Here is a 72,089-nt window from a genome sequence, read left to right as displayed (position 1 = left end):
GCTGTAGGGGCGGCTTCGCGCCGAGGAGGCGACTAGCGCCGCGCAGGCGACTCGCGCCGAGGTGGCGACTAGCGTTGTATAGGCGACCGGCGCCGAGGAAGTGACTCGCGCTGTAGGCGACTTGCGTCGTCGTAGGCGACCGGCGCCGAGGAAGCGACTAGCGCTGTAGGCGACTTGCGCCGAGAAAGCGGCTTTAACGCTTACAGGCGATTAACGCCGTGGATACCTGCAAGCGTCTAGGCGCTCTTGCTTGCGGCGACTGGCGCCTAATGAATCGTGCTTGGTCCCGTAGGGGGTCTCTCTTTATACTAGTCGGTGCGAAAATTTGAACTCGCGCAAATGCCCCGGCGATGCGACGCCTAGCGGCGTTGTTGCGAACTGCCGGTATTGCAGGCATCGCGCAGGCATGTATCATTGGTGACGCGGACCGCCACATCACTCCCTTCGTTGTTTTGAAGTCGGGATTTGAAAACGTACTGTTTTTCGTGACACTCTGCCACTCCGTGTTGTGTTTTCCTTAGGTGGAATGTCTGTTGGAGTATCCTGTGCTGGCTGATGTGTCTCACGAGGTTGTCGCTTGGTTCTTGATCTGCCAAAATGTAGGCAGGCTTAAGGCGGTCGATAGTTACGTGGACGGTTCTGCCGTTAATCCGTAACTTGAAAATCTTCTCGCCTTTGTTGAGGACTTCGTAAAGGCCGTCAAAAGTGGGTTGCAGCGCCCGCATTGGTGCATTGTGCCTGAGGAACACGTGTGTTGTGTTTGTCAGGTCTTTGTGCTGGAAAATAGCAGGCAAACCGTGTCTTTTGATTGGCTGTGGCCGTAGATCTTCGATCGTCTTTCTGAGCCTTAGTAAGAAGTCGCTCGTTTCGTTTGGTTGAGTAGTTTCTTGTAGAAACTCTCCCGGAAGTCTCATAGTTTCTCCGTATACAAGTTTTGCCGGAGTTGCGTGGAGATCTTCTTTAACTGCTGATCGGATGCCCATCATGACGACGGGTAATACTTCCGTCCAAGCTTCGGTTTCGTGGCATTTGATGGCCGTTTTAATTTGTCGGTGCAAACGTTCGACCATGCCGTTGGCTGCGGGGTGATAGGCTGTTATGTGTATATGCGTGGTGCCTGTTAGCCTAGTAAGCTGACGAAACAGGTCGGCCTCGAATTGCCTTCCCTGATCTGTAGTGACCCGCGTAGGTATACCGAATCTTGCGATCCAGTGATTGAAGAGGTTCTGGGCTACTGTCTCGCGGATATGTCTGCCACCGGTATGGCTTTAGGCCATTTGGTAAACTGGTCAATGATTGTGAGACAGTATCTGAAACCCTTTGAAATAGGTAGAGGCCCAACTAGGTCCATGTGAATGTGTTCGAACCGTTTGGTAGGGCCGATAAATTGTCCTAAAGGCGATTTGTTGTGCCTGTGGACCTTCGATTTCTGGCACGCAAGACATGCTCTTGCCCATTCTTGGCAGTCGGCCTTAATGCGTGGCTAGACGTACCTTTGCGCGACTAATTTTGCCGTCGCTCTGGTTCCTGGATGCGATAGGCTGTGCAGTGATTAAAACACTTGTCTCCTGTACTCTTTTGTAACGAAGGGACGTGCTATTGGGGTTGACATGTCGCAATACAATGCTGCACTCGTTCCAGGGATTGATAACTTTGTCAATCTCAGTGAAGAGTTCCCTTTTACAATGTCTTCCACCTCGGTATCCTTCTCTTGAGCTTGTGACAGTTTTTCTAGGTTGATTGCGGACTGAATCTCCTGTACTCGTGAGAGGGTATCAGCGACTATGTTGTCTTTACCCGCGATATGACGAATATCGATAGTGAACTGCCCGATGTATTGTAAATGTCGTGCCTGCCTAGGAAAGCTGTGGAGTGGATCTTGTCGAAAGGCGTATGTGATCGGCTTGTGATCGGTGAACACCGTGAAGATCCTTTCTTCTAGCATGTGCCGGTAGTGCTTGATAGCGGCGTAGATTGCTAGAAGCTCTCTATCGTAGGGGCTGTATTTTTGCTGGGCCGGATTTAGCTTTTTACTGAAGAAGGCTAATGGTTGCCATTTTGTTCCGTCCCGTTGTTAAATGACTGCTCCGATGGCTGTATTGGAAGCGTCGGTTGTAAAAGTGATGTTTGCCTCTGGCTTTGGGTGTGCCAGCTGAGTTGCGCGAGACAGACTGTTCTTACAGTTTGCGAAGGCTGCTTTCAGTTCTGCGTTCTATGTTATGGGAGCTTTTTTTTTTGTTTTGGGACCGCTGAGTAAGCCGTTTAAAATTGACTGGTCCTTAGCGGCCTTAGGAATAAATCTGCGATAAAAATTGAGATTCCCCGGGAACCGTCAAAGCTGCTGAATGTTCTCAGGTTTGGAAAACTCCTTGATCGCTGCGATTCTTTCTGGCGGAGGTTGAGTGCCGTTCTCTGAAACCTCGTAACCAAGGAAAAGAACCTTTGACTTTCCGAACACGCATTTAGAGGGGTTGAGTAAAATGCCGTATTTCTGAAGTCGTTTGAAGAGTATGCGTAAATGCTTTTTATGTTGTTCCTCGTTCTCTGATGCGATAAGGATGTCGTCAATATACGCATAGCAAAAATCCAAGTCGCTTGTGATTTCGTGAATGAAGCGTTGGAAAGTTTGTGCGGCATTGCGTAACCCGAACGGCATGTACAGGTACTCGAAGAGTCCGAAAGGAGTTGTTATAGCCGTTTTTGGAATATCCTCCGGATTGATGGTATTTGGTTGTATGCTCGCACTAAATCAATTTTCGAGAAGATCTTCTTTCCGTGCAAGTTCTGCGAGAAATCTTCAATATGCGGGATCGGGTATTGATCCGCTTCTGTTCTAGCATTAACTCTCCTGTAATCTCCACAAGATCTCCAGGAGTCGCCTTTCTTTGGTACCATGTGTAATGGCGATGACCATGGGCTTTTTAATACTCGAATGATCCCTTCTTGGAGCAAAAGATCGAATTCAGCCTTGGCCGCCTTGAGTTTGTCAGGGGCTAACCGGCGAAGACGGCTTGCAACTGGTGGGCCATCCGTGGTTTTGATGTGATGGAGCGTGCTATGTTTTACCGTATGTTTCTTAGCAGTAGCCTTTAGGATGTCAGGAAATTCTGCCAAGATTCTGTGGTATTCATCTTCGATAGCCAACACTCTGATAGATACCACAACCCCTTTTTCTGCTGTGCCTCTCTTGCGCAAGTATTTACCATCGAGCAGAGTACCTTTCTGTAGGTCTGGAAGGATATGGTAATAGGCAAGGAAATCGGCTCCGATGATGGACTGCGTGACGTTGGCGATAATGAAACGCCATGGAAATGCGCGTCGTAACCCGAGTTCCGGCTGAAGTGTAATCGTGCCGTACGTAGCGATTGTCGAGCCATTTGCTGCATAGAGTTCGTAAGATGTTGGCGTGGTGTGTCCCGCTACCATAGAGCGAGGGTATACACTCACATCCGACCCTGTGTCTATCAGGAATCGTCTCTTAGTCTCTTGACACGTAACGATTAGGCGGCGAGTACTTGGGGCGGGTCTACTGGCCGCCATCAGTGACTGCCTTGGTCTTTTTCCGATTTATATGTACATGGTTGTGTGCACTTCCTTGCTTTCTCACCAAATCGATTGTGGTAGTAGCAGTGCTTGTCATTTTTATTGTCCTTCTCTTCTTTGGTCTGACCGCGGTTGCGGCTCTGACTACGGCTTTGACTTCGATTCCGGCCTTTCTCATTGTTGCGTTGCCTCGTGGTGTCTCTCGAGAGGCGTGTAGTGAGTGTGGCCACTTGTTTGGTCAGAGCCCGGATCTTTGCTTCCAAGGACTCTTATTCGCAGGCGTAGCTGTTGCAGCTACTACGGCCTTGCTAGTCATCTCGTGGATGCGATCGGCTTGTTCGGCTACGCTGTTGAGCGGATCTTCCGTCCGGGTAGCGAGAACCATCTGCATTTGAGTAGGAAGTCGTCCCGTCCTAACCATAGCCGTAGAAGAGAGTCGGGTACATTCTCACCCGCTAACGTTCGGAGATGTCGTAGGAATTGAGATGGCTTGCGATCTCCTAATTCCTCAAGCTCCAAGAGTTGTCGTGTCCGCTGTTGCTGAGAGACGGACATACGCTGAATGAGTGCTCTTTTTACAGTCTCGTATTTGTTGACCTCTGGGGGCTGGGTGACTACATCTTTAATTTCTTTAATTTGACGAGAGTCTAACTGACAAGGGAACCTCGCGAAGTGGAAAATTCTGATTTTAATGAAACTTTCCACACATGTAGGGGGAGTAAAAAGATGAATTTAGGTTTTTTTTTGTAGCGGCCCAAAAACGGTTTTAAGGGGTGAAACCACCCCTCATATGTAGAGCGGCTTTTTGTTTTTCTCGATATATTTCAAAAAGTATTCGAGATATCAAAAAATGTTTCAAATAAAAGTTTTATGGTAAAATCTCCTCTATTCAACAACATTAATATAATATTTTTTAAAAATAATTTTTGTTTAAAAAATTTTTTTTCAAAATTTTATTAGATAGAAGACGCCTCGTCTATAGCCGAAGAAGTCGGCCGGCGATTGTGCGCCACTGCCGAGGTCGGCCGTGCGTCCAGGAGGGCGGCAAGCGATCGTGTGCTACTGCCGAGGGCGTCCAAGCGCCTAGGTGTCGGTGAGCATTCACGTGCTGCTGCCGAGGGCAACTGGCGCTGTGATTGGTCGATAGGCGACTCGCGCCGGTGAAGCGTCTAGCGCTGTGGTTGACTGACGGGCGACTCGCGCCGTGTAAGTGACTAGCACCGCGCAGGCGACTCGCGCCGAGGTAGCGACTAGCGCTGTATAGGCGACCGGCGCCGAGGAAGTGACTCGCGCTGTAGGCGACTTGCGTCGTCGCAAGCGACCGGCGCCGAGGAAGCGACTAGCGCTGTAGGCGACTTGCGCCGAGAAAGCGGCTTTAACGCTTACAGGCGATTAACGCCGTGGATACCTGCAAGCGTCTAGGCGCTCTTGTTCGCGGCGACTGGCGCCTAATGAATCGTGCTTGGTCCCGTAGGGGGTCTCCCTTTATACTAATCGGTGCGGAAATTTAAACTCGCGCAAATGCCCCGGCGATGCGACGCTTAGCGGCGTTGCTGCGAACTGCCGGTATTGCAGGCATCGCGCAGGCATGTATCATTGGTAGTGCGGACCGCTACAATAATATTAAGAACCAAATATTTCTTATGACATTTTTTCGATATTTGTGTTTTATTATCTATTTATATTGGTAATATATATTTTTTGTTAATAAAATATACATTTATATAAATATGTAACGATGCACCCCTTTTGATAACGCATCGTTCCCCGGCAAACACCCGCCGGATGCCGCCCGATTGATTCTCCGTGCGTCGGGCGAGGATAAGGCACGCACCGCCCACCTATTTTAAATTATTCCAAAGTACCGTGTGCGCGAGCAAAAGCGCGGTACCCCCATGCGGGCCCGTCGAGCCCCGACGGGAGCCGATCCGCGCCGAAGACGAGCGTACGTACCCATAACACCACGCGGCCCGCCTGAGGATCGGCCTCCCTCCCACTGAACCCGCCGCGCCGGGATATATAAACCGCGGCGTTCCGGCGAGAAAAAACACTTCCGCACCAACGTTCCGCTGTTCCCGACAAAACTACCTAAGTCCTAGGGCAACACACCAACGTGGTCCAGCGCTCTGTGCCTCGACCGAGAGCTCTCGATTGTTCCCGACCTCCGTCAACCAAACTTTCGTCGGCAAACGGCTAAGCGGGGTCAAGCACGCTTGGCCTCGTAGCGAGCTCTTTCGCCACCGAAGCCCCGAGTGCAGTTCCTGCACCGATCGACCGGCCAGCCTGCACCTGACCGGCCGCTCCTACCGTACCACCGCGACGCGCCGCGTATTACCGCGTCTCGTCTTGTCATACCGCACCGAGTATCCTGTAAATACTGCGTTCCGTCAGTTACTGTAATACCGCGCCGCCTAACTTGTAAATACCGCGTTCCGTCTGTCCTGTAATAACGTGCCGCGTGCACTTGCACGTTACCCCGTCTGATCGTACGGCCTGATAACATTTACGAAATCAAAGTAGATAATAAACTTCAAAGCTCGGGCTCGTTACTAGACGATTTCGCTCCTCCTGTGAATCCACCTCTGGAGATAGAAGATCCCAACGATAAGCAGCTTGAAGATTGGCCGCGCCGTGTGCATTGGCACCTTAAAAAGGTCTCCTCAAACCAACGCGGTATGCGATAGCGGTAGTGGTAGCGGTAATAGTGCTGTAGCGGGATACCGCCTATTCAGCCAAACCAAAGCGGTATTTACACAGCAAATCAGTAGATACTTTTACTTGTTTTGATCTGCAACATGGAAGACACGTATTTTTCGGACAAAGATAAATTATTATTGTTAGCGTTAATGGAAGATGAGGAACGTAATGGGAATAGGTAAATGTAATTTATATGAAGTTTGGTTAAAAATTCTGCGCAATGGAAAATTCGTTGTTGCCTATTATTTCATGTTCTATTTCATGTTTAATACTTTTTTATAACTTTGTAATAAAGGATTTCTAGCCAAACTTCATATAACATTTTTTTTCTTAAAAAAAACAATTTTTTTCTAAAAAAAAATGTTATATGAAGTTTGGCTAAAAATCCTAAAAGTTATACATATATATATATATATATATATATATATATATATATATATAACTTTTTGCAGAAGAAAAACTAGGAAATGGATTCATGAAATTAATATGGAACGAAAAACAAAGGGAGAGTTTACACGCTAGTTTCTCAGCTGCTAAAAGATGAGAAAAAATTTTATATATACTTCCGAATGACAATAGATTGTTTCGATGAAATTTTAAATTCAATTAAGGACAACATTCGCAAACAACACACAAATTTTAGGGAACCTGAATTTGCTCAATTCATTGCTCAAGGATTGCTCAAATCAAATAAAATTGGATGCAAGTTTACAATTTCAATGATTTGTTCCATGGACATTTTGTCTTTCTGTGCGCGGTACACGGCGGTCAACTGTGCCTGCAGCGTTACAAAAATGTATCGCTACAGTACCGTAGTTCCCGCGCGGTATACCGCGGTCAATTTGGGTACCTACATATAGCGCTGTATACATACGTACCGCACTACCGCTACCGCATACCGCGTTGGTTTGAGGAGACCTTAACTTGTAAATACCGCGTTCCGTCTTTCCTGTAATACCGCGCCGCGTGCACTTGCACGTTACCCCGTCGATACCGTCAGTTATTGTAATACCGCGCCATGTGCGTTTGCACTTTAACTTGTAGATACCGCGTTCCGTCTTTTTATATGTATAGCATTGAATAAACATTGTCGTGTAAACTACATCTCTGGTTACTGTCTCTGGGCCTCCTATCGAACTGGGCCTCCTGATCCGGCGAGCTAGTCCGCGTTCGATTACCGCAGGCCGTTACAAATTATATCTCATTTTTTCTAATTTATTGATTTATTTCCCAAGAATAAAATTGTTCAAGAGAAATAGGCATTGTATCCCATAAAAAAATTCAAGTATTTTTTTTAACAAGTTGTTTATTTAAATACGGCGTAATAAAAATTTTGTTTTTAGCTAATAAAACGTTTATTTTTATGCAAGCTGGATGTTATTACTTTACATAAGATATATTTCATAGAAATGTATATTTTGTCATCACAATCAAATTTTTCATAACTAATAAATATCAAAGAAAATGTCACAAAAAATATTTGGTTCTCAATATTTAGATTTTTAAATGCTTGTTGATCTAATTGCAACAAATTACATCTAAATAATTAAATAAATATAAAAAAAATCAGAGCAAAATATTTTTCATTACACTGAGAAAAAAATATGTAGTATTTTGAATTTTAATTATAAGGGGACAACAAGAAAATTTTAGTTAAAAGAACCATTTTTTTGTAATAAGTGTTACTATACCAAACATACAATATGTAATGATAGGAAATTGTACGACTTTTTTTCTAAATTACACGTAGTGATAGACGTTGATATAAGTGGTATGGTAACATTTGCTACAAAAGTAGTTTTATTTAATATAATTTTTTTCTTAAATTATAGTTACAAGTATATTTTTCGTATTTTTTTCTTAGTGTGTAAATTCTATGCAGCAGGTGTTAGTATTTATATATAAAAGTTAATTTTTTACCGTCCAAAACAATTCTCAAAATCTGTGATGACCATGTCACAAATTTTGTTCCTTGTTTTTTCTGACAATTGTTTATCTCTTGCGTATGCTTTTATTATTCGCTGACCAAGCACGCATTCTTGTAAAATATCTTTAACCGTTTGCAGATAAAATCCACTTGAACTATCAGAATATGTATCAGCATACATACTTGAACTTTCATCAGTAAGTAAATCAGGTTCATCATTTTTCTATAATTATATAGAAGTGATATTTTAATATAATGTAATAGAAAGACAATTGTAATTGAGAAAATTGATTGTACAAAATTTCTTTGAGCACATAGCCATCATGGACAAAGAACTATAGAAATGGATATAATATTACACAAGTTTAAATTCACTTTTATCTTTGCTTTTGATACTTCGTTGGAATTTACGGAAAACGATAATTTTTTTTAAAGTTTTTCGCCAGTAAAATAAAAAAATGGCTTTTGGCCCAATAACAGGTATCAGTTCTGTAATCATTTCTTCCGACAACATTTGTAAGACATCTTTCGTAATTTTTTGTTCTGTAAAATATAATAAACGAAATCGAGCTATAAAAAGTTATGTTAGTCATCCTGTATATCTGAGCAAACGATAAACATCAGTCATAATTTCGGACAAACAATGACATATTTACGTTGACTAAACATTCTGCAAGTTGGTAAGTTGGCAGTATAAGACAGAATAAAAGTTGCTTAGATTCATTTTCTCTCTCTGTATATTTCTTTATACCCATCTATCTATCTAAAAAAAATTTATTCTCATGTTAAGAAAAGTAATTTCTCACTTAGTTTTCTTCTTTTAAGTAACAGTTATTTTTGCAAAAAATATCTCATTAATGAATAGTCTAAAAATGCACTCATTATTATTCGGACGCCGTAGACCCACGTACACGGAAGGTTAAATATGCCATACACATTATGTGGATAAATAGGTATATGTGTGTAATTATATTTAAAATTTCTATAAATTGCTTTACGTGTAATTTTATATATTTTCTTATTTTACATGCATATATATCTTTCTAAAACCAGTAATATAATTATATATGATATAATACTATCATTATTTTATACAGAGCGCCCCGGGTTTTACCCGATAAACTGCGGGAGCATATTCTACAAATGAAAATAAGAAAAAAATATTATATGAAGTTTGGCTAGAAATGCTTTATTATAATCAAAGTTATAAACAAATATTGAAACGGAACATGAAATAGGTAATAATGGTTCTCTGACCTCCTCTGACTTAAATTTGGCGAAATCGCCAAATTTAACGCTCTTGATTTTTACTTATGGGGAACTTTAAAAAATAAGAGTCATCAAAATAGGTAATAATTTTTACCTATTTCACGTTTCGTTTCAATAATTATTTACAACTTTGTCATAAAGCATTTCTAGCCAAACTTCATAAAAAAATTTTTTCTTATTTGCACTTGTAGAATATACTCCCGCAGTTTGTCGGGTAAAATCCGGAGCACTCTGTATAATATTATAAATTTTATTTTATATATTGTGACGTTGCGGCTCGCCGCACCGTCGCGGCGCCCCGCCGCCGTCACAAGGCGCGGAATTTCGCGCCCAGGGACGGACCAGGGAGGCAACGACGAGATCTCCAGGGGTCGTATTTAATCGCGTTTCCGCATTCTGATTATTCTTTTGTTTTTATGCAATGTAATACGCGCGGCACCTCACCCACACCACGGCAAACCTTCGAGGGAGTACTTGGCGAAGGAAATCAAGAACGCTCGATAACCAAGGAGGGGTGGCAAACACGGAAGCAGCAGAGATCGCGGGCTGGCGAGAGCAACGCGGCAGGCGGGCAGCACGTGCGGCAGCGACGGACGAGGCCGCCGATAGCGGGGCCCCAAGCGCTTGGGTAAACACCCGGCTTCAGCAAATGATCTCCACAAAACACCGACCCACGGGGTGGCTGGCCACCGCCCCAGGGTCAAACCGGAAGCACACCGGCACGAGCGAAGTTCCGTCCGCCGCTAAGGACAAAAATTTGAGGAGTCGCACGCCGCCGAGGGACCATTGCCCGCCCCCGAAGGATCTCGTATCGACAGCACTGCGCCGGTACACCGCGGGCTTGCAAGCTCGCGCCCGATTGGCTCGCGCGCCCCTCAGGAAGGGGTACCGTATCGATTCCGCAATCGAGCGGGTTTAGCGTTTCACTCTCTGGTCGTCCGTCGGCGAGAAAATACGTTTGATTAAGATACGCGATAGCCACCCCGAGTCGGGTATTTCGATCGTTGTCTGGCGGATCGAGGATCGTTGGTGGAAGGTGACGGCGAGGAGCCCAGGAGGAGGCGTATCACCGGTGAGGTTGCCCGTAAATCGCGAGATGTAAAGCCACGACACCGCCCTCCGGTGTACGCTCTCGCTCGGGATAACGCATGTTAAGATCGAGTGTAATTTTGCGGTCGATAACGAGAGCGAAGGGCCTCGGGATGGTATCGTGGCCGCGGAACCGTGGTACAAGCGTTATGGCAAATCCCTGGAGATCGCGATAGGCGTTAATGAGTTCGATATCGCGAGTATATTGCGTTGTCCTCGCGACCTTGGTGTACGGCCGCCTACGGGCCGGTACTTCGTGAATTGCGTTACCGTTTCTTCGCGTCGGGAAATTCTTGTGTTCGAGCGTCGGTGTTAGCGTAGCGATTTGTGTTCGGATCTCGTTATTACGGATTGATAATTTTGTTTGCGTTGGGATGTCGATGGCATTGTTAATTGCGGTCGAATGTCGTTCCCGCTGATTGATTAATTATGTTAGACTTGTACTCTTGTTAAGAAATTACCGGCGTTCACACGTTTCGTGCGTTTAGATGTTACTTGCGTAGTTCTTCATGGCGTTCCGTGGTTATTAGCGATATCGCGACTCTAGTATTTCGCGTTGACCAGTATTCCGCCTCATTGGAGAACCGCATTAATCCCGTATTTTGCGTTAGTTATCGTATTCTTTGCCTGGTTAAATGACTGCGCCCGAGCGGAATCACTCGCGTTAGGTTAAGATATCATTGCGACAGAGTTTTCGTACGGTTTTCGACTCGAATTATTAATTGTTTGAGAATAGAGCCTTCAGCGTGTTTATTAGAGACTCAATTAATACTCCGTGGGTGTCTCGCGTCCGCATTAATGTTATTTCTGTTAGATGAATCCAGACACCCCACCACCGGCTATTCTTGATTGATTTATTGAATTTATCTTGTGTTTGATCGAAGCCGGATGGATAAACGTTGTTATTTTCTCGACAACCCGTACTCAATAAATGTTATTTTCTTTGTTATCTGACTGAGTATCTTTACGTGTCACCCCGCCGAATATCGCGCTGCCCTTCATTAACCCCGCCCGTGATTAGGTCAAGCTAGCCGATTCCACGCACCTTCACACTTCGTTTTGCGTCTCGTTTAGGTTTTCGCGATTTCGTGGACGCGAATGTACGCGTCTGGCGCCCAACATTCGGAACATTTTGTGGAGTATCGGAGGTGCGAGGAAATCACTGGAGAGGCCAACCATCCCGCTCTCCTAAGTCCTTTTGATCCGGCACACGTCCGGAGCAGTCCGGGAGTGCAAAAAGTCGTGACAATATATATATATATTTCCTATTCTCGTACAAAAAAACTAAAATATTTACATTTTCCGGGGCTAAACAGTTACGTTTTCGTGATACAATATTGCCCGCTGAGGAAAACGCTCTTTCCGAACTCGCGGATGTTGCAGGTATGTTGCTAAATATTTCCTCGCCAATTCGGCGAGTGTCGGATATTTATTAACTCTTGCCTTCCACCATTCGAGGGGTGAGTCATTATAATCAATGGTTATCTCCATTTGATAATCCATTTGATCCATTTGATTTGGTCAAGTTGCTTTCGCCAGTTAGTTTGTGTACTTGAAGTACTCTTTTTAAAAATAAAATCTAATGCATTTCCAACCACACGTGTAGTTCTTTCCTCCGGTATATCGGTTGGAGCTAGCGTCTGTAAAAAGTGAAATATTCATTTTATTCAGTCTATTTCTTTATAGTAACTCTTCTTTTCGTTATCTTACTCATTGCAAACATAATGTACGTATAAAACAATATATATATATATATATATATATATATATATATATATATATATATATATATACGCGTTACATATATAGATAAAGAAAAATGGAAATTAAGTAGTCACACTTTATGTACAATAGGATTAGAGAAACTACATACAGCTGAGAATATAGCTTTAGGACTAGAAATGATATTCTTCGATTGGAATTTAGAAGAACAAATTTTTGCCATAGTACACGACAATGCATCCAATATGATAAACGCTGCAGAAAATCTTCAAAATATAAATGAACATGTTAACTGTGTAACTATATATATATATTACCTGTACTTCTTTCTTGATAAAGTCTTTTATCTTTATTCTCTCCGTTTCGAATTGTTCGGCTGTTAAGTCTTTGTAGCGAGGATCGAGGAAGCTTGCAATTTGACGAACGCTGACTTTCTCGTTTGATTGTATGGGAAAAAATGTTTATATACAATTTTATCTAATTATATATAACTTTGTAGATATAATTATACATGGATTTTGACCTGATCTAATTATATATAAATAGATAAAATTATATATAATTATATGTAATTAGATCAAACTATGCAAACTTTATAATATATAAATGATTAGATATAATTATATATTTTTGGATACAATTAGATCAAATTTTTAATGGGTCCATTTTTGTGGTAAATATGGAAAATTAAAATATATTTTTATGAATAGAAGATTATTTATTTATAATACTTGTATTCATTTACATAAACAATCTCAAATGTAAAATAATACTGCTTAATTTTGCAATAAAAGAAATAAAATAATTCAATATATTATCAATCGTTATGTTAAATCAATATGTTATCAATCATTATATTAAACTTAAAATTTTAAAGAAAAAAAATAAACAATTAAGAAATTGTTTTCTTTTAAACGAGGACTAAAATCGTTATGTTAAACTAAATCAATATGTTATCAATCATTAAATTAAACTTAGAATTTAAAAAAAAAAAATAAACAATTAAGAAATTGTTTTCTTTTAAACGAGGACTAAAATACTTTATTCATTTCTTGCTTCTTTTTTTATTTCTCCAATCCTTTGTGTTATAGTTCGAAGTAAATCCTTTTTTATTTGTGTGGTCCAACCATGTTTGATTCCGTAATCAAGAGAAAAATCTGAAAATGTATATATCTGTTATATATATATAATTTTAGAATTTAGAATTAAAAATTTTAGAATCTATAACAAATTTATAACAATATTGTTTGCAACATTAGAATTTTTATTTATTATGATTAAGATTATTATAATAATAAAACAAAATTATTATTTACCAACTATTGCGTTAATTGCAACAGGATGTAAGCATGAGACTTTAACATTTTGCCGGTTTTTTCCTTGTGATCTAGGAGTTTGCCCAGTCAGAGTACAGTTAATTAGTGCTTCTTTTTTAAACACTCCTGTTAACAGTCTCCTAACAATATGTGATGATCTGTGACAATTCCCTAAAGCTGCATAATATATTGCATTTCTACAATAGAAATTATTCTTTAAGTGTACCATCTGCAATCAATTTTTTTTCTGTTTAATAAATAATTTACTGTGTGACTATACATTTATGAAATATTATGGAATCTGGAAAATTAAATTAATATTTACAATAAAATAATCTCATTTAGAATATTTATACCTTAGGCTCGAAGTTCTTTCCATATAACTGAGTATCTGTATCTTCAAATTCTTCTATTTCAATATCACTATCGTCCTCAAGATTTTCTATATTATTATCAACATTCTCATCAACAGTATTATCAACAGAATTTGTAATTTCAGATTGCGTATCTGAGTTATTTTCTATTTCCATTTCAAGATTGTTAATGTTCTGTGATGGATTTAACTGACAGGAATCTTTATCTATCTCCTTTAAAACTAAACAGATGTGAAATATAAACTTATTATACATACATTGTATATTGATAATATTAACGTAATTTATATAATTTATATTATAATTTAAATTTCAGTATGTAGCAAACTCACAAGATTTTTCTTCTAACTGTTTTCTGGTTTCAAAAAGCATTTTTTTCAATTCTTCCTTTGTCGGACTATGATCCTGTAAAGATTTCACAAACCATTATTTAATTTATAAGTAATAAGAAATAATATTCTGATTAAAATAATGTATTATTTAAAAACCACCATTTTTTTATTATCTTGTGAAGTATTGTAGTCATCATCAATCATTGTACTTGAACTCGATAAATCTATCATGCTATTACTAGCATGATTATTGCTATTACTAGCATTGTTATCAGGTAGTTTTGAATTACTACATTTATTCAATACATCAAAAACTGCAGAATTTGATGTCCTCTGCATTTTTCTTAAGACCTAAAATTTTGCAATTAACAATTTATAAATCGCAATATAAACAATATAATATATTAAATTATAACGTACCTTTTTAGTATTATTTTTGCTTTTAGTATTAGCTAATTTTGATGATGTGCATAAAGACGACGATGATTCTATGTTCCTTCTTTTACGAAGAAACATTTCTGTTTTATTTGATTCCTTATTATAATTCCTTTTTTGAGCTTTTTCCATCAATTTCAACTTATCGAATTGTTTTTCCAAGTAACATTTATTATCTGTAATAGTTTTTTAGAAAGTTATTAGAAATTGTATACAATAATAATGAATAAGTCACTCTCTAACCTATAAAATTTCTTTATTTATAGAAGCGTTATTGTAATTGAGTCATGTATATAGTGAATAATAATTTCATAACAGACGTATATAGATTTAAATTAACTTTACCTGAATAATCTATCACTTTTCCAGTATATTGTTTATTATTATAAGTAAATATCACTTCATCACCCTTGTTAATATTTTCTTCGTTAAAAATAACGTTTTCATTTTCCACACAACTGTAGGAATTATCGCTAGCACAATACAAAATAAACATTTTCAACAAACATCAGTTGCATGAAATATGTTAATAAGAAACTCGAGATAGTTCACCACGTGGTGTACCGTTATCGAATATTTTACAATATACTTCGCGCGTTGAGTTCCTTTGCGGTAGGGACGTTGAGAAAAAGTAAGCCGCGGATCACACACACACAATCGAGAACCGCGTACACGTGCTGCGCAGAACGCTCTGCGCGACACGGTTCTCGATTGTTACGTGTGGCATATATCTTATTTCTATACATATTACTGGTCTCCTGTCTGGATTAGGTTTCTGCGCAATAGGAAAATTACAATGGTGTATATGCAAAAAATTATTTAGCGCTATTAATTTATAACATTTTCTCAGTGCGCACAAGTGTTGCACTTGTACATACTATATAAGTTTTTTCATTAAAAAACGCTAATAGAGAGCTTCAGTTAAGACAATTGTAAACGGTACAGTATATGTCTCTCTCGTTCAATGTTAATTGCAACGCCAAATATATTCGATATGATTAACGATACACCAAATGTTTGAGATAATTGACGAATAACTTTATAGCAAATAATACTGCATTAAAAAATTAAAATTATTTTTTAATTAATATTTTTTAATTAATATTTTAAAGGTTGTCTAATTAAATTATATAAATATTATAGCTTAATTATAATTATAATTTATAATAAAAACATGATTAAATTAACGCGTTAACGCATATGTTATTGCTTTGTGTGCTTTTGTAGAAATGCAATATTTTTGGAAAATTTTATATATTTATACAAAATGGCCAGTGAATATACACTTCCACGAAAAAGATATAAACTGTGGGAAGAAAATATAAATGTTCCGGTATGTATAAAAACTATTTTTATATTTTCTATATTATGTTTAAAAGATGAACATTATAAATTATAATAGAAATATTTTTATGCAAATAGATTCCTGTTAGAAACCGTCAACGATGGGATAAAAAAATTGCACTATCAATTCCTGATATACATGAAAGTGGCAATGAGACTAATGAACAAAATTTTACACAAGCTTCGAATATAAGTCATGAAGATAATCATTTAAGCTCCAGAAGTTGTAGCGATATTTATATAGATGAGGTATCTGATTCTGAAAACGAATCTATAAATGATTTGGTCGATGATAATCATGATTATGAAGATGATACTGCGGTGTTAGATGATATAAATTATAATGCAATTGATGTATGCAAATCATTATATGATGAGCATCATACAGATTTTAATGAAAGTACATTTTGCACTCCTTATAGTAATAATAAGAATGTTTTATTTAATGATAGTGCTCAAACTGTTGATGAAACAGTTTACAATTTAATAAATCTTTATATCAAACATAGGATGACAAAATCCAACTTAAAGGATATGCTAATAGTCATAAATAATATGCTTCCCCAGCCAAATTTGATGCCAAAAACTTTACATAAATTATTTTCTTATGTTAAAAATATTGTTCCTCCTTTTATTGTTATTAAACATTTCTATTGTAAGAAATGTATGTTAGCAGTAAATACTGCGTCAGAAGTGTGCAAATTGTGTTCAATAAGCAAAAATTCTTTTTTTTTTTGAAATTGATATAATGGAACAAATTAAGTGTCTTTTTGAATGTAGGAATTTAGCTAAAATATTAAAAACATTTCAGAAAAATGACTTAAATAACGGATTTAAAATTTCAGATATAACAGATGGATCGGAATACAAAAGGGTTAACTTTCGACAAAGTAGAGGAGAATATGATCTCACATTAATGTTAAATACTGACGGCTTATCTTTGTCAAAAAGTTCAAAAAGTAATTGTTGGCCTCTAATGTTTCAAATAATGGAATTACCTCAACATCTGAGAGAACAATTCATTATTATAGGTGGATTATGGTACGATAATCAAAAACCAGTAATGAATACTTTTTTACAACCTTTTTGTTTAAAATTACGTAAATGTTTTGAAGATGGAATAAATTGGCTTCATCCTCAAACAAAATTGGCTTATAATACAAAAATTGTTGTACCATTAATAATAGCTGATGCGCCTGCAAGAGCACAAATACTAAATACATATAATTTTAATGGGCAGTACGGTTGTAATATCTGTGAAATTAAAACACAAGAATGTTTGAGAATTGAAGGCAAAAAAACTATTCGTATCTATCCTTTTGTAGAAAATGGCTGTACATTGAGAACTAATGAAAGAATGATTAAACAAAGCCAAATAGCATTTAGAAAAAATGTTGCCAATGCTAAAGGTGTAAAAGGACCAACTATTATTTCTGTACTTCCGTTTCTAGATCTTGGAACTTGTGTAATTCCAGAACATATGCATTCTGTGTTACTTGGAACTGTAAAACAGTTTTTAAATACATGGTTGCAAAAAGATGGGCCTTGGAGTATAAAAAAATATTTAAATGAAATGAATAATTATTTACTACAAATTAAACCTCCAGATACATTTAATCGATTACCAAGAAGTCTTAATTTAATACACTTTTATAAAGCTTCAGAATATTACAATTGGCTTCTATATTATTCCGTTCCTACCTTAAAGAATTATTTGCCTACACAATATTTTCAACATTGGCTTTTGCTTGTTATGTCTATATTTATTTTACTAAAGCGCGATATAACGTTACTTAATATTGAAGATGCAGAATTTATGTTAAAAATGTTTGTGAAGCAAATTCCAGATCTTTATAATGATAGACAACTTACATATAATGTGCATCAGTTATTGCATCTTGGTATTTGCGTTAAACGTTGGGGTCCTTTATGGGCTACTTCAGCATTTCCATTTGAAAATTATAATGGAATAATAGCGAGTTTATCACACGCATCAAAGAATATAGGTCAAGAAATTATTAATAATTTATCTATACTTTACGGCGTGACTATTTTAAAGAATAAAATTATTCTTCATAAAGAAAAAAAATTCGTTGAGTGTTTAGATAAAAATATTTCAGATTTGCTATTGACAGAGCAAGATAAAAACTTCTTAAGTCAAGTATTGGCTGGGGATTTTCTTATTTATGGCAGAGCAAACATAAAAAATGAGACATTTACTTCTGAAATTTATTCTAGACACAATAAAACTAATAGTTATACAGTACAAATAACAAACAATTCTTCTGATTCTACAATATATGGCATGATAAGATTTTTTATAAAAGCTAATAATATTATGTACATTGTTTTGCGGAAATTTAAAATTATTCATACTAAAATATTCTATCATGAAGAATTACGGAAGCAAGTAAAGTATATATTGCCTGTAGAAATAGATGATCAATATCTCATATTAAAATTAATGGACATTAAAACCATTAATAAAGTTGTAAAAGTAGGTGATTATATTTGTAACACACCAAATTTAATAAATTCTATTATGTGAACAATAAAATATATGTGTACGCACGCATACATATGAAAATAAAATTACATTGTTCTATACTACAAATTTTTTACGTGAATTTATTATTTATTATTTCAATCAACCATTAAAATACAGATATATATATATATATATATATATATATATATAATTATATCTAATTTGGCGCAATTATATATAAGTTTGTATATAATTTGATGTATCTCAACTGGAAAAAAAATTCTAATATAACTTTGCATAATTTGATATGGAGTTATAAATATTTTGATATAATTACATATAATTATTTACACGAAAAAAACTTTTAATATAACTTTACATAATTTGATATGGAGTTATAAATATTTTGATATAATTATATATAATTATTTACTCAAGAAAGAGTTTTAATATAATATTGTATAATTCAATGTGGAGTTATGCATATCTTGATATAATTATATGTAATTATTTACTCAGAAAAGAATTGTAATATAATGTTGCATAATTTGATATGGAGTTATAAATATTTTGATATAATTGCATATAAATGAATACATAAATAGATCTTATTATATATGATTATATATGATTATATATAATATGATATAATTAGATAAAATTGTATATAAACATTTTTTCCCGGGATAATTCCATATCAAAGCGCCTAATCAGTGATTGACGTAATATTTGTTTGAATGTCGAAATATAGTCGTCGTCCAAAACGTCCTCTATCAGATGATTATCTATGATTCCTCGTATTACCGGACGAACCAAAGATATTGTGACTTCGGATGAAGAGCAAAATACGGTGGTTGCACATTGGAGAGGTTTCAGAAGCGTCACCAGTTTTTCTATAGTCAACCATTCAATTGCAGTGATTTCTAAATTTTGAGCCTGCCTCGGTTTTGTTATAGATGTATCATTTAATACCGCCAAAATAGGAGTTCTATTTTTTTGTAAACGTTCACACATATAATAAGTAGAATCCCATCTTGTAGGACAGCTTTGAATTAATGTCTCTTGCGGCAGATTGAATTTTATTTGAGTTTTGTGTAGCTCTTGCATTGCTAATGTAGAATGTTTGAAATGTCCAACAATTTTCCGTGCTTTCTGTATAACATATGCTATATTTTCTAATTGTAATGCATCATTCACAGCTAGTTGTAGGGTATGAGCCGCACAGTTAACATGTTCATTTATATTTTGAAGATTTTCTGCAGCGTTTATCATATTGGATGCATTGTCGTGTACTATGGCAAAAATTTGTTCTTCTAAATTCCAATAGAAGAATATCATTTCTAGTCCTAAAGCTATATTCTCAGCTGTATGTAGTTCCTCTAATCCTATTGTACATAAAGTGTGATTACTTAATTCCCATTTTTCTTTATCTATATAATGTGCCGTACAGGATAAGAAAGAATCTTGTGAGAGAGATGTCCAAATATCCGTGGTGCATGATATATTGGCGCCTTGATGTTGCATCTTGTGCTGCAGGAATGCTTTTATTTCATCATAATTTAACTGCAATCGCGATAGAATTGTTCTTGCTGCAGGTACCATATATCCAGCTTCTATAGTAGCCATAAAATTTCGGAATCCTTTGCTTTCAACAAATGAAAGTGGCAATTGATTTGTAATAATTAGACAAGTTAGCGATTTAGATATATCTTCTTGACGATCTGCGCTGCATACTGCATTATCTCTCTTATATTTTTTCTTACGCCGTGGCTGTCTTATGTCATCTATATTACACACACACGTATATACATTTATATACAATACAAATAACACATTGCATTCATGCATTATTTTTTAAATATTATTTTAAATACAATAATATTTTAAAAATCTTACTTTATCTTACCTGTAGGGTAGACCGGGGACAAAAGTAACAGGGTACAGTTGTAACATCGTGAATATTTTTTAAACTATAAAAGGTACGTGTGTATGACCGCGAGGCGAGATCCGCCAGATAGAGAGGCATTTGTTCCTTAGTTCATTGCCGCCCCTCGCGGAACGTGCACGTGTGCAGGAGAAGAAGTTACTTTTTTCCTTCCTGAAGTAAGTTTTCTTACGTGCATAAAATATGAAATATTTTTCTTTCTTTATGCCGAAGGTATAAGGTTTTATTTTTATATGTTTTAGTGATTATTTATGTTGATGATTTACATAATACGATTGACTTTCATCCAGATATTTATGTAAAAAATTTACTTCAAATCATAAAATATCATTAGGGGACAATTGTAACATCAATGCCTGAGAACAGTTGTAGCGTTACAATTGTCCCCGTTGCTCGGGGACAACTTCAACTTAACCTAACCCTTTAAATATATATGATTATAAATAATCTTTCAGTTGAGAAAACAGTATTATTTGTTTTTGTTTGCTATAATGTAAAAATACTGATATTGTCATGTAACAAATTATTTTATCATTAAAGTTGCATTTTTTATAGAAAATTCGTAAGATTGATTACATAAACTTACTAAATAACCATTATTTTGTTTATAGATGATGTGGTACAATCGTTCCCCTCTGCTGTTACAATTGTCCCGTGGGTTGGCACGGTTGTAACAGTATTCCTCATATTCTTTAAACAATAATAACTTTTTTCCTAGTTACATTACTGAATTCAGCACAAGAAAATTTTGTAGTCAAATAAATTCTACATCTAAAGGTACAGGTCTTTTTTACGTAGATATTATATTTTAACTGTTATAAAATCTTAAACTCAAAATGTTACTTTTGTCCCCGGTCTACCCTATTTGAATAATTTGAAGATAACGAAGGATCATCTATATTTATAGACGGGGAAGAATCTGTGTTCGCGATCGAACAAAAACCAGCGTCGGCGAATCTACACCACGAATCTAAGAAAATCGCTATTTTGAAATAATTTCGGTTTTTCTGCCTTTCAGAGTAAAGTCGACCAAATTCGCAGAAATATCTGTATATTTCCTAGTATACACTTGAAGGGCAGAAAAACAGAGTTCCACTGTGGCCTATATTTACTCGCTCCTTTGTCTCGAGGACTCGGTGTGCGAGGCATACCCCGGGACAAAGCGAGCAAATAATATTTCAAAACAGCTGATCGGTGGCCGGCCTCGAGTTCAGCGTGACGTGCGTCAATACTAATTTCTCGAGACGCCGACAGCGGATTGGCTCAGCTGAATTTTCGGCTCGTTACCGGGGGTCCGGAGGATTCGAGAAAATTCGGAAGTCGTGGGAATAAAACCCCGGACCTTCGCGCGCGAGCCCGCAATCGACGAAAGTTTCTCGGAACGAGCGTGTTAAAGTAAAGTCACTTGCATATCCGTTGCTTACGATCATCGAGTTCTTATTTTCACGCACGGGAATAGCCGTCGGTCGTGTGTATTAAATACTTGTAAATAATGTACATTCTTGTATTATAGACATTTCACAACAGAAGACTTTCTACGAATTAATTCCTTCCTTCCCGCGACTCCTTCGACCGTTCGCGCACATTTAATGGTCCTTCGAGCCGGATCTGCTTGATTGGTATTCGTGAATTGTGTGAGTGAGGATCCTGGTGAGCTTCTCGCGCTTCGAGTGACCGCCGGGTAGAAGACATGAGTCACGAAGTAGAGGGAATCGTCCGCTCCCAAAACGAGCTGTACGGCCGCATTTCGCGCGCGTACGAAAACTTCAAGAAGTCGGGGCCGACGAAGATCACGTTGGGGCTGGCCGAAGCGCGCCTTCAAGCTCTAGAAGCGAACTGGGCGAAATTCGAAGCGCAAAATGATCAATTGCTCCAACAATCGCAGGAGGCTCTCGATAAGCTCGACTACCGGAAGCAAGACTTGCCGGGGGTAGCCGAGGAAGCCTTCCTGCAGCAGAAAGGAGCGTTCTTAGACGCCATCCGCATCCTGAAGGCCAAGGAGAAGAGCACCGCCGAGGCCGCCGGAGCGGCCGGCACAGCGGAGTCGACTCCCCGCACTACTCTGCCTCGTATACAGCTGCCGCATTTCTCCGGAAAGTACGAAGATTGGCCTTCATTCCGCGACTTGTTCCTGTCCATTATCGGGAAGGACTCAGATACAACGAAGGTGGAGAAACTCCATTATTTGAAATCCTGCTTGAAAGGTGAGGCTGACCTTCTTATTCGCAATGTGCCAACGACGGGCGAAAATTATGAGCGCGCGTGGAAAACTCTGAGTGCGTATTACGAAAATAAGCGATTACTAGTGCGCGCGTATCTCGCTAATTTCATCGCCTTACCGAAGATGAAGGGCGAGTCGGCCGTCGAGTTGCGTAAGATCTTCCATAGCACGGGAAGATCTTAGACTCTAAAAGCCACGGTCAGCTCATTAGACAGTATCGGTCGGGCGATTAGCCGCAGCGAGGATCTATTCGTCTATCTCGCTGTCGAACTCTTAGATCCGCAATCGCGTCGCGAGTGGGAAAATTCCATAAGTGCCGCGAGCGAGCCTCCGTCGTATGTATTGCTCGAACAATTCCTCGATCGCCGGTTACATACGTTGGAGTCGATGCTCCCCGTAAAAGCCGATAGTGCCGCGAACAAGGCGAGCGACGGAACGCAGAAATCGACGCGGAGTCACCTCGCTCGAAAGCAGGATGGCAAGGGTGAAGCAAAGCGTGGCCGTTGCTCTCTCTGCCAGAAAGAGCACATACTCATGTTCTGCGACGATTACAAGAAAAAGACGGCCGTCGAGCGGAAGCAATACGTCGACGATAACGGGTTGTGCGTGAATTGCCTCGGGAAGCACAAATTAGATGACTGCGCCGTGAAGAAAAACTGTTACGCGTGTGGGGCGCGCCATCATTCGTCTCTCCACGACGCGTGTCGCACGTAGCAACGGATTCGCCCGTCAAGTCTGTGGCGGTGCTTCTTGCCCCCGCTCGCGTCCGCGTAGCCGATCGCCACGGTGCCTGGCACACCGCGCGAGCCTTGATAGACCAAGGCTCGGAATCGTCGATGATTTCGGAGCGACTCGCGCAACAATTGAGACTGCCTTGCTTTCCGGTCGCGGTGAACGTCTTCGGAATCGGCGGGCTGCAAACGGGAGTAGCCCGAAGTCGAGTTGCGATGACGCTGTCCTCGCGGAGCGAAGGACGTGCGTTTACCATATCCGCTCTCGTGTTCCCGCGGCTCACCGTGTATGCCGGTGGCATCGAAGCCGGAGCGGCTACTTGGCCGCACCTTAGCGGACTGGAATTAGCAGATCCAGAATTTTGCTCTTCAGATCCGATCGATGTACTTCTCGGCGCCGACATTTACGCGTCGATACTCCGTGCGGGGCTCCGGAAGAGAGGGCCTCGCGAACCGGTCGCCCAGAACACGACGTTGGGGTGGATCCTCTCGGGAGTGATCGCTGATTCCGTTTCCGGACACGTCGCGTACACTCACCAATGCCGGATCGAGGAAGATCTGGTGAGCGTGGTGCGCCGGTTTTGGGAGCAGGAGGAAGTTCCGTCGAGCGCGGTGGCTCTCACGAAGGAGGAAGCTGAGTGCGAGGAACATTTCGTCCGGACGCATTCGCGACGGCCCGATGGACGCTATGTAGTGCGCCTTCCTCTCATCTCGCCGTTGCCGGACCTCTCCGAAACGCGTCGCGTAGCTGAGCGAGTGCTTCGAAGCATGGAGAGTCGGTTCGCGCGGGATGCCGACCTCCAGGCCGCGTACGTGGATTTCATGAAGCAGTATGCCGAGCTGGGGCATATGGTGCCAGTCCGCGGCGACGACTTGATTAGCGCTCGCGTGTGTTACTTGCCGCATCACGGCGTTCTGCGGGAGACGAGCTCTACGACCAAGCTGAGAGTAGTCTTCAATGGCTCAGCTACAGTCCCGTCCGGGGACTCATTGAATCAGCGCCTGATGGTCGGACCCAACCTGCTGCCTGCGCTGACGGACGTTCTTCTACGATGGCGCCGCCATCGATTCGTCTTTGCCACGGACATCGAGAAGATGTACCGGCAGATTGACGTCCATCAGGAGGATGTGGACTTGCAGCGGATTCTCTGGCGGTTCGATCCACGAGAGCCTATACTAGAGTATTGGCTCACCACTGTTACGTACGGCCTGGCCTGCTCTCCACACCAAGCAATTCGTACGACGCACCAGCTTGCCGAGGATGAGAAGCATTCCGGAGGGAGCAAGCGTCCTGGAGGAGGACACCTACATGGACTACGTGATCTCCGGAGCGAAAACGCTGGCTGCCGCTTTAGAGAAACGGAGACAGTTGGAGCGGATCTGCATGGCGGGCGGCTTCCCGCTGAAAAAGTGGTCCGCCAATGACGAGACCCTCCTGGAGGACGTGCCGGTGGAGGATCGTCTACTGAAGGAGCCTCGGGGATGGCAACCGGGTGAGAGCCATCTGACCTTGGGCCTGCGGTGGCATCCGCACGACGATCAATTCTCGTATACGACTCAGCTGATCCGGACAGAAACGTTCACAAAACGAACGGTCCTCTCGCTGACAGCAAGACTATTCGACCCACTGGGGTGGCTCGCCCCGGCCACGGTGCGCGCGAAGATCCTTTTCCAGTCCACGTGGTTGCTGGGGATTGAGTGGGACGAGCCGCTCCCGGAAGAAGATGTGCAAAACTGGAGAGCATTCCAGTCTGATCTGCCCTCCCTGGAAGCCATCCGCGTTCCGCGCTGGCTGACGAGCGGGGACGAGGGCTGCCGGCTGGAGCTCCATGGCTTTGCTGACGCCTCGGAGCGAGCCTATGCCGCCGTCATCTATTTGCGAGTCGAGAGAGGAGACGGAGAAGTGGAAGTGAGGCTGCTCGAGGCAAAAACGAAGGTTGCCCCGCTGAAACAGGTGACCTTGCCGCGTTTGGAACTGAGCGCCGCGACCTTGCTTGTGCGACTAGTGGCTCACGTTCAGCGAGTCCTCGAAGCAAGGAATGTCCCTTCGCATCTGTGGTCGGACGCCAAGGTTGTGCTGGGCTGGATCCGCGGACATCCATCGGCCTGGAAAACCTATGTAGCCAATAGGGTAAGCGAAATCCAGACGACGCTGCCTGACGCAATCTGGCACCACGTTCCCGGGCGAGAGAACCCCGCCGATTGCGCTTCGCGCGGCATATCTTCAGCAGAGCTGGTAAACCACCCGCTCTGGTGGCGCGGCCCATCATGGCTGAGGACCGAATCCAGCCCGTGGACCGCCCTTCCGGAGACCGAGCTTCCTGCTAGCCTGCCGGATCGGCGAACGGCTGTGCACGCGACGGCCACGTCCGCGGAGAAGATCGACGAGCCCTCAGAGTTGACGGGATGTTCCTCCCTGACACGACTGTTACGACGGACGGCCTGGTGCCGTCGCTGGCTGCGGCGATTGCCCCGGCAGAGGACCGTCGCTGACTCTCAAATCGATTTCGAAGCCCCGCTCGTACTCCGGTTTTCCGAGCTCGATGACGCCCGGCGTGGCTGGATCCGAGTGGTGCAAGAAGCAGCATTTAGCGGGGAGCTGAGAGCGATTTCAAAGGGCGAGCAGCTGCCGGCACGCAGTAGCCTCGCTAAGCTAAACCCGCTTCGAGACGAGCAAGGGATCCTGCGAGTGGGTGAGCGACTCCGGCACGCCCTCCTAGCTCCCGACGCAAAGCACCCGATGATCCTGCCGAGTGAGTCACATTTCACGCGGCTCGTCATCGAAGCTCACCATCGACGGACGCTGCACGGAGGTGTGCAAATGACGCTGAGTTCCATCCGGCAGGAGTTTTGGATACCTCGAGGTCGTTCACTTGTAAAGAGCTGCATCCACCGCTGCTTAATCTGTCTGCGATGGCGGGCGGCTTCGCCGCAGCCGCTCATGGGGGACCTGCCGCCGCCCAGGGTGACCCCATCTCGCCCGTTTCTCAACACGGGCATCGACTATGCCGATCCAGTATGGCTGCGGACGTCCAAAGGCCGAGGACACCACGCAGCCAAAGCATTTATTACTGTCTTTATTTGTTTGAGTTCCAGAGCCGTTCATTTAGATGTGGCGTCGGACTACTCCGCGGAGGCGTTCCTGGCCGCCCTACGCCGATTCGTCGCCCGCCGAGGCCTGTGTCGCGCGCTTTATAGCGATTGCGGGACGAACTTCGTCGGAGCCGACGCTCAGCTGAAAGCCTTGGTCTCCGCTAGCGACCAGGAAGGCCGACGAATCGCAGCACGCGTCGCAGAGGAGAGCATACAGTGGCATTTCAACCCTCCGGCGGCGCCTAACTTCGGCGGAATTTGGGAGGCCGCCGTGAAATCAATGAAGTTGCACTTGAGGCGGGTCATAGGCGAAACGAAACTAACGTACGAGGAGATGGCCACCGTCCTTGCGCAAGTCGAAGCGTGCTTGAACTCACGCCCGCTCCAAGCCCTATCAGATGACCCGGAGGACTTAGCCGCGCTGACGCCGGGCCACTTCCTCATCGGCTCAGCACTCAATGCAGTACCCGAGCCGTCTCTAGCCGAGGAGTCAACGAGCCGTCTCTCCCGGTGGCAGCTGCTGCAAAGAATTCGGGATCAATTCTGGGACCGGTGGTCAAAGGAATATCTCCACACGCTGGCGCACCGGCCAAAATGGGTCAAAGCTAGCGAGGAAATTCAGGTCGGCTGATTGTGCCTCCTGAGGAGCGAAACGACCCCACCGACGAAATGGCCTCTAGCGAGAATCGAGGAGCTGCACCCCGGGGGAGACGGCCACGTCCGCGTAGTCTCCGTTCGAACGGCTACCTCGCGCTTTACCCGGCCCGTGAGTAAGCTCGTTCTCCTCCCCGTGAGCGCCGCGCCTGAGGATGACGTCCGCTAAGTACACTCCCGGTACATACTAACGGTCAAATTTTCATGCTATTTTTTTCTTAATAATTTTCGTTGCTTTGTACAAAATATTGCTTTGTAAAGTTATCGTTAATATTGTGCTCATTGTGAGCTCGCTGAAGGCGAGAAGCGTAAACTCTAAACGCACATCATATCCCCTCGCCTGTATTGCGAGACGTACTTGCGTTCCATCGCGTTCAGCCAAGCGCGTTCACGTTCTCGGCGCGTGTTCGGTTGCGACGTTACCACAGTATCATTCGTAGGTTGCACCATACGAGGCGGGCGGAATGTTCGCGATCGAACAAAAACCAGCGTCGGCGAATCTACACCACGAATCTAAGAAAATCGCTATTTCGAAATAATTTCGGTTTTTCTGCCTTTCAGAGTAAAGTCGACCAAATTCGCAGAAATATCTGTATATTTCCTAGTATACACTTGAAGGGCAGAAAAACAGAGTTCCACTGTGGCCTATATTTACTCGCTCCTTTGTCTCGAGGACTCGGTGCGCGAGGCATACCCCGGGACAAAGCGAGCAAATAATATTTCAAAACAGCTGATCGGTGGCCGGCCTCAAGTTCAGCGTGACGTGCGTCAATACTAATTTCTCGAGACGCCGACAGCGGATTGGCTCAGCTGAATTTTCGGCTCGTTACCGGGGGTCCGGAGGATTCGAGAAAATTCGGAAGTCGTGGGAATAAAACCCCGGACCTTCGCGCGCGAGCCCGCAATCGACGAAAGTTTCTCGGAACGAGCGTGTTAAAGTAAAGTCACTCGCATATCCGTTGCTTACGATCATCAAGTTCTTATTTTCACGCGCGGGAATAGCCGTCGGTCGTGTGTATTAAATACTTGTAAATAATGTACATTCTTGTATTATAGACATTTCACAACAGAAGACTTTCTACGAATTAATTCCTTCCTTCCCGCGACTCCTTCGACCGTTCGCGCACAATCTGTATTTGAAGAGTCAGAGGATTTTTCCAGATCATTTCTGTGTATGGAACGTTATATAAATTAGCTTCTAATTATTTATACAAGATTAAAAACAATATAAAATATAGAACATGTAAATATATATAAATGATACTCTATGATTAATAATACAATCGAATAACGAAATAAATTATCAGCCACATTTTATCAAACAATTTCTTTTCTATACACATATATATATTGGTGTGTGTGTGTGTGTGTGTGTGTGTGTGTGTGTGTTTAAAATCACATGTAAGAATTTAATATATATCGAAGCGTGATTATATTAAGCCGTTAAATAAATAATCACGCTTCGATATATATTAAATTCTTACATGCAACTTTCAAATAAATATTAACAGTTACCTAGTCTCGCTATGATCCTGCAGTTGCTCGCTACGATTTATTGGATCATTCTTATTCCTTATCATACAATGTATAGCCTTTAAATGTATAGCCTTTAAATGTTTATTTAACGAACTCGTCGATCCTGAATATTCGAAGGAAGCATCGCAAATGTTGCAGAAGGCAGATTTTTTGTCCTCCGACGTTTTGCAGTGTTTCCACACCCAACTTCTTTTAGGCATTATCTTCTAATTAAATAATGAGCACACAAATGATACACAAGCTTCGTATTCGTAGAAACGCTTTCCTTAGATGTTCGAGCTCTCGAGAGTAACTCCTACCGATGTCAGTACAATAACGGTACAATACCGATATTGGGCGATGTATGAAAACAGACAGAAATATGAACTTCTTACTAAGAACTCTATTTACAATAACAATAATAATCTATATCCTCTGTCAGAGTTTGTTTTTATATATATTTTTTTTCAAACATATGTTTGAACATCTAAGGAAAGCGTTTCTACGAATACGAAGCTTGTGTATCATTTGTGTGCTCATTATTTAATTAGAAGATAATGCCTAAAAGAAGTTGGGTGTGGAAACACTGCAAAACGTCGGAGGACAAAAAACTTATTATATGTGTGAACGTTTACAAAAAAATAGAACTCCTATTTTGGCGGTATTAAATGATACATCTATAACAAAACCGAGGCAGGCTCAAAACTTAGAAATCACTGCAATTGAATGGTTGACTATAGAAAAACTGGTGACGCTTCTGAAACCTCTCCAATGTGCAACCACTGTATTTTGCTCTTCATCCGAAGTCACAATATCTTTGGTTCGTCTGGTAATACGAGGAATCATAGATAATCATCTGATAGAAGAAGTTTTGGACGACGACTATATTTCGACATTCAAACAAATATTACGTCAATCACTGATTAGGCGCTTTGATATGGAATTACAATCAAACGAGAAAATCAGCGTGCGTCAAATTGCAAGCTTCCTCGATCCTCGCTACAAAGACTTAACAGCCGAACAATTCGAAACGGAGAGAATAAAGATAAAAGACTTTATCAAGAAAGAATTACAGGTAAAAAAATATATATATATATATCTATATATATAAGTCACGTCTGTCTGTCTGTATGTACGCGAACTACTCATTCGTTAGTGGACCGAATTTTTACTAAAAGTATATGAAACAGGGGTAGAATTTCCCGGGGATGAAAATGTCGTGGCCATTTTTTTGCTACCGATTTTCTGGAAACCGATTTTTCTAATTCTTCTAATTTTTCGGGAACTAATTGACTGAATTTAAAAGAATTATATATGAAACAGGGGTAGAATTTTCCGGGGAGTGCTGTAAAGTGTATAATTTTTTGTTACCGATCTTTTTGAAAGCCGGTTACAAAATTATTTCAATTTTTCGGAAATTAATTGACCAAATCTTAAAAAATTATATGAAGTAGGGGTAGAATTTCCCGGGGATTGCCATAAAGTGTATAATTTTTCGTTACCGATTTTTGGGAAAATTGGTATCAGAAAATTTTCCAATTTTTCGGAAATTAATTGACCGAATCTCAAACAATTGTATATGAAATAGAGGTAGAATTTTCTGGGGAGTGATATAAAGTGTATTATTTTTCGTTACCGATCTTTTTGGAAACCAGTTACAAAATTTTCCAATTTCTCGGAAAATAATTGAATCTTAAAGAATTACATATGAAATAAAGGTAGAATTTCCCCGGATTGCTATAAAATGTATAATTTTTTGTTACCGATTTTTTTGGAAACCGGTTACAAATTTTTTGAAATTTTTCGGGAATTAATTGACCAAATCTTAAAGATTTATATATGAAATAGCAGTCGTGTCAAAATTTTTTTAATATTGTTGGAGGATAAGTTTAATTTTTTATTAATGGATAATTTTTCATTAATGAATTGATTTTCTTGAAACCGGTTACGAAGTTTTTTCAATTTTTCTAAAAAGGTTTTCGATTTTTGTTTAAAAAAATGTAGGTACGTGATTGTTCTAATTTCCTCAAATTTTGAGATATTAGCTAAATTTTTTTAAAAATAATTTTTCGTTACTTTCTTAAAAACAATGCCCAAATTTTTCTAATTTTTCGGGGATGGCAAAGATGTGTATAATTTTTCACAATCAATTTTTTGGAAACCGGTTTCAAAATTTTCTAATTTTTTCAGGATGGCTACGATGAGTTTATAGAAAAATTGCTAATAATAAAAAGGTTTCCGATTTCTGCTCCAATTTCCGTAAATTTTGAGATATCAAACTAAATTTTTTTTATGGATAATTTTTATAGATAATTTTTTGTTACCGATTTTTGTGGAAACCGGTTACAAAATTTTTCAAATTTCTCGGGAGTTAATTGATCGAATTTCAAAAAATTGTATATGAAATAAAGGTAGAATTTCCTAGGGTTTGCTATAAAGTGTATAATTTTTTGTTACCGATTTTTTTGGGAACCGGTTACAAAATTTTTCCAATTTTCGGGAATTAATTAACCAAATCTTAAAGAATTATATATGAAATAGGAGTCAAAATTTTTTTAATTTTTGGAGGATAAGTTTATTTTTTTATTAATGGATAATTTTTTATTAAGAATTGATTTTCTTGAAACCAGTGCCAAATTTTTCTAATTTTTCGATGATTTCAAAAAAAGAAAATAAAAAAAAAGAAAATAAAAGAGAGTTAATAATGGTGGATCAACGGAGGGTAAAAACGCGCGAGGCACGAGCAAAAATAAAATTTAAAGATTTTAATATAAGGGATTATACGTTTTTGAAATATTTGACAATATGCTAATCTGCATCTATTATATTATCTATTATTTTTTATTTTTAAAAAAAAAATTCAAAGAGATGTAGGTTAGAGTTTGAGGAGAAAGAATATCAAAGGTGCTCCTAATTAATGAGTGAGTTTGGGGAAAGGGGAATAGATTTTGAGCCCGCGCGAAGCGCGGGCGAAAAATCTAGTATATATATATAAATCAACAATTAATTATACACACATATATATATATATGTGTGTATAATTAATTGTTGATTGTTTTATACGTACATTATGTTTGCAATGAGTAAGATAACAAAAAGAAGAGTTACTATAAAGAAATAGACTGAATAAAATGAATATTTCACTTTTTACAGACGCTAGCTCCAACCGATATACCGGAGGAAAGAACTACACGTGTGGTTGGAAGTGCATTAAATTTTATTTTTAAAAAGAGTACTTCAAGTACACAAACTAACTGGCGAAAGCAACTTGACCATTATCAAATGGAGATAACCATTGATTATAATGACTCATCCCTCAAATGGTGGAAGGCAAGAGTTAATAAATATCCGACACTCGCCGAATTGGCGAGGAAATATTTAGCAATACCTGCAACATCCGCGAGTTCGGAAAGAGCGTTTTCCTCAACGGGCAATATTGTATCACGAAAACGTAACTGTTTAGCCCCTGAAAATGTAAATATTTTAGTTTTTTTGTACGAGAATAGGATATATATATATATATAAAATAAAATTTATAATATTATACAGAGTGCTCCGGATTTTACCCGACAAACTGCGGGAGTATATTCTACAAGTGCAAATAAGAAAAAATTTTTATATGAAGTTTGGCTAGAAATGCTTTATGACAAAGTTGTAAATAATTATTGAAACGGAACGTGAAATAGGTAAAAATTATTACCTATTTTGATGACTCTTATTTTTTAAAGTTCCCCATAAGTAAAAATCAAGAGCGTTAAATTTGGCGATTTCGCCAAATTTAAGTCAGAGGAGGTCAGAGAACCATTATTACCTATTTTATGTTCCGTTTCAATATTTGTTTATAACTTTGTTTATAATAAAGCATTTCTAGCCAAACTTCATATAATATTTTTTTCTTATTTTTACTTGTAGAATATGCTCCCGCAGTTTATCGGGTAAAACCCGGGGCGCTCTGTATAAAATAATGATAGTATTATATCATATATAATTATATTACTGGTTTTAGAAAGATATATATGCATGTAAAATAAGAAAATATATAAAATTACACGTAAAGCAATTTATAGAAATTTCAAATATAATTACACACATATACCTATTTATCCACATAATGTGTAATGCATATTTAACCTTCCGTGTACGTGGGTCTACGGCGTCCGAGCCAAAATAATATCTGCTCGTAACTGTAAAACTGGCAAGCCTGCCTCCATTTCTAAAAAAGTAAGTGAGAAAAGGGACTCAAGAGGGACCCAGAGCTGTTACGAAAAATCAATATATCGCCGAATACCGAGCAAGTCAAGTCTCGCACGGACATCTCAGACCCATGTATGCACTAGACGTAATATCTTTTTTGTAAGTAATAATTTTGCTAATATTATTCAAAGTTCATTAAAAATCAAATATTAAATAAACAAATGGTTATCAAAAAATTATAAAATTGTCAACTACAATGTAGACAGATGTTTTATAAATTTTTTCAGATTTTTTAAAATACTTTAAGATAGGAAGCGTTGAACATGACAGACTCACGTATGCACTAAGAAGGTATCGAAAAAACGGAGGGTTAATATAAAAGCATTCTTTCATATATTTAATATATTCTTGAAGCGTGTGAGAATTTATATTTTATTACTTTGCGTATACGCGTCTCCGTGTAATACGCCGCGCAGATGTCTGTAGCATACGCTGTTATACCCGCCTCGATACGGGTACCCGTACTGACGCGGGTATAACAAGTACCTGTATTGACACGGGTAGCGGGAACCCAAATCGATACGGGTACCCGCTACCCGAATTACCCGAATTACCCGGGTACCCGCGGAACCGGTCCAGATTCGTATACAACGGGTAACGAGCGAACGGGCGGGTACCCGGATACCCGGGTATTCCGAGCTCTATTATTTACTTGAAATAAGTAAAATTTACTTAGAATAAATTTTTGTACACAAAGAAAAATATGTACCTAAATTAAATAAGTGTCACTTATTTTAAATAATTTATTAGTTTATATATATCCACAAATCTATCGTAAGTTTGTCATAAATAACAAATTTATTCAAAATATATTCTAAATCTTAATAATTTAATACTTCAGTGAAGAATATTAAGTTCAGTAAAAATTTGATTTACTTATTACTTTGACTTTTTTTCAGTTCAATTTTATAATATTCTTCGAAAAAATGTAAATACTTTTTTCAACTATACGAGTTTTTCTAAAATTTGTGATAAGTATATTTTAAGGCTATTACCAAGAAAATATTCTTTATTGAAAATAATCATTACTTATTACGAGGAAAAAAGTAAACTGAGTATTCGCTTTTCTTGGCAGTAAAATAAAATTTTTTTATGTGCATACATCCATCTTAAAAAAATTGTCAATAGACGAAAGATTTCACCTACTACCTGTAATCAAGCAATAACATATAATATCTGTTTCTTACAGTCTCTAACAGTTGTTCTTCTATATTACTAATAGCGAATTCGATTGGACGCACTAGTGCGCACTGGTGCACATTAAAATCGCTGTACACAAAACAAGACATGTGATATATAGAAGATATCATTTTTATACTTAGGTTAAATTAGTGTACAACAAATTTAATGTGCACTAGTGCAGTCCAATCGCTATAAAAAAAAAAGTTGAAGTATTGTAAACTAAATTTTTTTGTGACGTTTTCTTTGAAACTCATTTGTGTAGCGCGCACGACTAGTGAGACGCCGTGTAATGTGAAGTCCGCTAGTAAGAGTTGCGTAGAGACAGAGACAGTCGAAGGGAGATGTTAACGACCAGAATAAATAATATATTTAAAAACAAACTGCGTGCGTAATTAATTCCCCGTTGTAGCAAGCGTGCTTCAATTTCAGAAGTGGGATTTCTCAAAGTCCCGTATATAAAGAATTTTGCCGAGTATTACATAATGTGTACGCGAGGCTAGACGGGAGTGGAGTGACTAATATCGGTTCGGGAGATTGCGGAATAAGAGATAGGTTTTCCGCTGGAAGATTCTCGCACTGCTGTGTGCGTGTGAGTGTAATACGTGTGAAATCGGACGCCTTCTCGCTCTGCTGTGTGCGTGCGAGTGATATACATATTCAGGGAAGATCGAGAGTTTTGGCGTGCGAGAAGAAAGAAGAATGTTGGAAAATAGTTCCTGCACTTAAACTTAGCGGGTCCAACGGGCATTGCGTATATCCCTAGACCAATAGCGTTCACATAATCCTATATATATAGCATTCAGCGCTCATGTACGACGAGCAAGCAATCACGTGAACAGAAGAACGCGCGTTCGCGTTTCGCGTGTCCTACGGTCGTCGTCACGAAGAGCACTCTCGTTTCGTTCGTTCTTGTGTTAAGTTCCTGCGTTACTTTCGTTCTTGCGTTATCATTAATATCCCAACAAAGAACATACGAGCGTACCGGGAGGCCGCGTAGAAGGATGGATCCTCACTTATTTACGGTGATTCAATTAAAAAATATTTTACAGCGGTATGGTTTGGCCACTTCCGTAAGAAAAACCGAGTTTGTCTTGCGAATGCAATAACGTGATCCGACGGAAGCATGGATTGAGGAAGCAGCTAGAGCGGCTAGACAGGCTGACGTGGTGGCCAGACAGGATGAGGTTGGTGAAGACGAAGATAACGCACAGGCAGATGATGTAGATGCTCAGGAACAAGAAGGGGAACAATCGTCAGGAACGCAATCATTGTTAGGAAACGATTGGCATCAAAGAGAAGCTGCGTTAGCGATGTGGAGAAAAAGCTCTTATGCAGAAGGAAATCGAGTTTTTGCGAAGGGAGAACGAGATGTTGCGGTCGTCTCCTAGAAGTATTTCCTCGACAGTATCAAGAACTACTATGAGTATTAAAAACATTAGCGAGCTGCTCAGCGAATACCATGGTTCTAGTGACGATTTTGAACGCTGGAAGGCTCAAGTTTATTTATTAAAAAATGTTGAAATCTTGAGTTATTTTCAGCAAACTTGAGAGGTAGATAGATTATCAACTCGAATAACTAGTTCAGATATACAATGTTACTTTATTATTAAGAGCAAAAAGTTAGAAACTCAAACAAAGCTATAACGCAAATGAAATTCGTTGGCACGCAAAATTAATGCAATTGATAATACGCAGTTATACAAAGCTCTCTGTACTTATCTCGCAAGGCCTTACGATCCGCTCGCACGCACAGTTCGCACCAGAGAGAAAGAGCAACGAGAAGCACCGAATCGCGAGACCCCGAGACAGGCCCACTATTGCCACCTGTCACCTTTCCTGTTCTTTAGACGCGCGCAACACGACTATTGCTAACTGATATGCTACAGAGAGCTCCACAAAGAACATAATACAGCTTGCTCAAAATTATATTTCTTAACAAAAAATACTTATAAATTGGATGAGAATTCTGCTAAGATTTTGGTGGGCTAAGATTTGGTCCAGACTTAAAGGAAAAGCACAGGAATGGTGTCGGGATTTCGCGTGATATCATATGGCCCTGCGCCATCGTTTCCCTCCCCCCCTTTCTATGCTATCTTCCCGACTAGAATCGGAGCGAACTCGACAGACGTTCGGAGCAGTCGTCGTTGTACCATGGTCGCACACAGGCCACATTTGTAGTAGTCTTTATACAGAATTCGACACAGACAGTATCGTCATTGTAACATGGCCGCACGCGCCACACATATATTCCTCGTGATAATCGAAATAAACTATAGAACGGTGTTAATATAATCAGAACGTATTGGCTACTTCTACCTATCATTAAAGTATATAAGAAGAAATAAGTGGTCCAGAGCGTAAAAACTTTGCCACTACAGGGACGACCGTCGTGCGCGCACAAGACGTACGGCGCATCCGTCCCAACACTTCTGGTCCTTCAAGCCGGATCCTTCTGGAAAATCCATGGCGATTCGAATGATATCTATCCAGGCTTGCTCAAGGGTAAGATCACACAAAAATTAAGATATCTAATCGAAAATTTTCAATTCGGCAGCGCTCGTTTGTAATCATATCCGTTGGGACGAGTCGACCGCCGAAATATACGAGAGAGAGAGAAAGAGAGAGAGAGACAACGACACACAAACTTGATCACGAGGCATACACGAGGCATACCGTAGAGGACAAGGCTTGCGGCTCACGAGTGCGCGAGAGAGACACCACGATAACAGGACAACGAAAACAGAAGACAACGTCGAAATCATATCGACGAAATTCAACTGTATTTATATTTGCGTATTTATATCATTTCAAAGCGTATCTTGTATTTGCGTGTTAACCGAAAGTTCATTTTTTTTTTCATATTTGTCAATTTTAATTACTGACACGATGGCCGACGAGATGCGTGCGCTTGTACAGAAACGTGCGGCAATAAAGGGGCAACTGACTCGATTCAGGAGTTATTTAGAAAAATGGTCTGAGCGTCCAGATGAACAGCAATTGATTGAGCGTTTAGAAAAATTTAAAACTACGTGAGATAGCTTTGACGAGGTACAGACTAGTATTGATAAATGATTAAATGATACCGTTACGGGCACACAATTAGATGACAACGAAAGAACGTATTTTGAGGAAGCATATTTTGAACTGGCGGCGCGTGCCCAGCGTCGACTTGCGTCTGTCAAGCCCACCGCGACTAACGATAATGTAATAATTCAAAACCAGCTTCCTGTACAAAATGTGAAAGCGAATATAAAGCTCCCTACAATTAACTTGCCTACTTTTAGTGGTAATTACGAGGCATGGATGGGCTTTTATGATAATTTCAAATCGATCGTACATGATAACGAGAACCTTTCTCCTGTTCAGAAACTACAATATTTAAAATCATCGTTGATAGACGAAGCCGCTCAGGTAATTCAATCTCTAGAAACCTCATCACAAAATTACGAAGTAGCATGGGCTCTCGTAGTGGAACGGTACGATAATAGAAGAATAATAATACAGAGCCATATTCGCGCGCTGTTTGACCTTCCGGTAATATCTAAGGAATCTTCAACACAATTGAGATCGTTGGTCGACGCCGCTTTAAGAGACACGCGAGCACTTCATGCTCTTGGTCAACCGACCGAATCGTGGGACGCATTGCTTTTTCATTTATTGACATCAAAACTCGATCGAAATTCTCATCAAGAATGGGAGCGTTCCCTTGACGGAACCGATATGCCGTCTATTGATGATTTTTGGAAGTTTTTAAAAAATCGCTGTCATGTTTTGGAAAACGTAAGTCAGGAAGTCTCGGTTTATTCGAGTCAGTCGAATAACGCGGCGAGAAATCAATTGCGACCGAGCAATATGCGAGGTAATACGAAGCAAACGGCGAGGCCGACCCTTGTGACCGTTTACGCTGAATCCGAGTGTACTATTTGTAAACAAAACCATAACATATTTCAATGCGAACAGTTTCGTAGGATGACTCGCGAAGCGAGATTTGCCAAGGTGAAATCCATGGGGCTCTGCTACAATTGTTTAAGACCAAATCATTTGGTTGACGAATGTAAATACGGTACGTGTAGAAAGTGTAAACGTAAGCATCACACCCTTCTTCACTCTGAAGGTGATTTATTTGATCGAGGATCTGGTAGCTCTAATGCGGCAAGCGCCAATCCAATTGCAAGTCTCCAAGCGGTCGTCGCTTCGAGAGTTCTTTTGGCCACGGCATCCGTGCGTATGCTCAATGACCGCGGAGAGCCTGTCAAATGTAGAGTCTTGTTGGATAACGGGTCTCACAATCAGTCTAACTTTGTTACTGAGAAATTAAGCGGTATTCTGAATCTCACTAAGAGAGAAGTTAATATTCCGGTGTCGGGTTTTAATCAAAGCTTAACGCATATTAAGCATTCTATCGCAACGATCCTTCAGTCAAGGGATGGACGTTTTGCTGCGGAGTTGTTATTCTTGGTGGTTCCTCGAATTACAGAGACGCTTCCTGCACAGACGATTAACCGTTGCGATTTAAATCTTCCCCGAAATATCACCTTGGCAGATCCCGAATTCTGCACTCCTTCAGAGATTGACGCTCTTATAGGAGCGGAACTATTTTACCAATTGTTATGCGTGGTTCAGATCAAATTAGGCAATGCGCTGATATTACAAAAAACGCGTCTTGGTTGGATAGCGTCGGGAGCTATACACGATAGGGAGCCTGCGTCAAATCGAATAGCATGTAATTTAGTGGTAGACTCGTTGGATGCCCAGGTCGCTAAACTCTGGGAAATTGAGGAGGTCTCGAGCGTTAGGCGTTTGTCCGATGATGAGAGGGCATGCGAACGACGCTTCTCTCAGACGCACTCGAGGGGTGAGAGTGGCCGTTATATAGTTAGGCTTCCGTTTAACAGTAGAAAACGCGAACTGGGTGACTCTTATCAAACAGCAAAGAAAAGGCTGTATTCACTGGAAAGGAGATTGGCACGAGATCCTCAATTGCGTGAGGAGTATACGGATTTCCTTGACGAGTATGAGAGGCTTGGTCACATGACTGAGATCCCTGTTTCCGATGTGGCCGAAGAAGGATATTTTATTACACATCACCCCGTCTTCAAGCGTGACAGCCATACAACAAAATTGCGAGTTGTTTTCAACGCTTCATCAAAGAGCAGTACTGGCGTTTCGCTCAACGATGTACTTCTCGCTGGTCCGAACCTGCAGGAGGACTTGTTCTCCATCGTTACGAGATTTCGAACCCACCGATATGTACTGAGTGCCGACATTGAGAAAATGTATAGGCAGGTTAAAGTACACCCCGAGGACGGCAAATATCAAATGATTTTATGGCGTAGAGGTGCAGAGGATCCGATCAATGTCCGGTTACATGGTTTCTGCGATGTAAGCGAAAGGGCTTATGGAGCAGTGCTATATCTGAGACCTACAACTTTTTCGGGGATCCACATTGTTCGATTGATTTGTTCCAAAACGCGGGTAGCGCCAATCAAGAAAGTAACTTTACTCCGGCTTGAATTGAGCGCGGCGGATCTCCTTGGTAATTTGCGCGGAGCCACTATCAAGTCACTTAGAATTGAGATAGATAAAGAGTTCTTTTGGTCGGACTCTACGATCGCGCTCCATTGGATCCAAACTTCACCACACAGATTGAAGACCTTTGTTGCGAACCGAGTTTCGCACATTCAGGAAAACACGCAGCATGGAAAGTGGAGACACGTGCCGTCTCAGGACAATCCCGCAGATGCGTTGTCAAGAGGACAGTTTCCCCGCGAATTTGTCAACAACCCCATTTGGAAAAGTGGACCGTGTTGGCTATCCAAGGATGAAGCTGCTTGGCCGCTGAATTTAATACCTAGTATTGAAATTCCTGAACAGCGCTCAATTGTTGTCCTGTCAAACGTTCACGGTGTCGATACGGATCTGTTTCTAAGGTTTTCATCCTTTGCTAAGATGAAAAGGGTCATAGCGCGCTGTATACGATTCGTTCCTAAGTGTCGCTCCTTGGAGGTCGCCTCGGGGGACCTCAGCGTCGGGGATTTGGGTGATGCCGAGATGCGTATTATGAGATAGGTCCAACTCTCAGCCTTCGAGAGCGAGCTGCGTAGTTTGCGTGAGAAGCGTCTGTTAGACAAGAAAAGTAGGATATTATCTCTTAGCCCGTTTTTGGATATCGATGGGGTACTCCGAGTCGGGGGTCGATTGAGACACGCGGATCTGACTTTTGCTCAGAAACATCCTATCTTATTGCCAGCTAACAATCACGTTTCCGAGTTGATAATTCGCGAGACTCATATCAAACTTTGTCATGCCGGAAGCCAGGCGACCTTGTATGCAATTAGAGAAAATTATTGGCTGGTAAACGGAAAAAACCGCGTCAAAGGAGTAATCCGAAAATGTTGTTCTCGTTGGCGCCCCTCGACTCCTGAGTATCAGATGGGCGATTTGCCTAGGGTTAGATTTGCAGGCTCGAGACCTTTTGAAAATGTTGGTATTGATTTCTGCGGTCCATTCTTTATTAAGGAGAAAAAGCATCGTAACCGTAATAAAATTAAGATTTACGTCGCCGTGTTTGTGTGCTTGGCTGTCAAGGCTGTTCATCTGGAAATTGTTAGCGATCTGACCACCGAGGCTTTTATAGCCTGTCTAAAACGTTTTTTCGCACGCCGTGGCAGAGCTCGAGTGATCCAATCGGATAATGGTACAAATTTTCTGGGCACAAGCAATCACTTAAAGGAGATATTCGAATTTTTCCAGGAAGGAAAAAATAATCAAACGATTAATCGGTATTTGGCAAATGAAGGAATTCAATGGTCCTTCATACCTCCCCGCTCACCGCATTTTGGAGGAATTTGGGAGGCCTCCGTAAAAAGCTTTAAACGTCACATGCGTCGTACGATCGGAGAAGCTCCCTTCACTTTCGAAGAATTCAATACGTTTGTAATAGAAGTAGAAGCAATATTAAATTCGAGGCCTCTCACACCCATGTCATCTGATCCGAATGACCCACTCGCTCTGACTCCGGCGCATTTTCTAATAAGTGCTTCTTTGCAAACTATTCCGGAATATGATTTCACGAATGAGGCTTTGAATCGCCTTTCAACTTGGCAACATATTCAAAAAGTGAAGCAGCATTTTTGAAAGCGTTGGAGTAAGGAGTATTTGAATGAGCTGCAGCAGCGTACCAAATGGGTTTCAAATAAACCGCATAATGTTAGCGTAGGGGACCTTGTGATTCTCAAGGAGGATAATGTGCCTCCGTTACGTTGGGTCACTGGCAGAGTGACAGCTACTCATCCTGGTGATGACGGTATAATTAGAGTAGTAACAGTTAGGACAGCTCACGGTACATATAAGCGTTGCGTTAAGAAAATGTCGGGGCGGCATGTCGGGATTTCGCGTGATATCGTACAGCCCTGCGCCATCGTTTCCCTCCCCCCCTTTCTATGCTATCTTCCCGACTAGAATCGGAGCGAACTCGACAGACGTTCGGAGCAGTCGTCGTTGTATCATGGTCGCACACAGGCCACATTTGTAGTAGTCTTTATACAGAATTCGACACAGACAGTATCGTCATTGTAACATGGCCGCACGCGCCACACATATATTCCTCGTGATAATCGAAATAAACTATAGAACGGTGTTAATATAATCAGAACGTATTGGCTACTTCTACTTATCATTAAAGTATATAAGAAGAAATAAGTGGTCCAGAGCGTAAAAACTTTGCCACTACAGGGACGACCGTCGTGCGCGCACAAGACGTACGGCGCATCCGTCCCAACAAATGGTATTATTCCCTAGCTGATAATTCAATCTTGTTAGTAGACGAGCTTCTTGAGAAAATGGACGCCATGTTTAATCAACCACTGGGATGATTGGAGCGGAGACGACAATTTGAGGCCCGCAAATGGAAGAAGACTGAGACGTTTAGTGAGTATTGTCATGACAAGCTCATATTGGGAAATCGGGTACCTATCGCAGAAGATGAGATGGTAGATTACGTCATCGAAGGAATTCCGTCAGAAGATTTGCGAAATCAAGCCCAGATGCATTCTTTCGAGACTGTGCTATCGCTATTAAAAGGATTCCAAAAGATTAAATTAACAATGCCTGAAACACCTCGTCGTGAGTATGTTGGAACTCAATACATCAAACCCAAGTTAGGAGTTCCTAAAACGGATAAGAAAAGTCCGAGCAAATCAAGGCGTCGACGCGAGGAAGCAGTAAATGTTACAACTGTCAGGAAGTGGACCATGTCACCAAGAATTGTACTGATGCTAAGAAAGAAGATTACACTGATTCTAAGGAAACGACGCCAAAGGGAAGAACGACAGAACGCCAGGTAGGATTAATCGTTGATGACGGAAAGAAATCAGCTGAGGAGGAAACGAACTTGGACGATGACTCGGTATCTCATAAGGAAATTCACCTAGTGGACTTGCAGAGCGGACTCAGGGATGAGTTTAAAAAAGGTGTGAATTTGAGTGTAAAAGGAGGTAACAACATTTCTTGTATTGCTAGGATAGATACCGGATGTCCTATAACGTTAATTAAAAAAAATTTAGTAAATAATGTAGTAATAAAAATTCCGAATGCTAGTTGGAACAGATATCAAGGAGTCAATAATTCTAAATTAAAAATAACGGGCCTTATTAAAGGTAGTATTACTATAGACAGTATGAGTAAATCTGTTATTGTTGGAGTGGTACCAAATGATACAATGTCAATTCCATTATTGATTGGTAGAGATACGCTGAAATCTTTTGGATATAAATTAATCAGAGATTTAGAATATGATAAGGCGGTTAAAGAAATATTGAATATCGATTTTGAACAGCCTAAAGAAGCTGACTGTATTGATATTAATTCGAATCTGGCGCTCAAATATCGTGAACGTTTTATAAATACTTTTTCCAATTGCTATTTAAAATCGAAACGTCCGGAGATACCAAGCGTGCAAATAGAAGCTGTGGTAACTCTAAAAGATAGTAAACCGATTCAATTTAGGCCGCGAAGATTAAGTTATAGTGAGAAAGAAAAGGTACGCGAAATAATAGACGATTTGTTGAAAAGAAAAATTATTCGACCGAGTACATGCATCTGAGTATGCATCTCCTATTGTATTGACCCGAAAAAAGAATGGTCAGATAAGAATGTGTGTAGATTTAGTAGATTATCGTGCTGTAAATAAAGTAATGGCGAGCGAAAAATTTCCTCTTCCTCTTATTGAGGATCAGCTTGACGCTTTGCGGGGAAAAAATGGTTTACTAAGCTAGATTTAAAAGATGGATTCTATCACATTCCAATATCACCGGAGTCTATTAAATATACGTCATTTGTAACTCCTTTTGACCAATTTGAGTTTATTCGTTTGCCGTTTGGCTTGAAAATCGTACCGCAAGTGTTTCAAAGATCTATTATTAAAATTATAGAGAAATATATTAAAGAACGAACGGTTGTTATCTATTTGGATGATATATTAATCGCTACGGATTCACTAGAATTATACTTAGATATTCTTGAAAAGATTTTTCAGACATTTGTTGAAAACAAACTCGAATTACGTTTAGAAAAATGCTCCTTTTTGTGTACTGAGGTTGAGTACTTGGGTTATAACATAACCAAAAACGGCATAAAGCCCACGGATGGAAGCATTAAAGCTGTTCAAAATTTTCCGGAACCGAAAACTACAAAAAAAGTGCAGTTATTTATTGGTTTAACTTTATATTTTAGAAAATTTATTAAAAGATTTGCTTTATTAGCACAACCTTTGTATAATCTTCCAAAAAAAATACAATATTTGAATTTGGAGATAAAGAACGTAACACTTATGAAACTCTTAAAAAGAAATTAATAGAATCACCTATTTTAGCTATATACGATCCAAAAGCATATACGGAGCTCCATTGCGACGCTAGTACACAGGGATTTGGAGCAATTTTAATGCAAAAGCGTGGTGATAGAATGCATCCAGTTTTTTATTTTAGTAAACGCACAACTGAAGTTGAGGCTAAGTACCATAGTTTCGAGCTTGAAACACTAGCGATTGTTTATGCACTACGTAGGTTTAGAATTTATCTACAAGGTATATCATTTGTAATCATTTCCGATTGTAGCGCCGTTGCACAAACATTAGAGAAACGAGATATTAATACGCGAATTGCTAGATGGAGCTTAGAACTGCAAAATTATGATTTCAGGATTTTGCACCGATCAAGTTCCCGAATGGCGCATGTAGATGCTTTGAGCTGATCTTTTGGTGTTCTTGTCATTGAGGATAACCTTTTTGAGTGGAATCTCATTGTACTACAAAGCAAAGATCCCAGAATTAAAGAAATAATGGATAAACTTGAAATAATGGAAGACCCGCAATATGAATTAAGGAACGGACTAGTTTACAAAAAGCATGGTGAAAATTTGTTATTTTTAATTCCACGACAAATGAAGAAACATGTTTTGTTTAGATATCATAATGAAATAGGCCATTGTGGAGCCGGTAAAATGATAGATATTATTCGACGTACATATTGGTTTCCACAAATCCGAGAAAAATGTAAAAATCATGTCAAAAACTGCCTTAAATGCATATCTTTTTCTCCACCCTCAGGAAAAGTAGAAGGTTATCTAAACCCTATTCCAAAAGGTAATATCCCTTTTGAGACAATTCATATTGATCATTATGGTCCAGTTGATAAACATGTTTCTCTTAAAAAGCACATCTTTTTAATAGTACATGCCTTCTCGAAATATATCAAACTGTATCCAACGAAAACTACAAACTCTTGTGAAGCCATAACATGTTTAAAACATGTAACGATGCACCCCGTTCGCCAAGCATCGTCCCCGGCCAGCAACCGCCGGATGCCGCCCGATCAACGATCAGTCGGGCGAAGACCAGGGCGCGGTGCGCCCACATTTTTATTACATTCAAATGCACCGTGTGCGCGGGCCGAGCGCGGCACCGGTGTCTCCCGACGAACGCCGACGGGAGCCGAGCCTCACCGAGGACGAGCGCGCGGCGCACAGTGGGGAATTTCAGCTAAAACGTGGCCATAAGTCGGGAAATCATCAGAATTGCATAAAAATCGGTAGGTATATGTTTTCGAGGTCGCTGATTATGAATATGGTATGTAATTTTTCAAAAACAAAATGGCGGCCTTAATATTTTAGGTTATATTAATAGTTTAGGTTATATTAGCAGGAAAATATATTACTTATTTCACTTATTAATGAATAAAATACTTATATTTAATTCGATAACATATTCGGTGTATAGTGTACATTATTAAAGTGTGTTTTTTATTAATAACAATAAACTAATAATAATATTTCCAAATAAAAAAACATGAATTTGTTAAGTCAAAATAATAAAACAATCCAAATAGTTATATCATTATTAAAACAATATAAGAAAAATAAAATAAAAACAATGTTAATATAATAAAATAATAAATGTAAATAAAAAACTAATATTATTAAATAAAGAAGTAGGTAATATTTTTTAATGAGACTCGTCATCAGAACTTGTTTCAGAATCTTCACTTTCTGGTATCTTCTCAAAATTTATTACGTTTTCTGGAGATTCCAGCATGCCAATTACTTCACCTGATAATTTGCTCACTTTTTTTTTAGGTAATGATCTGATACTTGATATACATGGATCTGACGAAATTAGCAATAAGTGTAAAATATCTTCGTTCGTTTTAAGTCTTGAAAATTTACGAGAGAATCCTTCTCTATACTTTTTAAAATCTTTGTTACGAGCCTCCTGCGCTTCTTCACTAAGTTGTCCTATCGGAAGTAAAACATGGTCAATTACTTCAGGGCCATGCACTAATATTTTATGTACGGTTGGTGGCATAGGATACCAAGGATATTTTTCAACAAAAACTTGTGCTGTTTTCCGCGTGTAAATTCTAAATTTTTCCTGGTTTATCTTAAATCCACTGCAGATAGTTTGCAGCACAATATGGAACCGTTTTAATATCTCAACATCAATGCCAGTTATACTTGCAGAAACATCCGCATTGTCGAAAAAATGTCTAGCAGTGTTGCCATCGTTCGTGCTACCAAATCCTGGTTTTGGCTTGTCTACTAATAGACCTAACTGACTTCTAAATTTAGCTTGAATTGATTTCTTCTGAATATCTACAATTTTCTTCTGTTCTTCTCCTCGAGCTTGCCACTTTTTTAATGGAAGTTTATATGAAAGATGCAATAGACATTCGAAAAAACGAATCCAGCCATGCAAAATTGAAAGACCCATGTCCAGTTTAGATATATCAGCTTCTGTTCCAAATACTTTCTCCAGATTATTAAAATCAGTAGATGTTAGGCCACAGATATAACATCGTTGAGTAGACTTCGTGCCTGTCACTGAATTGCAAACTTTTCCATCTATCATGGTAAACAGTAATTTATGCCTAATTTGAATTATTTTATTATTAATAGTACATGTCGTGGGCTTTAATTCTTTAATTTGTGTTGTAATATATTGTTTCTCGGCTACTGAAATTTCAGCAGTTTCGTGTATAAATTGGAATCTAATTGGTCTGCAGAATCGTGTTGAAGAAGTTCGTGGATTCTGCCAAAGAATAACATTTCCTCTTACAGCTGGCTCACCAATTACAAGCTGCATAGGAACAAGCGATGTTAAAAAGATATTTGCATCGTCTTGAATCTCGCTGTCAAATTTTTGTTTGTATTGGCTTTGTCCACTTGATCCATCGAAACCCCATTTAGATATTAAATATAAGTTACGTAGTTTTTCTGGACTTTGAATTTCAATAACTTCCCTTTGAAAATCTAATAAACGAGAAATAGTATGATCTAACAATGCTTGTAGTTTAATCTCAGCAGAAGTTGAAGTAATTTTTATATGTTCTTTACTAGGATAACAAGTTTTCTTGATATTTTGTATTATTTTATACGATGGAAACTTAAATTTATCCTTGGATCTTATTATATTATATTGATGGCGGGTAAGCTTAGCATCAACAATCATCGAAAGAGCTTCTTCCCCTGAAAGTTTTAATTGATTTTGTTCATATTGTTTTAAAGCAGTTTTATATTTTTCAAGTATCATGGGTGATATTGATGTTATTTCTTGTACGAGTTTAGAAGCTTGCACTGATCCTGATGAACGTAAACTCATTTGCGCGGCATAAGATAATTCTTCTGTAGAATATTTAGCTCGCAAATTTTGTGTTCTTCGTCGCTTGGTTCGTTCAGAGCAATTAATAAAACTTCGTTGAGGACGACCAATCAATTTCTGTTTATTTAGATATTTCGGGAAAGATATTGTACCTTCAAGCCATGTTTTATTTTTTGCAATAAATTTGTCTTTCTTCCTAGTTGATTCTGACCATCTTTTTTTAAAGTCGGATGTAAAACGTGAAAGTCTCTTATGTAGATCAGGAAGACTGGATACTGGACAACATGTACGTTTAATGATATAATTTTCAAGATATTCAATTTTACTTTCGAATTTAGTATTGTTAGATTGTTCTAATATTTCAAATAAATCTCTTCTTAAAATATTTAATTCTGTTAAGTCCGATCCTAGAGAAAGAAAAATATATAATCATGAAAATTGGTTTAATAAAACAAAATTGTAAAGAAAATTATAAATAGAATCCGACCAAAATTGATGAAACCGAAACTTTCATGGAATCCTAAAAAAGCCATATGTATAATATGCGTGCATGTATATACTTTTTCTTTATAGATATCATATTTAATTATTAAAATAATAATTACACACATTATCACACAATTGTATTATCACAACCTGTAATTTCGGTCGGACTCTAGGCCAAGTTTCAGTTTTCGGTTTCGGTCGAACTCAATAGGATTGTAATAGTAGGATTTTCATAATATGTGTAATTATTATTTTAATAATTAAATATTATAATATATTTATAAAGAAAGTGTATAGTATACATATATGTGAGCGCGTATACATATGGCTTTTTTAGGATTTCCATGAAAGTTTCGGTTTCGATTTCGGTTGGACTCTAGTTATAAAATATTAAATAATTTTAAAAGTCGCACGAAATCGCAATATTTTCTTTCACGATATTACAGGCAAATAAATGTATTAAGTAACAAAAAAAAATTTATAGCCGTGAGATGCCGGGAACAATAATAAATATTAAAAAATCTCTGATATTCTAGTAAGAAGTTTATATCAAACTAAAATAATGTACTACTTGTTATAAAAATAACAAATAAAACAACTATTTATATAAATATATAATTAAAATACCTGGAGACATCGTTTTCATGCTGGAATGATCTGGGAAACTTTCAATTGTGAGATATATTATAAAACGAAGTGACAACGTATCTTACATAAAGGTATAAACGGTTCGCTTAAAGGTTAAGCTTTGATAAATAATAACAATGACAGCAACAGTAAAAATGACAAATATGTATCAGAAACGTACATATGGATATGTTTTCTATTAATTGTATGTACATAACATGTTTTATTTACGGTTTCAATTTTCTTACTTTTGGCCACGTTTTGACGATTTGGCCCCACTGTGCGGCGTCGCGCCGCCCCACCACAGCGCGACTCGCCTGACGATCGGCCTCCCTCCTAGCGAACCCGCCGCGCCGAGCGCTATATAAACCGGCGCTTATTTATTCCGGACGAAAGCCTATCCTACGAATCCTAGGGCGACACACCAACGAGGTTCGGAGCTCCGAGTCTCGACTGAGGGCTCTCAAGTGTCCCCGCACTCCATCACCTCAACCCCGACGGCACGGTTACGCGGGGTCGAGCACGCTCGGCCTCGCAACGAGGACTCTCGCTGCCGCCGCCCCGGGGCCCCGGAAATCCTCCGCTATACACTCCGCGGTCCCACGCGCGCTAGAAGCGATAGTAATGTCGCGTTCGTTATCGAGTGCACAAGCACTACCCAGCCGTTGTAATATACCGAGTCCGTAATCTACTGTAATACCACGTTTGCGCTACCGCGCTGCATCGCGCCGAGTGCGCCTGCACGATCTTGCCGTTGTAATATACCGAGTCCGTAAGCTATTGTAATATCGCGTTTTCGCTACCGCGCTGCATCACGCCGACTGCGCTCGCACTATCCTGCCGTTGTAATATATCGCGTTCCGTACACTATTGTAATACCGCGTTTTCGCTATCCCGCTGCACCGCGCCGAGCGCGCCTGCACTATCCCGCCGTTGTAATATACTGCGTTCCGCAATATATCGTTTAACCCCGCCCGTTCCGGATGTGTTATACCGAATACCGCGTTTACATCGTGTTGTAGACTGATACTGAATAAATCATTACGTATGCAATTAAACTGATTATTGTCTCTGGGCCTTTCAGTCGAACTCCTGATCCGGCGAACTAGTCCGCGTTCGACGATAAAGTTAGGCCGTTACAAACAATTCTTCCATAATTATAATAAACCAATTAACATAATATCAGATAGAGGCACAGCATTCACGTCACAAGAGTTTGAAGATTTTCTTCGCGATCAAAATGTTAATCACATTAAAATAGCCCCGGGATCTCCACAAGCAAACGGGCAAGCTGAACGAATGAATCGAATCGTAGCGCCAAGTATCGCTAAATTAGCAGAAAATAAAGAAGGCAAACAATGGTACAAAGTCCTTCATAAAGTAGAATATGCCATTAATAATACGGTTAATAGATCCACAAAAAAAGTCCAAGTCAAATAGTTTTTAGATTTGATCAACGTGGTGATTGCGAGGATAACTTAAAAAGTTTCCTCGAGGGAACTATTAATTTAACAGAACGTAATCTGAAAGATATTCGCGAGCAAGCTGTTACAGGCATTAACCGTTCGCAACAGCAGCAAAAGAAAGCGTATGATAGTAAACATAAAGCCCCTAAAAAGTATGTAAAAGGCGATTTGGTCATGTTAAAGAATTTTGATAGTACGCCCGGAGTAAGTAAAAAGATGATTCCACAGTTCTGTGGCCCATATGAGATAACTAAAGTTTTGAGAAATAATCGGTATGTTGTTACGGATCCTCCAGGATTTCAGAACACGCAAAAAATGTATACGGGTACGTGGGACGTTAGTAATATTTGTCCTTGGATAACTCCAAAAGATCTGGCTCCGGATTAGTTAATAAATAGATTATAAGTTATTACTTTAATTATGAATTCTATGTAATAATTAGTAAATTTACTTAAAATGTAAAACTTAATTGTGTGCCTTCTAAGGTTGTAATGTTTTAATTTGTGATGCGTTTTCATTTAGTGTTTAGTTAAACTTTTAATTGTATGTTTATACAAGGTCATATTATAATTAAGATCACATTTAATGTAATGAATTGGTCCGAATTGTAGCTGTGGTTTGGGGACCCAGTCAGTCTGGCCGAATTGTAGCGCACACGACTAGTGAGACGCCGTGTAATGTGAAGTCCGCTAGTAAGAGTTGCGTAGAGACAGAGACAGTCGAAGAGAGATGTTAACGACCAGAATAAATAATATATTTTAAAAACGAATTGCGTGCGTAATTAATTCCCCGTTGTAGCAAGCGTGCTGTGCTAAATTTGTTATAAAAAAATGTGTGATAATAAACACATTTCTGTGAAATATTCCATAAAAAACTAAATAATTTATTTCCTGGAAACAAAATTTTTAATTCGCCCTATTTAAATAAATCATTTGTTAAAGAAAAATACTTAAAATTTTTTATGAGACAATATGTATTTCACTCAAAAATTGTATTCCTAAAAAATAAACCAATTAATAAGAAAAATGAGATATATTTCATAGAAATGTGAAATTTTATCACAAATTTTTTTATAGTAAATAAATATCTAAAAAGAAACAAAAAATATTTGGTTCTCAATATTTTTCTTAGACTTTTTTTTCAGTATAATGAGAAAGCAAATGAATCAAAATAGCTTCGCATTTTGTCTTATACTGCTAACTGCCAAACTTCCAACTTCACTCTGGAATGCTTGAACTACTTATGTGATATATGGGCTCTCAAACATATTTTTTAAAATAAATCTTTACTTATATTTTGAATAAGATATCTACCAATAAACATTTATTTTAAGGATACTTGTTCGCGAAATCGCTGATTAATCCCGGCGATGGAAGCGGGATGAGAAGGACGCGCGTGGAAGGTGTTAACTAAATCTTCACTTTATTTCGTGTAACTCAGACCACAATCTGAGCCGTCTTTAATGCGTCTTTAATGCGTCGAAATTGATACAATCTGACCTGAGAATCGATGAGCGGTGTATAAATGAGGTGTATATAGTCCGTGTAAATGAGAGGCAATTATATTAATTGCCGTCCTCTTCGATGAATCGCCCGTGAGCTGGTGAGACACGTGGCGGTCGGCACTCGCGCACATGTGAGCCTGAGTCGTCGTGTTGATGTACTCGAATAAAGCTGGATGAGCGGTCGCTTTACATGTTAATGCAGTATCTCGGCAGCTGTAATCACTGCGATGAGCACTTCGTTGCGTAGTCACAATCGAAAATGCACAGAGCACACGTCGTGCGTCTGATCACTGCGCGGCCATTTGTACGACTCTGAATATCGCGAGGAAGACGTTGGCGATGACCGCGCCCGTGCGCGGCGCAAGCTGCCGCGGTGATCGAGCGTCGTTACCCGATCGATGCTGCCATCTGATCTGACGGCGCAGCGTTAACGGAATCTCGAACAATACTATTAACATATTTATTTAAAAATAAATTTTATTTATTTGGAACATGTAAGTAATTGCTTCCAACAGTTAAATTTATTTGGTTCAAGTAAACTGAATTTAGATTTAAGTAAATAAATTAATAGTAACCACCAAAGAAACATTTATATGCTGTTAGAAATCTTTTCTGTGTGTAACAGTGTAAGTTTTGCAGTTGATAATATAATAAGATTGAGTGCAAAGCTACTTTGAGTCACTTGCTTTTTTACCATACTGAGAGAAAAAAATGTGAAAAATATTGAGAACTAAATATTTATTACAAAAAGAATTTTTTGCAAAAAATTATATATATGATGTTGTGAGCGCACAACGTATTAAGGATTAATTGTACTTGGCAACACCGAGGGCCGGATTACTTAGTAATCCGACCCTAGCGACAAGAGTCGATTTAACATCCGCCGAAAAATCTGACGATTGCATCGGACGACCGATCATCCGATGCAATCCGACACGGGAACCAGGAGCGTTAAACTCCGGGACAACCGAAAACGCTGATGCGAAGGTCAGCGCAAGGCGCTGACCGCGTAAGGTTAGCGCTACCTTGGTTAGCAACGGCACGCGACTCGGACATGATAAATACCGCCGAATTATACGATCGGGCGGGCAGTCGGAATTCAGAATCAAAACAAGTACGTGCGTCACCATATTATAACTCGTTAAAATCTTCCAGCGTCTTCCGAGTGTAACGCGATTATCGAATACCAAATAAATGGGACAGTTGTAAATTTGAGCAAGATAAATATATTTGAATTAGTGATTTAATACATTGCGACGAGTTTTCTTCTCCGACCCGAAATCTCTGAACCCTGTGCCGGAACACTCTCGGTTACGGCACAACAATTTAATATTATATCATTTGATTTTAATTATATATATATATATATATGTAAACAAATCAAAATACTACAGTATTCATATATGTTAAGAAAAAATAGCGTTATTCTTTGACAGATATACCGCCCCAGTCAAACTCCCCGTCTGGCAGTGTCCTCGAATCGGATCACGAGGGAGTATTAACGGCGATCGGCCGCGAGGCCTCACGCCACTCTGACACGCTTGGCTCTAGAACACCGTGACCGCCGGGGCACGAAGCCTTCGGGGCACGCGCTCCGCCTAACCGAGTAAGTAAGGAAACGATGAAAGTAGTGATATTTCATCGGCGATGTTGCCATCTCCCACTTATGCTACACCTCTCATGTCTCCTTACAGTGCCAGACTAGAGTCAAGCTCAACAGGGTCTTCTTTCCCCGCTAATTTCTCCAAGCCCGTTTCCTTGGCAGTGGTTTTGCTAGATAGTAGATAGGGACAGTGGGAATCTCGTTAATCCATTCATGCGCGTCACTAATTAGATGACGAGGCATTTGGCTATCTTAAGAGAGCTATTAAAAAAAAATAGCCGGTAGCGGCCCGTTCCAGAGAAAGGAAGCATCCGGTAGCGGCTTATCAACGACACCGGAAAAGGCGCCGACCTACCACGACGGTGACTCGCCAGCCAAGCACCCAAGCCACGCAGCAACGGTCAACAACCAACCCAGTAACGAGCAATATACGACTACTACTGTAAGTGGGAAAAATTTGTAACGCGTTTAATTGTAAGGCGTGATAAAGCGGTAAATGTCAGAGGACGGCGACACGTCCTGCCGAGCAAAATCGCGCCTGTAGTAATTATATGTCGGGCAGTGAAACGCGAGAACGCCCTGCCCGAAATCCGTCGTGGTTACACAGAGCAGATAGTGCGCCCGCGCGTAGGACAAATAGAGTCAGTCCAATAGGCCCTGTTTGCATCGTTGAGGTAGCCGTTCGCGACATCGCGGGAAACGTGCGATGTAGTTTACTCGGATGACGACGCATAGGTATTAGACCTCAACGTCGTATTGGAGCGTAAATTCGCTTTTCTAGACGATAGTCTTTTACCTCGAAATAATAACGGACCTTGCGATACCGCCAATAACGAAATCAATAACGACAACAATAACGCGAACAATAACGAAAACGACAGTGACGTACTACGACTGGACCCCACAATTAGTGACGCACGTTTCAGTATATCGGCCGATAACTCCGAGAGAGAAGATATTTCGTTGACATCGTACGACAGCGACGTGTTCGATCCGAGAGAGGAAAATTATACGCCCAAGGGTAAAAAAATGGATCAACGGAGAGGAGCGGCGCGCGCGACTACATCCCGCGAAAACATACACGACCAGCCGGTAACGTCCGAGCAAGTGGACGCGGAGATAAACCGCCTGAGGTCGAGAACCCACCGGACTCCCGAGAATATGGAGCTTGTGCGAGGATGTTCGGACATGCAAGAATCCGTACTTGGCGAACTGCTAGACGAGATGCGCGCAATACAAAATCGTTTGCAGAGATTAGAGACCGCGAATTTCGAGCGTGACGACAACAGGGTCCGACGCGCCTTTAGTAACGGTCTACCCTGCTTAAAATAATAGATAGAAAATGAAGGAATCTCATAGAAATAGAAAAAAAATCAATGTTAATTAATATGACAAATCTGTTACCAATGTCGTAGTACATAGACTTTCTATATAATTCAATAATATTTTATAATACTATTCTTTTCAATAATGTTAAATATGAAAGTTTGTACAATCGATTTAATCTTTCTCAATCATGAACAATGACATTATGTACTTATTATTATTTTATGATAAATTTCTCATAATATCTTTTTACAACAAACTTTAAAAGCTATAATATTCTATAAAAGTTGTATTTGTTATAATAACCTATAAAAACTGAATAACAATTTAAATATGAAGTTTATACAAGTTGATCTTCCTCAATCATGGACAATGATATTTTGCATTTATTACTATTTGATGATAAATTTCTCATAATATCTTTTCACAACAAATTTCGAAAGCTATAATATTCTATAAAAATTGTATTTGCTATAATAATCTATAAAAACCTAATATTATTAAATAAAAAAATTTATACAATAAGTTGATCTTTTTCAATCATAGACAATAATATTATGCATTTATTATTATTTTATAATAATATATATAAATTGCTGATAATATCTTTTTACAACAAACTTCGAAACTATAATATTCTTTAAAAATTGTATCTGCTATAATAATCTATAAAAACCTAATATTATTAAATATAAAAGTTTTTACAATAAGTTGATCTTTTTCAATCATAAACAATGATATTATGTTTGCGATCGCAATAATTAGCATCGCGAAGAAGTCACGTTCGGCTGCATGTCAGCACATGCACGCTCGCAATAATTAATATTCGCGTAAAATGTCGCATAAGATTTGTCACGGGAATATTCAGTATAGCATGGATCTTTCGGGATTAGCATTCTGGCAATTTCTCTAACATTGTTATCAACAATAAGGTCAAGCTTTGTTCAACGGTACGAACGACTTATTTATGCTTACACAAAGGAAAGATCCATGCTATAAACAAGGCAGTCGAAAACAGGTAACGATCGCTTCGGGTCGTCACTTGAAAACCGTGACGTAAGCACGGTGACGTAGGCCGCCGGTGGCCAATCACCCTCGCGAAATCATCGGTAACTAGCTTGGAGGGAGCCTCGTTTCGGAGGTGATAAAAGACCGTCGCTGCGCCGCGGAAGAGGCTTGTCTGCCTTTTCGGCTATCTGTTCGCTTATCGCCAAGTATATCTCTATATACGACCGCTGTACTCCGCTTAAACCGCTTTTCAAAAAGACATCCGCTCTCGCTAGATTTCGCCGCGATTATCGTGCTGATTTCTGTGCGCGCTTTCGGACTTTGCCTGTAAATAACGTGTACATATTGAACATTAAACTTTAATTTGCTGTTACTTGCTGTGTCGTCACTTGTGGTCGTCTTCCACCTCGCGCTATACCGCGCTACCGCGTGCTCTCGAACATATTATGCATTTATTATTATTTTATAATAAATTGCTGATAATATCTTTTTACAACAAACTTCGAAAGCTATAATATTCTATAAAAATTGTATTTGCTATAATAATCTATAAAAACCTAATATTATTAAATATGAAAGTTTGTACAATAAGTTGGTCTTTTTCAATCATAGACAATAATATTATGCATTTATTATTATTTTATGATAAATTGCTGATAATATCTTTTTATGTTTGAGATCGCGATAATTCATGTCGCAAAGAAATCGCGTTCGATTGCATGTTAGCGCAAGCACTCTTTCCATAAAATAGTCGCCTAAATAATTGTGCTTCAAAAGAATAATTTTCGTCGCGTTATAGCATGGATCTTTCGTACATTCCGGAAAGTTTGCTAATTGTTAGCAACAACACAGCCACGGCTGACCGGCCGCGCAAATAAAGTCAAATAACAACGCTAGAACAAAGGAAAGATCCATGTTATAAACAAAGCACGCGAAAACAGGTGACGACCCCGTCGGGTCGCCACGTGAAACCGGTGACGTCAGCACGATGACGTAGGGCTCCGACGGCCAATCACCCTCCTGAAATTCTGGGAAATCTGCCGGGAGGGAGTTTCACCTCGGAGGTGTTAAAAGGGCCGCCGCTGCGCCGCGGAACCGATTTCGCTCGCAGATCACCCGCCTAGTATACCGATACGACCGCTAATACACCGCTTTGTACCGCTTCTCGCCTTGCAATCCGCACTTGCTTTCGCACCCGCGATTCGCTTTGCTTCGCTGATAGCTTCAGTGCGCGCTGTCTCACACGGCTTTCTGTAAAATAAGTGTATATATTCAGACATTAAATAGACCTTGTTTCATTGTACTGTATTTCTCGACTTGCTGTTTTTTTGTGGTCGTCTTCTACCTCGCGCTGTCTCGCGCTACCGCGCGCTCTCGAACATTTTACAACAAACTTCGAAAGCTATAATATTCCATAAAAGTTGTATTTGCTATAATAATCTATAAAAACTGAATATTATTAAATATGAAAGTTTGTACAATACAGTTGATCTTTCTCAATCATAGAGAATGATATTATGCATTTATTATTATTTTATAATGATTGGTCCTTGTAAGGTCCCGAGGGAGAGGGTGTAGCAAGGAACCGAAGTAACCTTTACGATTCGTTTATTCTTCTCCACTGTTCACTACAGAGACGGGAAGTATATATGTATGTCCGAGTTCGCAAGAGCTCGCGTACGACGTGCTGCCCGAGATGGCCGGTGCACGCACACTGCCCCCTGCTGCGCGCTCGTCGCGCCCCCTGCGTGAGATCGGCGCGTCCCGCCCCAACATCTCCCCTTTTAAAAGACTACCACTGAGTGTACGATTTAGCTCTGGGATCCAAGACAAGTCTTCGTGGCTGGACTCTCTGACGGGTGGGCCTGGTTGGCGTAGTATCGTCCGAGGCTGTTTCCAACTCGGGTTCGTGGTCTTTTTGTGGGGGAGCGGGAGGGCTGAACCGAGGTTCTGGCGGGGTCCGATCCAAGTTAGGCTCATGGAAGATCCAATCGTCCGAGGCCGAAAAGTTTGGAACTCCCGGGGCATCTCCCGGGGTGTTGCCCCCCTCCCAAATGTGGTTGATGTGACGCTCGACCGACCTGCCGTTGTCCAGGTGTACTCAATAGTGTGAATCGGATAGAACGTTTTCAATATAACCTTGTTCGCGTTTGTCTTTCAGAGCGACGACGACCCGGTCTCCAGGTTTGAGAGTTCTCGGGCGGGTTCCGTGGTGTTGATCAAACTGTTGTCGCATTTTGTGCTGCTTTTGACCGAGGTCGGTCGGAGGAACGGTTTGGTCTGGTAGTCTCGGAATAAGTTTGGAGAAAGGTGAGATGATTCTTCTTCCAAAAAATAGTTCCGCCGGGGATTTTCCCTCTGGGGCTGAGGAACACGGGGTATATCTGTAACTGTACAGGAAGTCCTGGAGTTCTTTCTTCCAATTGGTTGTGTCTTTGGCGATGGCCCTTTTGATTGAGTCGATCATTCTTTCCGCTTGGCCATTGGATTGGGGGTGATTGACAGCGGATAAGATATGTGTGATTTGCATTTCTTTGCAGAATTTCGCGAAGATGTCTGCAGTGAATTGTGTTCCGTGGTCACTGATCAACATCCTCAGGAGGCCCGTATCTGGAGAAAGTTTCCCGGCAGTGTTCAACTGTACGGGTGGCCGATATGGTGGGTGTAATTGCTACGTCGATAAACTTCGAGTATGCGTCAACGAAGACAAGTAAGTATTGGCCGTCGATTGGTCCCGCGTAATCCACATGTAGGCGTTCGAGATGTCTTGAAGGAATTGGCCAAGGAATTGATAGGAACCTTGATTGGTAGTTTCCTTGTTAATGAACAAGGGTTGCATTGTTTCACAAGGCGTTCGATGTCCTTGGAGAGTTTTGGCCAGTATACGTATTCGCGCGCCAGCTGCTTTATTCGTCTAATCCCTGGGTGGCCCTTGTGGAGGGATGAGAGGATGCTGGATTGCATGCTTTGAGGTATGACTACTTTGTCTCCCAGTAATAAAGTATTGTCAATAATTGATAAACAGTCCAGGCGCATCTTGTAATGTTCTACTGTCGATGAGTTTGACGTAAAGATTTTATTTTCCCGGATGGCTTCTATTATTATCATAAGGTCTGGGTCTGCGCTGGTAGCCGTCTTCAACTTAAGGCGAAGGTCTTCTCCGAATCTGTCGATGGATAGATTTCTAATTTGTAGAACTTCATCTTCTATGAGGCGGATGCTGGCGACTTGAAGTTCTTCAAGGTTGTCTTAACGAAATTTCTCTATCAGGCGAGACAGAGCATCTGCTTGCCCGAAATCCTGTGAGCGGACATATTCGATCTTGAAGTCGTATCCAAGTAATCTTATAGCCCATCGTTTGAGGCGAGCTGCTGTGGTCGGTTTGAGTCCCTTGGTGTTTTCCGTTTGTAGGAGTGCGACTAGGGGTTTATGGTCTGTTTGTAAGATGAAATTCCTTCCCCACAGAAATTTGTGGAAACGTTCGACCGCCGTGACCAATGCAAGAGCTTCCTTCTCTAGTTGAGAGTAGTTGCGTTGAGAAGCTGTTAAGCTCTGTGCCATGTGGTAAACAGCACGTTCTTGTCCGTTCCGATCGCGTTGTAGGAGTACTCCACCAATCCCCGTGGAGCTAGCGTCGGCTGCAACTATAAGAGTTTTCGACGGGTCGAAATGTTCTAGTAGTAGAGGGCTGAGAAAGATTTCTTTGAGGCGTTGGAAAGCTTCGTCATGTTGCGACTTCCATGACCAGGGGTGATCCTTTCTAGTGAGATCCTCTAACGGTTTTTTTAGTTCGTGGAGGTGTGGTATGAACTTTCCATAGTGGTTTACCATCCCTAATAGCGTTTGAACCTCTGGTACGCAGGAAGGTTTTGGCATCCTCGCAATTGCTCGGGTGTTTTCCGGATCTGGGGAAATGCCTGAGCTATTCACTATTAAACCGAGGTATTTGATTTCCTCTAGGGCAAAGTGGCACTTCTCTGGTTTCAACTTCCAACCTCTTCAAGTCGATGTAAGGTGGCGCGGAGACGTCTATCGTGTTCATATTGTGGCCTTGTCATCTGAGTTTAATTTAAAGGGATAATTATTCTTCGCCGTCAAACTCTCCTCCAAATGCTGAACCTGTTCGTTGAAGCTTATTCGCAGGGTATTCTTCATTTATAAGAAATATGTCCTTATATGTATGTATGAATTGATCGTCACTCGATCGTGATCCTGTAATATAAATAACTTTTAAGGGTCGGCAGGAGACACGGTGGAGACCTCTGTCGGGTTGGCTTAGCTGCGGAGTTAAAGTGCAGTTTAACGTGCACTTAGTGCATAAAGTGCACCTGAGTGCACCTGAGTTTGCCTGGGATCTCCTTCCGACCCTTAACAGATTTTCGACTCAGTACCTAATCTACTTAGCAAAATGACCATACAACGCGTGCCGCAAGTTGCCGCAGCCAAATTTGCGAAATTCCATCGCGTAACACTTTAAACTAAAGTTGGTACTTGAACTACACGAGATATTACGGGATCTTTAACTTTTGCCACCGTTGAATATAGATCTAATTCACAAAATCCACAATTTATGGACACCAATTGTTTATCTTTAAATTAAATACATGCTAAGCTTAAATAAATAAAAATTAAAACAGAAATATTCTACATACCTCCAGGAACACCCTCCATTCCGCAGTTGCGATCAAATAACACTCCTGTCGAAAGTTACACTCGTTCGACCGAAAATCGCTTGTATTTATACGCAGCGAGTGCTACTCTCTCGAAGGGCAATTTCATACTGAGATAGAAAGTTAGATATGGAAGATAGCCTCTTTTTTTGCCATTACGTGCACGGAGATGTTTCCTATAAGGCTGTATAATTATAAATCTAAAATATAAATTTGATTTTCCGACTTTTGGCCACGTTTTCGGGATTTCCGCCCACTGTGCGTCGTCCAGATACGACTCCGCGCCTTCTAGTCGGCGAGTGTCTCATCCATGGCCTCTTGGAAAATGGCTGGCGCCGTCTTAAGGCCAAAGGGTACACGATTGGATCTGTAAAGGCCGTTCGGAGTCGTAATTGTGGTGACGTCGCGATGCTCTTCATCGACCTCGATTTGTGAGAAAGCCTCGCTGAGATCCAAAACACTGAAATGTTTATTACCGTTTAGTTTAGACATTTTATTGTCTACGCTTGGCAAAGGATACGGGTTGTTTTTTAGAACGCTGTTTACTGCAACGGAATAGTCAGCGCATAATCGGATGTCTCCATTAGCCTTCTTTACGATCACAATTGGTGAACTCCAATCCGACTGGCGAACGCGTTCGATTATGCCTAGAGATTCCAAACGTTGTAGTTCTTTTTCTAGAGGCATTTCCATGGCGTATGAGATTGGCCGGCAGGGTGTTCGAACTGGAACAGAATTTTCAGACAGCGTGAATTTGGCTTTAAAGTTTTTGCATTTTCCGAGGCCAGGGGAAAAAAGTTTTGGGAATTCTTTGATGATTTGGTCTCTGAACGATAATGCGGGTCCCCCGGGCGGATTGGATTTGTCGTGGATGACGGCCGCGCACGGCGTGTCTTTGTTGAGACAGAGTTCGCGGCACCTGTCGAGAGACATGGATCCTAGGTTAAGTTTCTCGATGGCATTCAGTCCGAGTAGGTTAAGGCCGCCACGCGCGACCACCTCTATGAAAACGTCACCCTCGCTGTCGGCTACACGTATTCTACACTTAAGTCTTCCAACTGTCTCTAGCGCGTTTCCACCCGCGTGTTCTACGAGTCTGCTTGTATTGAGTGTCGGGCTGCCTAACCGTATCCAAGTGTCTTTACCGATGGTAGTAACATCTGATCCGCTATCGTGTTGAAATTGCACTGTTTTACCGAGTAACTGAACTGGGATGTAGACGCGACGGTGTTTATCGATCGACGTTATCGATTGGATTGCTGGCTTAACTGTTTTGTCTGTGTCTTCACGGAAAAAGGTATTCACCGTATGAGATCATGCAAAGCGGACCATGAAACGCGCTGCGCCCTGCCACTACGCTGGGCCGTGTCCCCCACTCTCTTCCGTCGTGCGCCCATGGCATGTCAAAACACGCTGCCGCGCAGCAACGTCTATCCTCGTACTAAGCACGGTATTTTTCCGTGCATCGCACCGGCTTTCGCGTTGCGAACGTAGCACGTCGTATCGTGCAGCGCGAGCAGCGTGTTTTGGGCGCACGACGGAAGAGAGTGGGGGACACGGCCCAGGGTCCAGCGTAGTGGCAGGGCGCAGCGCGTTTCATGGTCCGCCTTGCACGATCTCATACGGTGAATACCTTTTTCCGTGTTCGTCTGTGTCATCGGCCGATAAGTGGTCGACTTTCGCGCTCGAACGACACACTTTGGCAATGTGGCCTATTTTGGAGCACTTGTAGCACGTAGCGTCGCGGAACGGACATTTTGACCGGAGGTGTGAGCCATCACAGCCATTGCACTTCGAAAAACGGGACGGTTTTTTAGATGCACTATCGCGTTTCTCGGAGCGTTTAGCGGTTTCCGCCGGAGAACGTTTTTGCACTCTCGGATTTGCGCGCACCGCGTGTGTGATCGACGCGGAAGTGGTCGGATTCTCGAGCGTCTTCATATTCTCCGACACGTTCATGTGGGTTTCTAACTCAGAAGCGATATCTTTGAGAGTGGCATCCGGGTTTTTTTCTACTGTACGTAATGCCATCTTCTTCAGATCGTCGTTTTCGCAGGAGAAACAGAGTGATTGTAGGAGTAATAGTACTCTAAGATTATTGTCGGTAAGTTTGGTACGCTCGAAGTCTGATGCGAAACGATTTATTCGGTCGATATGTTCCGAGATGGAAACTGCCTTATCGTACCTGTAGTTTAGAATTTCGATGCGGCGGCGCGTGAGAGATACCTTATCGCGGAAAAGATTCTTCAAGATGGCGATGAAATCTTCCTGTTTCATTTTCGTCGGATCCTCTGGTGCGACGTGATCCACCAGTCTGTCGAATTCTGTTTGGCCGAGTTTGTCTAGAAGTAGGCGAGTACGCATTTCCGCGGGTAATGATTCTGTTTCAGTGACGAGTGAGTACTCGTGGCGTAGCAGCCATTTCGAGAAGGGTCTCGTTTCGTCTCCGAAGGCGAAGACATATTTTTCGATGCGCGTACTTAAATGGTTGTACACTTCCGTCGACGTGGTCGTTGGGCTTGAGTTTGCCTCTTGGGAGCGTTCTCGTTGTATTTGAAGTTGTAGGAGGCTGTTGATCGCTGCCGTGAGCGCTTCGATTCCGGACGTTGCCATTTTGGGCTCTCTTGTACAGATACATGATGAGAGGTTCTCAGCCGCAGCGCCAGTTGTTAGGTCCCGAGGGAGAGGGTGTAGCAAGGAACCGAAGTAACCTTTACGATTCGTTTATTCTTCTCCACTGTTCACTACAGAGACGGGAAGTATATATGTATGTCCGAGTTCGCAAGAGCTCGCGTACGACGTGCTGCCCGAGATAGCCGGTGCACGCACACTGCCCCCTGCGCGCGCTCGTCGCGTCCCCTGCGCGAGATTGGCGCGTCCCGCCCCAACAGTCCTTATCTTTGGATCCAGCAAATCATATTCAATTGCTTCTAGCCGCTCAAGGAAATCGACCAATCGCAGTCAAGCATTCTTATTACATTGGGCGCTTTCAGCAGGACACACCGCTCAATAGCAATCAAACGTGATTGGCTCTTACTTTTAGACCCAACAAATCAGCATAAAGCATATGTTGATAAGACAACATCTCAACAGTTGTGTCTGTTGAACGCGGCCATTGTGAGAGTACTTGACTATGATTGGTTGCGGCTCGTGTCTGACAATTAACTACGCAGTGCGTATATATGTTTGAATAATTTCGCTGGGACTCTTGAGAGCGGCATGGTTGTGTTCCGAGTTTCTTGTGGAAAATTAAGACTTTGTGAAAAATTGTTGACCCGCGTTCACGCTTTCCTTTTGTCACACCTCTCTGGTTTGTTTTCCTATTAACTTTGTGTTATATATTATACTAATTTCGTTGTATTTAACTGTTTTTCATGATATTGCCGAACTTGATATAACCTAACCGTATAACTTTGCGACCGCGCGCTTCAGGGGCGAGTTCGGAAACGATCCGACGAGCATGCTCGATGGAGAGGATACCGACTGAGGGAACAAAGGCGACGATCGGTAACATGAGACATCCAAATCATAGTAACCTACAGAAGCAATGGGCCAGAGGACCACCCCGCGTACCTGGCGCACAAGTGCGCGATGTCAGATTTACCGACGGAGTAAGGTCCCCGAAAAGGGCACCGGCTTCGGGAACAAGGACGCCCGACGAATTGGATGAAACCTGGGACACAGCCCCAGGGGGTTCGCATCATCACCCGGTGAAATCCCCGGGAAACGCACCTTCTCCAGGGAGAGAGGGGTCCGACGGACTCGCCAGGACCGGAGGAACCTCTCCAGGGGGTCGGCGCCAATGTCCGGCAAAATCCCGGCGAAACGCATTTTCGCCAGGAACTCATCCATCCGATAGTCTCACCAGGACCTGGGACACACTCCCAGGGGGTCGGCGTCAAGGTCAGACGAGTTCCCCGGGAAACGCATCTTCCCCGGGAACAAACGACGGGATCCGTCACGAGAGGTCCTGGGACACCCGCCTAGGGGGTCAACGTCGTGCTCCGACGAGATCCCCAGGAAACGCGCCATCTCCAGGAACAGTGGCTCGGGGAGACGACACCAGCTCCCGAGAAACCCAGCCAGAGGGTCGGCGTCAACGGCCGACGACACCGACGTCACCCGGACGTCATCTACAGGAAGAACACCCGAATTCACCATCAGGGGCATCTCCGAGGAGGTGCGCGAGGGTCAACGTCGTCCGCGTTGAGAAATTTCCGAGAGCGGAAACCAGGTGCAGCAGTGCCAAGGAAGGAAGGTTCTCGCACTGCGTTGCGCGTGGAAATTTCCACGGGAACCTTCTAGAACGGGCATAAATGGAAGATGCGCAAAAGGACACGCGAGAGGGTAGTGAAAATCATCGTGTTTTCGCATGATCGCGCCAGATGTGCCGGCCGCGAACAATGGACAATCGAGAAAGTTCGAGGAGTGGGAGCGATCCGGCATAAGTGGGGAGCCCAAGCGAGAGCGACCGCTCGAGGCAGTCTCTCGGGTATAGCCGTGGCGAACACACGTATCACACTCTGTACGATCGGCATACGCGTTATACTTTACAACCGAGAACTCCCGCGTACTATCGCGTTAAATTACTCGTCTCAACAATAGCGAGGGGCAATTAATTGCCAAATACAATCGAGTGTTAACAACAATACGCGAGTTGAAATTCGGATACATTGTTAATTAACGGAAGTGCCACGGGCATTGGGTCACGCGGATACGGAATATTGTGCGGAAAGTATTAATCGTTGTATTTAACCACCGAATACTCGTTCGTTACATCTGCGCACGAACATTGTATGATAGAGTGATGATCACGGCCGAGTGCGTGATCATAGTTTAACAATCACGGGGCACAAAGTCCTCCGAACGGAATAATTATCTGGAATAAAAGCATCGTAACGACTAAACAAATAAGCCGAGATAAGCAATTTGAATAATTGTGCAACTTTATTAAAATAAAGCGACATTCACACCGAGGCGAGAAACTCGCGTTGTGAGACACCTTTATGATACTGTGAAACGGCCTGTAATGTTGAAATGATGATCTGGAATTAAAGATTAATTAATTTTGAAACAAATTCTCCTGATTAATTATAAAAAATTATCAATACTTACCTTCTACTTACCTTGTCCTTCGGCGATGATCCAACGTTGGCCAGCGGCAATCCGGTATGCGATGTAAAGCGAGGATCCGGGGAAGCAGAGCAGCAACAGCAGCGATCCATCCGAGGCAGGAACCTGAAAGAAAAGAAGCGTATTAGTATATAATTAAAACATAATTATCGGGATTTACCCTTATCTGGTATGCGAGGTAAAGCAAGGATCCAGAGACGGGTAACAGCAACGGCGATCCATTCCGGGCGTCGATCTGCAACAAAACTTAAAATAATTATCACATAATTATTTTATAATTACTTACCTCTATCTGATATGCGATGTAAAGCGAGGATCCAGGGATGAGAAGCAGCAACGGTGATCCAACAGGGACATCAGTCTGAAATAAAATTCAAATAATTAGGATATAATTATTTTATCCTTACTTACCTCTATCTGGTATGCGATGTAAAGCGAGGATCCAGGGATGAGAAGCAGCAACGGTGATCCATCAGGGACATCCTTTTGAAACAAATAAATCCTATTAGCGTCTTGCGAATAATCGTGGCGTTGATGCGAACTTACCTTCTCGGTAGTCTAAGGTTAAACCGAGTGGCGACCGTTCGATAGGAATATTATCCGCCGGAATCGGGCTCAACACGTGCCGTCCGGTCACAACCTAACCTTGAAGCCGTGCACAAAAACGGTGCGCGCGCAACTCCTAAGCCAGCCCCGGGTTGTAATTACTCGACTGTCGCCCGAGGAACTTAGGCGGGCGGAGCGACGGGCGACGCCGCTGCCGCGGCAGGTGGCCAGACGCAGCCGGCAGAGCACACCGTCGCCGATGGTTAGCCGCCAGTTGGCGCATCACACCGTGCGCCTGGCGGGAGACGCGTGCCAATGGGGCTCTCCCGCCGAGATGGAGGCGGTCAGGCGTGCCGCCGAGGCATTCGACAGCGCCTACCGCATAGAGCTGACCCGGGTCACCGTCACCGATACGGTGACTATCACCGCGATGCCGAGCCAGCCGTGGGAGGCGCCTGAGGACGAGTTCGTCAGCCCATCCAGCGGGGAAGGCGATTCTGCGGACGGGGGACATCCCCAAATAGCTTTTAAGTTGCGCGAGCGCTCCGAGGACGGGTCGAGGAGATCCGTTTATTTTATTTTATGATTATGATTCGATTGATAAAGTCATCGATTATACCCGTCCGGCGCAGGTAGATGTAAGACATGCGACAGCGGTCGCCGAGCAGCGGCTCGATTAGTAAGTAAGGAAATTTCGCGATCCACAGGCTTTTCTTTTAGTTTTCCTAGGCATGCAGATGCCCGGCTCGACCACAAGACCAGGGAGTCATATTCTTATTTTATTTTCTATTGGTGCGTGGATCGACAAAGCACCGAGACATCGATTGGTCGAGTCACACACAATCTTCAGAGCGCGGACACTTAGTGCAATTATCGCGCGTGCCACGCGAACAAGAGGCGAACTGCCGTCTCTTGGGATCCCCAAAAGGGGAATCCACGAAAACCCAGCACGATCCGATCGCGCAAACAGGGGGTTTGCCGGACAACCGGCGAAAAACACGAACGGGGCGCTGTAGCGCCAAAAGGCAGAAACTGCCACCAGAGGGAGGCCTCACCGACCCCTGGAAACAATCGCGAGCGCGATCCGAACGCGCAAACCCCAGGTTTGCCGGACAAGTCACGAAAACGCGAATGCGGCGACGCAGCGCCAAACGGCGGAAACTGCAACCAGAGGGAGGCCTCACCGACCCCTGGAAACCATCGCGAGCGCGATCCGAACGCGCAAACCCCAGGTTTGCCGGACAAGTCACGAAAACGCGAACGCGGCGACGCAGCGCCAAACGGCGGAAACTGCAACCAGAGGGAGGCCTCACCGACCCCTGGAAACAATCGCGAACGCGATCCGACCGCGCAAACACCCGGTTTGCCGGACAGGTGCGAAATAACGAACCGAGCGCCGGAGCGGAAAGGCACCGAATCTGCATACTCAGGGAGATTAGACAATCCCCAGGAATCGATCGCGAGCACGATCCGAGCGCGCGAACATAGGGTTTGCCGGACAGGTACGAAAGAGCGAACCGAGCGTCGGAACGGAAAAGGATCGAAACTGCGTAATCAGGGAAGGCAAACAGAGCCTAGTAATCGATCGCGAACGAAATCCGATCACACAAACACATGGTTCGCCGGACAATACGAACCAAGGGTCGTAGCGGAAAAGGGTTCGAACTGCGTCCTCGGGGATACCTAGTACACCCGAGGAACGAATCGCGATCAAGATCCGACCATCCTAACCGGGGGTTGCACGGACAGTCCGGATAACCGATGATTATAGACGTCGGCTACGGGAAGTCAGGCCGGAATACGGTTAGTTGGGACCGAGAGAATAGGCAGATAGGTCGCCGCCATTGGCGGACGTCTAGAACGCGACCTGGACGTCTTCTCCAGGAAGTCGACCCAGAATCGGCATTAGGGACGTCAGAGAGACCCTGCGCACAGGTCGGCGCCATCAAAAGTCCAAAATTGGAAAAGTTGAAATACTACTACCCGGGAGCTAATTAAGCGCGGCGTAAATAGTGTACTGGCGGCGGAAATTTCCATCGCGAACATCTGGCGCACACCTGGTGAGCCGAAACGCGTAAACATCTATTGTAACGGCGTAGAATGGAAAATTACCGCGAGGAGAAAGCGGCCGAGACCCCAGGGTGGAAGTAAAACTTCGGTGGTAGGGAGCCCGAGAGAGCAATATTCCTCGAGGCAGTCTCTCGTGGGCGCTCGAACGGTAGCTATCTTCTCGCGCGTATGTCCCGGCGTATCGTAGTTAATATCGCGAACGCGAAACGGAATACGAATTATAAGCCTACCGCAGTGTTCGAAACAAACGGGAACGCCCGCTAACAGCGTTACGTGACGCCGATACGAAAGGCGTACGGGTTTTCGCGTACCTGAATCGTGAAATCGCACTTTGCGAGACATGCGACCGCCATCTTGTGCGGCAATCAGTAATTGTGAACCACCATCATTGTGACAAGATAGTTAACAATAAAAGCAATAGTTGTTTGCAAAAATAGATACGAAAATATCAATTACTTACCCATAACTTACCTGAACAAGCGGCTGTCCGGCCATCTTGGTGATAGCGTTGACCGATCTTCAAGGTCATCACAGATTCTACTTCAGAGGAGGCCATTGATGAGGAAACCGTGCCGGAAACCTGCAAAAAGGCAACATTAGTTATAGTTACGCGGACAGTTCTCATACTTACCTGGTTGTCCGGCTAGCGCCCAGACGCGGTGATCACCTCTTCTAAGCTAGCAGGACCAAATCGGCAGAATCAAACCGGACCTATCAGAATATTTAGTACCCATTTTGTACTAATTTGTACCACTAATAACAATTTTGTATCCCGTGCCATTTCGGAGAAAATCGTGGCGGTGCTACCTTAGCATTAAGCTAGAAAGACCACAAGAAAAAAAAAGAAAAAAAAATTAAATACAGAAATTTGAAGGACTGAATTTGTATTAATTTGTACCATACAAATAAACTTAATACATATATTTATCCCTTCTGCTCAAAAAATAACTCACCGGCCGATGCGCAACAGCGGAGTTGTAATTCTGCGTTGATCTGTAACAAAAGAAATATTTTTATATTAAAGCTACGTCCAAGATAATCGACAGTAAATAATTATCGAAGTAAATAATTATTGCCCGTTTTTAAAACATTATTTTAACAAATATCTGATTTTAAAATGTAAAAAACAATCGCGGCCGCCGGCGCCGCAATAATAAGCGGCTGGATATTTCTGTGCTAACTAGTTCGCATAATTCATCCGCGAAAAATTGTACAAATAATACTGCGACCGTGCGAATAAGAGAGAGACGCAACGTTCGCGACGTAATATCTCGCATACGCCGGAGATTAGACTCGACCCGAAATTGCACCGTAGTTAAAAACCACGAAAGTGGCGGAGTCCACCACAGAACTGACAGGACGGCAAAATATAATATATTATAATATAAGAAAATTAACAACTACTCACCCCACGGTCGCTCCGCCGTCGCCCGATGCCTCCCAGGCCCCGTTCTCCTCTCCTAGATCGTCCTCCGTTACTCCGTTGGTCCATTGTCGCACTCACTCACAACGCGACGACGTTCACGAGCGAAAATCGACGATATCGTCGATATCGTCTCTTCTTATGATCGCGCGACACTAAAGGCACACGGCACTCCCGGTATTAATCTTGCGACGCGGTAACTAAGAAACTTAGTTACACGACGACAGAAGAATTACGTCGCGGTCGAAGAAACTACGAACGAAACTATACGATCCGCTTGACGCCCATGACGCCATGACGCCGCACCGTGACATCTCGCGATTTCCGCGCGCAGGTAGACACAAGTGAAGCGAAGGTGGCGGAGAGAATTTCGTAAATCGCGCACGGCCAACTTCACTCGCCCGGAGCAACTGTCTCGAGAACGCGATTACGCGACTTTGATTAACTACGGATTATCCGAAAAAATGTAATCGAATGCGATATACCTCGGTATCCGTATAAATTCCTCGAAGCACATGAATTAAATGAACTTTCGATATATGTATCACAGTTTTTCGCAATCAACAATCGGACCCGGCGACTCGTGTATTTACTCCGCGATATATGCGATATGGGAGCTGGAGCGGGAGCGGGAACCGGAGTGAGGGGCGCGGGGCGCGGGAGTAACGAGTAACGACACGTCTGACGTCAGAACAGGTCACGGGCGTCGCGGTAAACATGAGTAGTGGGGATAGAGTGGGGGTAAGGTGAATACACACGGTGCGCGGTCGCCGCCTCGCCGCGGTCGGTTAGTTCGGTATGCCGGGTATGCGTATCGCATAAAGCCTACTCCTCTCTATCCCCACTGCTCATGTTACCAAGGCGCCCGCGGCCCGTTCTGATTTCTGATGTCGTTGCTCGCGGATCGCACATCGCAGAGTAATATAAGTACGAATCGCCAGGTCCGATTATTCAGATTACAGAAAAATGTGATACATCGAATGTTCATTTAAGGCCGGTTCTAATACAATCAGTCGTATGTCGCCTATGTCGGATGGCCCAATGAGAGAATTTCTTTTTCGATAACGAATTTTTCTCATTGGATCATCGGTTACGTTCCGACATCCGAGGTATAAATCGCATTCGATTATACATTCTTTCGGATAATCTGTCTTACTTTTCTTAACCGTCAACTTGACTCGCGTCTTGCGTTGTGTCGCGCAGCTTCAGAATAGAATTTCTGTCGTTTTCGGAACGAATAATTAAAGAACCCGAAATCAAGGCCATCACACACAAAATGCATAGCTTAGCATAAGACCCACAGAGATATAAGAATAGAGTGCGCGAGCGAGCTGAAAAAGCGATATAGGAATAGAAAGATAAAGCTGCGCATGGGCCCCTTCCGTCTATGTTTCGCTATGCGCGTGTAGACAAAGACAGAAAGGGCCTATATGCAGCGTTCTTTTTCTATTCCTATATCGCAGCCTCTTACGTGTTAGCATATGACTCGCGCACTTTATTCTTATATCTCTAATCTATGATAAGACCAATGAGCATACAGCATAAAGTCGCCATATTGATTTACATAAGATGTTCATTGGTCCGTCCAGCGCGACGGTTTTATGCTATGCTTATGCAGCCTATGCAATTTTGTGTGATAGCCCTAATATATCGAATGTTTATTTAAAGCCTTGTGTCCACGATGCTAGAAATCGCTCCGAGATCTCGGGCGGAGAAAGAATTAACCAATTGCATTGGTCAATTGGTCGAATTGCTTAAATGTGATTGGTCAATTTTTCCTCCGTCTGAGATCTCGAAGCGATTCTCTAGCATCGTGGAGACAAGGTTTAAAGCCCGTGTCACACTACGTATCGCGGACACGGATCGGATTGGGATTACGGATCGCGGATCGGATGTCAGCCAATCACAGATGAGCTCCTCGTCTATGATTGGCTAGATTACGATCCGCGATCCGCAATCTCAATCCGATCCGTGTCCGCGATACGTAGTGTGACACGGGCTTAATACATGTGCTTCGCGGAATTAGATACGGATGTCGCATTTGATAATAGTGACTTTCTATTACGTTCTTTTGGACAGTTAATTTCGCTTTTCCCAACCGTCAACTTGATTCGCGTCTCGCCGTCTCGCGTCGTGTCGCTTGCGGCTCGACTTCAGAATGAAAAGTGACCGGTGACCGTCGTCCATCGTTTTCGGTTTTCGGAACACGGATAAAGGGATCGAACGGACTCTACATCGAGTGACGCCGCGACGTGTTTAATTAGCGATCACGGTCCCTATTAACGTACGTTTAACCTCATATTTAATCGTGTTTGACAATTTGGCGATCGTAAGAAATAGACACAACGTTTTCATAAGTCGATAATTTAATTGCAGTTAACCAAAATCGCCTTGAATTGATAAAATTGATTACCTAATTGATCACCTAATTTGAATCGCCTAATTGATAAAGTAGCGATCGCATTATTTTCGGTTGGCATGTTCCGCGGATATTTCTCTTTGATCTTTGATTTTAATTCATCAATTTATTCCTCTTACGTCGCTTATATTGCAACACGTAAAAGTAATCTCGATGTTATTTATTGTTCAAAGTGCGAAAAGTACAGGTGTAGGAGGAGCAAGTAGCGTCCTCGCGACAGTCGCGACAATTGCTCTTGACGAGTGAAGTTGGCCGTACGGCCGCGGTCCGCGCGCGCGATTTGCTAAATTCCGCCATTAGATTCACTTGTCGCGTCTACCCGGTCTACCTGCGGGCTGCGGGACGTGGGACGTCATCGTCACGGCCGTCACGTCACGGGCGACAAGCGGATCGTACCTATAGTTCTTCCGCCGTAATTCTTTCGTCGCTGTATAATTAAGGCTGCGTTCGCGCTTTGGGCGCTTTCGTGCCGAAAGCAATCAAAGCGAACGCAGCCTAAGTGTAATGAAGTACGCGCCGCGTCC

General features: G+C 41.7%; 3 protein-coding genes and 1 long non-coding RNA gene across 4 annotated transcripts; 1 reads left to right on the top strand and 3 right to left on the bottom strand.

The window, feature by feature from the left end:
* Positions 1–359: 359 nt before the first annotated feature.
* Positions 360–1,070, bottom strand: LOC139822684 (uncharacterized). Its single transcript, XM_071794636.1, has one exon. The coding sequence runs from the start codon at positions 1,068–1,070 to the stop codon at positions 360–362; it is 711 nt and encodes a 236-aa protein (XP_071650737.1).
* An 11,855-nt stretch (positions 1,071–12,925) lies between these two features.
* LOC139823011 (uncharacterized) lies at positions 12,926–15,786 on the bottom strand. The gene is made up of 7 exons (XM_071795272.1): positions 15,050–15,786; positions 14,690–14,880; positions 14,429–14,620; positions 14,270–14,342; positions 13,920–14,158; positions 13,564–13,792; positions 12,926–13,404 (listed from the first exon to the last, which is right to left on the bottom strand). The coding sequence occupies exons 1-7, from the start codon at positions 15,198–15,200 to the stop codon at positions 13,289–13,291; spliced, it is 1,191 nt and encodes a 396-aa protein (XP_071651373.1). The 5' UTR covers positions 15,201–15,786; the 3' UTR covers positions 12,926–13,288.
* A 7,752-nt stretch (positions 15,787–23,538) lies between these two features.
* Positions 23,539–24,858, top strand: LOC139823284 (uncharacterized). The gene has a single exon (XM_071795660.1). The coding sequence runs from the start codon at positions 23,539–23,541 to the stop codon at positions 24,856–24,858; it is 1,320 nt and encodes a 439-aa protein (XP_071651761.1).
* A 74-nt stretch (positions 24,859–24,932) lies between these two features.
* Positions 24,933–69,405, bottom strand: LOC139823191 (uncharacterized). Its single transcript, XR_011734724.1, has 3 exons — positions 69,132–69,405; positions 68,391–68,716; positions 24,933–24,942 (listed from the first exon to the last, which is right to left on the bottom strand). It is a non-coding gene; the product is annotated as an uncharacterized lncRNA (long non-coding RNA).
* Positions 69,406–72,089: the final 2,684 nt, after the last annotated feature.

The sequence above is a fragment of the Temnothorax longispinosus genome, chromosome 12, assembly GCF_030848805.1.
Source record: "Temnothorax longispinosus isolate EJ_2023e chromosome 12, Tlon_JGU_v1, whole genome shotgun sequence".
Taxonomy (NCBI): domain Eukaryota; kingdom Metazoa; phylum Arthropoda; class Insecta; order Hymenoptera; family Formicidae; genus Temnothorax; species Temnothorax longispinosus.
The sequence above is the reverse complement of the archived record's forward strand: the minus strand, read 5'-3'. Positions and strand labels throughout refer to the sequence as shown.

Coding starts and splice junctions, on each gene's coding strand:
- LOC139822684 (XM_071794636.1), bottom strand. CDS start 1,070: ATGGTCGAACGTTTGCACCGACAAATTAAAACGGCCATCAAATGCCAC.
- LOC139823011 (XM_071795272.1), bottom strand. CDS start 15,200: ATGTTTATTTTGTATTGTGCTAGCGATAATTCCTACAGTTGTGTGGAA. Junction 14,159..14,269: donor ACAGTTAGAAGAAAAATCTT/GTGAGTTTGCTA, acceptor ACATCTGTTTAG/TTTTAAAGGAGATAGATAAA. Junction 13,793..13,919: donor GAAAGAACTTCGAGCCTAAG/GTATAAATATTC, acceptor AATTGATTGCAG/ATGGTACACTTAAAGAATAA.
- LOC139823284 (XM_071795660.1), top strand. CDS start 23,539: ATGATTTCGGAGCGACTCGCGCAACAATTGAGACTGCCTTGCTTTCCG.